At 38.5% G+C, this 72,089-nt stretch overlaps 1 long non-coding RNA gene across 2 annotated transcripts; it reads left to right on the top strand.

Annotated features, from left to right (window-relative positions):
• The first annotated feature begins 36,425 nt into the window (after window positions 1-36,425).
• LOC149845436 (uncharacterized) lies at window positions 36,426-63,409 on the top strand. 2 transcript variants are annotated; one of them, XR_016430445.1, is made up of 4 exons: window positions 36,426-36,643; window positions 39,047-39,116; window positions 63,035-63,090; window positions 63,184-63,409. It is a non-coding gene; the product is annotated as an uncharacterized LOC149845436 (long non-coding RNA). The 2 variants fall into 2 exon arrangements; XR_016430446.1 differs by lacking the exons at window positions 39,047-39,116; window positions 63,035-63,090; window positions 63,184-63,409 and adding an exon at window positions 62,712-63,026.
• The last annotated feature ends 8,680 nt before the right edge of the window (window positions 63,410-72,089 follow it).

Here is a 72,089-nt window from a genome sequence, read left to right as displayed (position 1 = left end):
TGTCATCTCAAGCAGGATAGCACGAGCGAGCAAGTGTCGATCGGCTAAGACTACGTCCAAAGCTGGTACGTAGGTCGCACAAACTGTGTTCTTCCCAATTAAATTATACACGTCGAGAACATTCTTTAAACGACTAACAGGTAAGTGCAAGTGTTCGACAAACTTTACGGAAATAAAGGAATCAGTGGTACCATAGTCAAAGAGTATGAAAGTTGCTCGGTTAGCAACCAGAATGGTACCTTGCACGAGCTCGCCCTTGGTCAACTGCTCAACTGTGGCGGTGTAGACACGTCCTGGCGTCTTCTTCTGACCGTTGGATTGCGGCTGTTGTGGTTGTTGCGGTTGCTGCGGTGGTCGAGGAAACAGAGGTGCTCCGTTGTTTTTCCTGAGATCATCGATCACCTTTTTGCGGCATTCAGGGATGTAGTGGCCCATCTTGCCACAATACAAGCATCCACCGGTCTCACGATGTGTGAACACCCCAAAATTTTCAAAATTTTGTAAATATTCCCCCTTAGCCCCTGGCCCCTATTTTCTGAGTAATTGAGTCAGTCTTAAATCTAAATTCCAGTTTATTTCTCAGATGTTACTAAAATTAAATTCATTTTTATATATCTAACTCGATTTCGGATCCGGATCCAATATCAGAATCCAAATCTGAGCTTCGTTATCCAATTTTTAAACCAAATTCTCAAAATTTTCAAAATAACTTTTGAAAGGCTCAGACAATCTATCTGGTACCCATTTGGATCCATTTCCCTATATTCCTCGATTTGAAATCCAAAACTCAAATACTTTCTCAAAACTTTGGATCCAAACTCATTCTCTGAGAAAAATCGAGCCCGAATGCTCAGAAAATCTCTTTTTAGATATTTCTTAAAAATACCAAAAAATAGTTTTAACCCCCTTACTTTCCCTTAGATTTTAGAGTTTTTATTTCAAAAACACAAAAGAATATATATATATATATATATAGAAAATTACAAAGAAAAAAAAAAGAACAAAAAAGGGGAAAATGCAAAAAAGTGGTTAAGTAAGCCCCTTTTTATAAAAGTTATTTTAGTAAAAACATTTTTTTAAAATTTCTTATAAAGCAGCCATTTTTCTGATTTTCTAAGAAATTCTCGGATCGTTCTCGAAAAATCCCCCTTCTCGATGTTTCTTCCCCCTTTTATAAAAAGATACAGGGGGAAGAGGGTCGAACATCGTCTTCACCCCCGCACCCCTCGTTTCTTCTCTTTCCCCAACATTTCCCTTCTTCTTCATGTATCATCCCTTTTTCCTATTATGAGCATTTTCTTTGGTTCTCTGGAGAAAAATCTGCAGCTGAGTTTTCTTCCTTCTTCTGAAGAGATTACTTCAGAATCCCCTACGGAACCAAGCAAGCCCCCTCTCCTCCCTCCTTCAAAGCCCCTGCAAAACAAGGTAATTCTTCATCTGCGTTTATATTCCTAGTAGTTATCTCTGTGGATTTTGGGTTTTCCATCCCTCCTTACGTATTGACGACCGACGATGCCTCGCAATGGCATCGCCGGTTCATTTGCTTTTCCTGAACTTCGATTTTGTTTCTGTATTTGTCTTATTTCATTCCTTTTTCTTTTTGCTTTTATGATTTTTCTTTTAGCTTTTTTGGTTTTGTTTTTTTCTTTCTTCTTTTTTAGCTTTTAACCTCCATTAACACACTCTGGAGCTGTGTTGGGTTGCTTCTAGCAATATCAAAACCCTCCCTCTGGTGCTACAGTGAAAGGAATGACCTTGATTCCAACATCCCTTATTTTTTATTATTGACTCTATATTTCGCTTTCTGATTAATCGTGATTTTCCATGTACGTTTGGATTCTGGCTTTGATGGTGTCGACTTCATGGTTTTCAAAATTTTCCTGCGTTCTTGTGGGGAATATCATCCCTGTTTCATTTTCTGCATTTGGTTTATATTGTGCATATCTCTTAAAATTGGTTCCCATCATTAGGGGAATAACCATTATCTGGGTACCATGTTTGCGTGAATCCTTATGATCCTGATCTCCTATTTATATCATGAATAACCTGTCCTCATTTTGATTTTTTATTGTCTTTCAATTCCATTTCTTCTTTTGATAATCTATTTCATCTTGATTCTCTATTTTCCCTTGTTGATCGTCTATCGATTCCATTTTTGTCTGTTTTGTCATTGACTCAAGTCTGGACGTTGTTAAAAGGAGAAACAAGAGGAATAGGGTTTTCGCAGTTCTGATAATTCATCAATGAACCTACACTGAAACCCACTGGTCTGCTGCTGTCAAGATCAATTGACCGATGGTGAGGAACCCATTTTGCAGAAGATACTCTGCAAATGATGAAAGTATCTCTGCTCCATCAGTCGTGAATCCCTCAACCCCAATTCATTGATATGTCACCTGTATGTCCCATGAGCGTGCTCTAAGACATCGCGAGATTGATGCATTCTCAGAAGATATCAATAAAGCCCATTAATGGCATTGAGCTGCTGATGACCAGTCTCTGTATCTATGTTATAGAGCCCACTAGAACTCATGCCTTCATCTGTTGTTCATTTGTTCATAATGCATGACTCATCATTCCCTTTTATGCTTCCTCTGCGTTTTATCATATATGGGAGAGCAACAGAGGAACACTGGATGTTTCCGCGATCACTTCCTCGTTTCTTGGTGAAGATTGAATTTCATTCTCCGATTTGCATATGGGTTCTGTATTTACATAATGTCTCTAAGATTAGTGATCTTAGTAGCCCCAGTTAGCATTTTTTTTTGTGATTTCTTTTCTGCTAGATTAGTACTACCATATTCACGCCTGTTTATGGTATCATTATCACTACAGTTTGGACACTGTGATCCATCACCATCCATAGGTTTAATTTCATAGTTGAAATTGGGCAATCTTGATGCAATAGGATGTATAGAATTTACAGGGGAAGCTTCTCTGTGTTATGAGTTAAACATCGATTGTAATCAAGATGACATCTGCTTGTGAAATCTAGAGTTAATATACAGACACATCTACTCCCACTCTAACCACCAGACTGGCCAATTGACCATTAATATGAATATCTGTTTGGTAGGGAAATGATAGAATTAGCGTGTTGTTATCCAAATTCGCTCAGGAACAATGATGCTCTCGTCCCTTCAGGTTTTGGAGTAACAAGTGTTGAGCTAAAATGGAACTCCTCAATATAGGAATCGGATTAGAAGAATAAAGAAAACTGGAGTTGAATAATGAATCGATCGGTGTAGTTACTGTTCCTACTGCCAAGGATGGTCATTTTGCTCGAAAGGTGTTGAAGCAGGAGGATTCACGCGGGGAATGTTCCATTAGCAAGTCAAGCTCCAGCCATGTTGCATCACGGCGATATACACCTCCACTGGTATCGCATGTCCTCATTCCTCTGCATCATGTCTTGCATTTGTACAGACTCCCTTTATGTTTGGTTGGTAACCCGAAGAGGTATCTACAATTTGTTACTTAATTCATTGTTCAGCGTGTCTGTAATATATATAATAAAAAAAAAGAGAGAAGAATGACGTCTAGATGTTGTTTACCTATAGCTAGTCATTTAGCGTCCTCGAGCAGAACTGGTTCAAAAGTCCCACTACTGACAGTAATTCTTCCTATTTTGTGAATGCTTTTGCACAAATACATCAGATTTACTTGTTTACCTGTATTTTATATAACATTACCTGCATATTATCAATAAATTGCATAGTAAGTTGATGAATAGGAATCAATTTGGATCTTTGTCATTGACTGATTGCCATATTGCTTTGTAGGAATCAGTTTACAGAAAAAAAAAGAGATTGGTGAGTGGTTAAGTTGCACAAATCAATCTGCATTGGTTGACTTACCTCTTTAATCGATGGTTGTATGATGTTACCTTCGGCAAATAGCATTACTATTTGCATTTGGTGGCCTTAGCTTGAGCGGTTTATTTGTACTCGATTCCATTCATTGTGTCATTTGTTTCTCTGTTGTAACATGATTAGTGTTTAATATTAGTGTACTTAACATCATTCACCCCCTATACATTGCATATAAATGCTCACTGTGCTTATATTATTTCATGAACAGCTCCTGCTGCATTCCCTCATCTCATTGCACATCCCCATTTACTTCACTAACATTTGTAGCACTTGCACAAAATATTGCCACCAACATTTTTCTCCATTTCCCCTGCGCAGCCTTTACTTACTCACTAACATGTCACTTACCAGCATCTTCCACCACCTGCTATAGTATGCATAGTCACTTCAGCCCTTCATTTGGCATATCACCCTGTTACTTTGTCTATTTTAACTACTTCATACTATGCACAGTTGTTGAACCACCTATTGCATGTTTTTTGTAGGTACCTCCATCTTTATTTGCATCCAATATACAACAGTATCCTTCACACCTATGGTACCTTACCTTGCCTTGTAATGGCAGCAACCTCCATCAGTAGGACCCATTAGCCAATAGTCCATTGAAGCTGTATATAGTGTTTATATTCAGCCATACTGCTACTACTTATGCACTAGCTATCTATATAGAATTTCAGCTAGGTCGTAGCATACTTAACATAAATGCATGTTCATGTAGTGCTTAAATTCATCATTTGCTCAATCCCGTACAAAGTATGTACTTGTAATGTGCTCCGGCATCCCATATACTTTCTCTGGTTAATTTATCACTTCATATGGATTTTCCATTAAACCTAGGATATGTCTTATGTATCTTCTATTTAGCCTAAAATTTGCATTTGATGTATTCCCTCCCCCATTGGGATAGATACTCTCATGCATGTCCCTATTCTTGATTTATCATTTTCGGTCCGTCTCCTATATATTGCATTTGCTTTGGTGCTAACTCTGTGTTACGGGAAATACAGGTAAAATATTGATCTCCTTCTTAGATTAGGATTTTTTAGTTCGAATTTCAAACTTCAAAGATTGTAATAACTTAGATATTAATGAAAATTTTACGCTTCTAGTTATAGATAGAATGAATGAGCATGTAAATATTGTTTGTTTCATATCATCTTTTTCTGTTATTTCAAAATTTCACGAATGGGAACACGAATGACATGTGCACCATTCTAATAAGAGGTAATTAATCCTAAGAAAATGACCCGCATTGATGGCCGTAGTCAAAATGCGGACAATGCTTAGGATTCTTATCTTTTACAGAATAACATTGGATCCACACTGGGTCTCTTTTAAAAAATCATCATATTTTCTAAATATTTTTCTCTTTTATCAGAGTTTAACTTAAAATTAACTCAAAATGTATATCAATGGCCATAGTCAAGATATATTGAGAGTTAATTTCATTTTAAACTCTATAAAGACACCAAATGTATTTTATTCTTCACCTGAATTTAAGTATGATTATTATATAATATATTTTATGACCATAGTCAGAAATGTATTATATCTTCAATCTTATTTCAATTCATTTAAAAAGTGAAATACGCTTTTTCAAAAACTAAATTTCAAATTCTTTTTTTTTCATTCATCATTTAGGATAGAATTGCATCATATTTCCAAAATTCTTTTTCAAAATCCAAGTAGTCTTGAATATCTTTCTTCAAATTATATTTCAAATCACCAATTCTATATCATTTCGAGATTCAAAATTCAATTTCAAAGGCCAATTTGACTTTGAAATTTCGAAATTCATTTTTTATATATATTCAGAGTTCCATTTCAAATTCAAGTCAAATTTCAAACTTCAATTCAACTTTGGAATTCTAAATTCGTTTTTCAGGATTCAATTTTGAATTCAAATTAACATCTCAAATCAAATTTCAAAGCTCAATTTAAACTTTGAAATTTCTGATTCATATTCTAAATTCAAAATCAAACTTATTCTTCATCTTCAAAGTTATACCTAAAGATTGAGTCTTGATTCTTAATTCAAAATCAAAGTTTTGAGATTGATTCTGAGTCTCAAAATTTTGATTTTTTTTAAGTTTTAAATTCAATTTGGGTTTTCAAAACCCAGATCCATCTTCAAAAGTCCCATTTGGACTTTCAAAATCCAATTCTAGATTTAGAATCCAATCCCAGACTTTGGATCCAAATTTCATTTAGGATTCCAGATTTCATATCCAACTTTATCCTGAATCTCAGACTTCAGATCCAATTTCATTTTAGGATCCTAGAATTCAACTTCATTTTGGATCCCAGACTTCGGATCCAATTCCATTTAGGATCCTAAAAATCAATTTCACTTTGGATCTCTGACTTCGAATCCAACTCCATTTAGGATCCTAGATTTCAGATTCAACTCCATTTTGGATTCCAGACTTTGGATCCAAATCCATTTAGGATGCCAGATTTCAAATTCGAGTCTATCTTGATTTTCAGATTCCAAAAACCAATTCCATTTTCATATCCCATCTAGATCTCTTAAAATACATTTCTATCTTTCTTTAAATTCCATTTGGATTTCTCAAATCCAAATTCCGTCCTGATTTCAAAACTTCGAATTTGGAATTTCAATTCCATTTCAAATTTCATCTCCTCTCTTAAATCCAAGTTCAAAATTTAAATTCAAAATCCATTTCTGATTCTGAAACATCATTTTTTTTCTCTTAGCTTATTCTTTCAAATTCAAGATTTATTCTCCCAACTCTGATTATTTCAAAGACTTAGAAGTTCAAATATCTTTCCTGATCTATCTCAAATTCTAAGTTAGATTCAACTTTCAAAAACCATTTCTTCACTCCATTATCAAGTTCATCTCAGAAATACTTGGAAATTTCCAAATCATTTTCTCAAAAGCGTATACATTTTTGCATTCACACAAGCATGATTCTCTGTGCATTTTAGACTTAGAATAAATTCTTAGATAATATTTTAGTAAAGCAAAAAGGCATAAATTCGATCCTTGGTTCGATTATGTCTGGTAAAGGCGCCAGGAACAGTCGAACCTTGTACCGACGAACGAATCCCGTCTCCCAATTTTTCCCACAAATATTTCAAAAACTGAGGCGAGTAATCTTTTAAATCTTTTCAAAAATTAAGGTCAAGTGAGACCTTTGCAAAAGAGTTCCTCTCTCTCTTACTTTTCTTTTCTCATTCTCTCTTCTTTTCTGACTTTTATTTTTCTCCTTTCAAAAAGGAGGAAAAAGAAGCTGAAAATGAAAAGAGAAGAAAGAGAGAGAAATACAAGAGGAAAAATTTTGCGATGATCACAGATTTGTCGACCGAGATGGGACCTGTCTCTATCCGGTCAAATTTGTGCCTTTGCTTTGTTCTGATATTATCTAAGTCTTTATTCTAATAAATGTCAGCTTCATTTCCATGCAAACCTTAGGAGCCTAGACTTTGTCCTAAGCTGACATCATTGCATATAGGATCTAAGTATGGTTTGGTAGGACCATATTGAGGAAATTATTCCATGTTCACTTAGACTTAGGTCTGAAATACAACTCTCCTCAATTATAGGGATTAAATGCAAACAATGTATGCAAGTGTATGCTTCTCTTTATTTAAATTCTATCCTTTTAGGACCTGCATTAGAGATTTCTGGTTTTATCTGCATGTTGAACATATTTTCGAAAACATCCCCACCTATATTGTCCTGATTTTCACGTTGCTGGGCTGTCTCACTGAAACATAGTTCGGGAGAGAGCCTCACAACTGGGCCATTTATTTGGGTTCGCGCCCCCCTACCACGTACCTAAGGGTCATAGTCTGAGGTATATCGGTAGGTGCTCAAGGATGTTGGGAAGCCATTACCTTAGAACCGGAGAAATATTTTTATGCCACGTACTTCGAGCTTCGGCTTGAGTATATCGGCGTACCTTGATTGGAATCAGATGATCTAAATCTTAGAGTTAGGATTAAGGTCCTATCAGCCATTTCAAAACATTGCATTTATAGTCAGCTTTAGGGACTGCTATTTATGCATCCTTGTTTGTACATCTGTGATTGTGTGATATTTTATATTTTCCTTATATTTTCCCAAACCCTAGGTATATATATTATTCAAAATTTCCTCTTTGTTTTTAAAACCCAGGTGTATTTTCTTTTCTTCTGATTTCTTCAAATTCTTTTGATCCTGCCTCCAATTCTTCAAATTTTAAATCGTTACCATCTATTTTCAAATTCATTTTCCTCCTATCTTTTCAATGTATCTTCTAATTCTATTCTAAAAATTCTTTTTCACAATAAAGTCGTTTTTTGTCGAGAGATGTCCTTTTCAAAATAGTATTTGTTCATATTGTTTATTCTTTCTCATAGAGAAACAATGTGATTGTCATAAATTTCCTGTGACAACTCAATCCCTAGCAATGGGATATCTTCTATCAATTTGATTTCTTCTTTTATCAAAATTTCTTCCAAAGTTTTTCTAAATATCCCATTTTATCCTACAGAGTGAACATTGACATTTCATCATGGTTCAGACAAGTACTGGAAAGGAGACCGTTCCACAGCAAAGCGACAGTGAAGGAGAGGAAATGAACTCCATCAGATCATCCAAGCAGAAGGGCCAAGAAGCAGAAAACAATGTTGATTCAGCTACATACAAGTTGTTTCAGAGGGTGATGGCCAAAATGATATCTGAACAGGCTGAGGAAAACCCTAAGAAAATATCTTCTAAAAGCAAAATCAAGGGAAAAGTCAGCAAAAAGCAAGTTCAGTATGACAACACTTCAGAGTCAGCAGAGGAGGACTCAGAGGAAGAGCATCAAGCATATTTTCACAACCCCTTGTATCGGCCCAAGAAGATCAATGAGGGGCATGAATCAGCGAGCAAAGCCAAGTTTCAGATCCCAGTAGAAGATCTGATGCATGAACAACTGAGAGAAGTAGCCCATGCAATCAAAGACTTACAAGCCCAGGACAAAGGCAAAAAGACCTACACCGGCATGGACTTTTATGACGGCTTAGAAGGGGATGACAACTGGGAGGATCTTCCTCGTAAATTCATAAAATTTGATGGGACCGGTAACCCCAAGGATCATTTGGCCACATTTTTTGCAGAATGTAACTGGTTCAGAAGAAACAGTAGGCTTTATTCCTATGCTTTTCACGCAGTCTGGAGGGAATTGCAGCAAGATGGTATGCTGACCATATCAACCCGAATGAACTGCGGGACTTTGACAAAGTCATCAACCTGTTCATCGAAAGGTAACTTTTCAATACTGAGGCTCCGCCTACCCTCAACCACCTATTCAATCTGAAGCAAAATGACAATGAGAAGGCAAAAGATTTCATTCATAGGTGGAGATCTACCTGCAACAGGATGAAGGATTCGATATCAGAGGGGCATGCACTCTCAATAATTTTGAACAATTTCTCTCAACCTCTAAAGGGTCTGATCTTTATTTCTCCATCCAAATCCTTCATCAAGTTAATAGAGCGAGTTGAATGGCTCGAGATGGGGTTAGAGAACGGAACCTATGACAGCATCGCCTTGGCAAGAGGCAGTCAAGATATGAAAAAGAGAACCAACTTCGCCTTTTCTACCAGTTCCTCTAACAACAACGGCGGCAAAAACAAAAGGGGTGGCAGAAAAAACCACACCGGCGGATCAGGCAAAGATGATTGTTTCAGTCAAAAGAATGGGATCAGCATAAAGAATGACATCCCTCCCTCGAGCATCCAATTAGAATCAAAGCCCCAAGGGAAACCAAAGCATGACGGTTGGGGATACGATCGTGAATTTACCTCCTTAGAGCAATCACTTGAGCAAGTTCTTGAGTATATGATAACAAAGGAGATGGTTAAACTTTCCAAGGTAGCAGATCCTCCCGTGACTATGGGAAGGTTCAAGGATCAGTTCTGCAAATTCCATCAGGCGATGGATCATGACACCGAGCACTGCTTTGTTTTCAAAAACATCGTCCAAGACTGCATCGATAAAAAGTTGTTGGTGGAAGATCAAGAAGAAGAGTAACTACCTGTCCTGGCCTAGCTTCCCAGACCATGCCAAAGTTTTCTGCTTTCTTTCTTTTTCAGTGACCTTATAGGGGCAAGTCAGTCCCAGTCTTTTGTGACCTTTGGTCAACAAACTTGTAAATATTTTAGTCATTGTTGTCAATATTGCCTATCAATGAAATGTCAATTTTCTTCATATCTTTGATATCAAATGTTTCTCTCCTTTGCCACGATGGGGCATTTATTTTTGAAAATTTGTATTTTCATTTTCAAAAAATCCTCTTCGTCATTAGCTTCTATCAAGCTGCATAAAATTCCTATTCTTTTCAAAATGAGGGACAATCCCAACATCATTCATGAGAGAAATGATATTATTACCTATGAGGGTTTTTCAAAATCATAAAATCTTGAAAATTTCTGCAAAATCTTCGTCATGATCACCAAAAGTTCAAAATTTTGCTCCAATCTTTTTCAAAATCAACCATCATGTTGATTTTCCTTTTCCAAAATGGGTTTTTAAACGATTGTCTTCAAAATCAACCCTCATGATGATCTCTCATGTTGATTCTCCTTTTCAAGGATCAGCTCTCGCACTAATCATTCTTCTCGTGGCTGATTTTTCTTCCCAAAAAATGATTTTCTCATCTATTTTTTGAATGAGCATTCTCCTCTTAAACTTAAAAGATCCCACATGCAGGCAGGATCAGACAAACTCATTTTTCTTAAATCTTATAAATTTTCAGTTAATCTTGTTATCTTTATTAGTTTCATTCATTTTATTCATATTTTTATCAAGTTTACATCAATTTTATCAAATTTTATCAAGTTTATCAATTTTCCCTCAATTTTATTAAAATTTTATCAACTTTTACCCTTTCGGGTTAAGGGATAAAGTTGATGCCTCTTTCCCATGAGGTATTTCTTTTTCCTCTCAGGTTAAGGGAAAAACCTGAACCTCGTCCTACAGGGTCCTTCTTCCTTCAGGATAAGAGATAATCCTAAAGTCTTTCATCGTCTTTCAAATATCCTCAAATTTTCCACCAAATTCTACCAATTTCTACCAGATCTTTGTCAATCTTTGTCAATTCTTTATTAGTTCTTATTCTTTATAATTTTTTATTGATGCTTTATCATTCTTTGCCAACCTTTTATCAATTTTGTCAAATTTGTCAATTCTATTTCTTTCCCTTTTAGGTTAAGGGATAAACCTGAATCATGTTTCATAATTTCGTCAATTCTATTCGATTTTTCCTTTTATCTTTTATTTTGAAGATCCGAGTTTCGATTCGAGTTTTTTCTCCTTTTATCTTTCGTTTGAAGTTTCGAGTTCCGACTCAGACTTCCTTTTGGATCCAATGCTCATGTTGGAACCAATCGTTGCTTCAAAAATTCGAGTTTTCAAAACTCGGATTTCTCTTTTACCTTTTATTTTAAAGATCCGAGTTCCGACTCGAGTTTTCCCCTTTTATCTTTCGTTTGAATTTCCGAGTCCCGACTCGGACTTCCTTTTGGATCCAATGCTCGTGTTGGAACCAATCGTTGCTTCGAAAATTCGAGTTTTCAAACTCAATTTTCTCTTTTATCTTTTATTTTGAAGATCCGGGTTCCAACTCGGGTTTTCCTCTTTATATATTCCATCTTCCTTTTTAAATATCCGAGTTTCGACTCAGACTCTTTTCTTTTTCAAAAACCCAACTCTCGGGTTGGTCCATCTTTTTTAAGATATCTGAGTTCCGACTCGGACTCCTTTTTTAAAAAAAAATCCAATTGCCAGGTTGGACCTTCTTCTAAAAATCCAGCCTTCTGGCTGATCCCTTCCAAATTTCAAGCTTCAGGTTTATTCTCTTCAAAATTCCTTCTTTTTCCCCTTCAGGATAAGGGATAATCCTGAAAACACCGACAATCATTTATATTCGATTCCCAAGTATCTTAGAATGTCGGTCTCCTTTCCAAACTCTCAGTCGGAAAGTCCAGTGCTCGTGCTGGCCCTATTTCAAAACCCAGTGCTCATGCTGGTACATTTTCAAAATCCAGTGCTCGTACTAGTGCAATTTCAAAAACCCAATACTCATACTGGGGCATTTCTTGAAAAATACAGTGCTCGTACTGGCATGCCTAGCGCTAGTGCTAGTGTCTGGCTGATTGATCAAGTTAGCCCCCCAGGTTCGGTCTTTGCACTAACCATTCATCAAAATTCAAAGTTTCAATTCCAATTTTGACCTTTGGGTCACCCAATGCTCATTTTCAGGCCTTTGGGTTACAATTTCAACAAATGTCTATCATTGTCAAACCTTCGGGTTACAATTTCATCAATATCTCTCATCTTTCAAGCCTTCGGGTTAAAACTTCAACAAAATCTATCATTTCCAAGCCTTCGGGTTACAATTTCATCAATGTCTATCATTCTCAAGCCTTCGGGTCACAACTCTATCAATGCCAATCATTTTTACCATTTCAAAATTTTTCTTTCGAGTTGGTCGAACAAAAAATCCTGCTTTTAAGCTGGCCGGTCAATCAAAATCCTGCTTTCGAGCTGGTCGAACAAAAAAATCCTGCTTTCGAGCTGGTCGAACAAAAAAATCTTGCTTTCAAGCTGGTCGAACAAAAAAAATCCAGCTTTCGAGCTGGTCGAACAAAAAAATCCTGCTTTTGAGCTGGTCGAACAAAAAAATCTTGCTTTCGAGCTGGTCGAACAAAAAAATCCTGCTTTCGAGCTGGTCGAACAATCAAAAGCCTACTTTTGAGCTGGTCGAACAATCAAAATCCTGCTTTCGAGCTGGTACCTTCATCCAAAATCCTGCTTTCGAGCTGGTCGAACAAAAAAATCCTGCTTTCGAGCTGGTCGAACAAAAAATCTTGCTTTCATGCTGGTCGAACAATCAAAATCCTGCTTTCAAGCTGGTCGAACAATCAAAATCCTGCTTTCGAGCTGGTCGAACAAAAAATCCTGCTTTCAAGCTGGTCGATTAATCAAAATCATGCTTTCGAGCTAGTCGGTCAAACAAATCATGCTTTCGAACTGGTCGAACAAAGAAAATCCTACTTTCGAGCTGATACCTTTATCCAAAAATCCTGCTTTTGAGCTGGTCGAACAATCAAAATCCTGCTTTCGAGCTGGTACTTCCATCAAAATCCTGCTTTCGAGTTGGTCGAACAAAAAATCATTTTTTCGAGCTAGTCGAACAATCAAAATCCAGCTTATGAGCTGGTCGAACAAATCAAATCATGCTTTCGAGCTGGTACTTTTATCAAAATCCTACTTTCGAGTTGATTGAACAAAAAAAATCATGCTTTCGAGCTGGTCGAATAAAAAAATCCTGCTTTCGAGCTGGTCGAGCAAAAAATTCTGCTTTCGAGCTGGTCGAACAATCAAAATCCTGCTTTCGAGCTGGTCGAATAATCAAATCCTGCTTTCGAGCTGGTACTTCCATCAAAATCCTGCTTTCGAGCTGGTCGAGCAATCAAAATCCTGCTTTCGAGCTAGTATTGCCAAAAACCTCATGTTCATTTCATTTTCTCAAAATATTCAGCTAAAGGTCCTATCAAAATCTATGTTGAGGGATTATTTCATAGCGGATTCTCGAAAACTTTGCCAATTTGCTAATATATATATATATATATTTGTTGATTCCAATATTCTCACTACACGAAAGAATCGCCTCAGAATACCTCTAGTATTCTTTCCAAAAAGGTGAAACTTCTTACGAAAATGGATAAAATTCAAAAAATTTTCCCTGTTGATCAACCAAAAGGATGTAAGAAATGTCCTCGATATGATTAGCGATAGAAATATTCAATGATGTTGAAAAGCCAGAAGCGACTCGATATTGATCATGGCTATGGTGCATGTTTAAAGACGACTATCTGGCAATCAGGCAGTGGAAATATCCTGAGCGATAAAAAGAATTCACTCAACCCATATCTTCTCAACCATTTAAGCTGTAATCAAATATCTGTAAAAGGGATCTCTCAATTGTCGTCAAGATGAAGACGAATATGCGAGCTAGACCCTCGGGGCCAAAGAAGATTTGGATCAGCTTCGAGATGAAGGAGTTTGTGACAGATTCTTCTAGAGAAAGTTCAAACCACCATCGAGATGAAGGCGAATGTGATAAACCTCCTGACAAACCCTAAAAGATATTTAATTTCTGCTATCATCTAGAGATTTTTTATCTTTTGAGCCAATATCATCAATATAATCTCTGAGACAAAAGAAGGATCGAAACATCACCAAGATGAAGGAGTTTGTGACGTACCCTTCCCCGAAAAAGAGGGAAAAGTCAGGACATCTCCAAAATGAAGGATGATGTAAAAGCTCGAGAAAGCCCAATGACTCAAAGAGAGTGCAAAAAGATCATCATGGGAAAACACCCAGATATCAAACTGCCGAAATTGCCAGAAGTCATCTTTTCTTATGCGAAATTCTTTTATCAATATCTTTTCACTACTTGCTTTTATGAAATCAAGAATATTTATTCTCTTCTCATATCAGGGAAATAGATAGCTTCCTTGAAGAAAGTCATCAGCGCTAAAATTTTGAATTTGACTCTTGAGACCAAGGAGTTAATCTCGTTGGAAGAAATACTCCAGGTAAAAGAGGGAATGTCTTTTGCACATACGTGCACATTTTCAAGCATTTGAGTCAACTGCAATTTTTCCTTATTGGCAAAATTTTCTAGCTATTTAAAAATGAAATAAACATTCAATATCATATTTTGATGCAACCTAGAGTTGTTTACATCTTTCAAAAAGAGTTGCCTCATTCAGGAGAAGTATCTCTTCATGTCCTATCACAGTTTCTTCATCCGAGGATTCCGTATGGTCGTACCCGCTCAGGATAAGAGTTAAACCTGAATTTTCTGCGAGAGGTCATCAATTTCAAAAGCTGATTTAGTCTCAGCAATGAGGTGTCCAAGATCATCCATTTTTCAAGCTTTAGGGAATCCCATTTTTCTCTTTTCGCAGACCCCTTTCGGTTTTGTTCATCCAATTCTGAAGGTCCCATCATGGTTTCTTCATGTTGAGGATTCCGTATAGTCAATCTCTTTTAGGTTAAGGGTCAAGCCTGAACCTCGCTCCACGAGGTACCTTCCATTCAGGTTTGGGTTAAACCTGAGCCTCGTTTCCATGAGGCAATCCTACCAGTCCCATCGTGGTTCTTCCCATCGAGGAATTCATGCTTTGTATATCCATCCAGGATAGGATTCTACTTGAGCTTCATCTCAAGAGGCATCTTTTCAAAAATGTCCCATCAAGATCCTCATGTATTCTTTTCCCCATTCAATTCATTCTGAGATATCTTCGTCCCATCCAGGTTAAGGGCTAAACCTGAGTCATTCCAAGAGCTGATCTTGTCTCACCTTTGAGACTCGATCAAACTTTTATTTCTCACCATTCTCGGGATCTTCACCCAAAATCCCATCAGGATTTCCTCACTCCTGTTATCTAGTCATATCATTTTTTAGGATTTTGTCTACCCCAAAGCCATTCAGGATAAGGTATTAAGCCTGAAAAACCATGTCTTTTAAATAAATTCTTCCACACCCAGTTCAGATCTGCTGACTGGGGCATTTTCAAAATTTGGCATGTTTTCTTTGCCACTAAGCTCGGCTTTCAACCGGCTTAGTAGCAAAGAGGGGCATCTGTGAACACCCCAAATTTTTCAAAATTTTGAAAATATTTCCCTTTTGCCCCTGGCCCTTATTTTCTGAGTAATTGAGTCAGTCTTAAATCTAAATTCCAGTTTATTTCTCAGATTTTACTGAAATTAAATTCATTTTTATATATCTGACTCAATTTCGGATCTGGATCCAATATCAGAATCCAAATCTGAGCTTCGTTATCCAACTTTTAAACCAAATTCTCAAAATTTCCAAAATAACTTTTGAAAGGCTCAAACAATCTATTTGGTACTCGTTTGGATCCATTGCCCTATATTCCTCGATTCGAGATCCAAACCCATTCTTTGAGAAAAATTGAGCCTGAATGCTCAGAAAACCTCTTTTTAGATATTTCTTAAAAATACCAAAAAAATAGTTTTAACCCCCTTACTTTCCCTTAGATTTTAGAGTTTTTATTTCAAAAACACAATATATATATATATATAGAAAATTACAAAGAAACAAAAAAGAACAAAAAAAGGGGAAATGCGAAAAAGTGGTTAAGTAAGCCCCTTTTATAAAAGTTGTTTTAGTAAAAACCTTTTTTCAAAATTTCTTATAAAGCAGTCATTTTTCTGATTTTCTAAGAAATTCTCGGATCATTCTCGAAAAATCCCCCTTCTCGATGTTTCTTCCCCCTTTTATAAAAAGATACAGGGGGAAGAGGGTCGAACATCGTCTTCACCCCCGCACCCCTCGTTTCTTCTCTTTCCCCAACATTTCCCTTCTTCTTCATGTATCATCCTTTTTTCCTATTATGAGCATTTTCTTTGGTTCTCTGGAGAAAATTCTGCAGCTGAGTTTTCTTCCTTCTTCTGAAGAGATTACTTCAGAATCCCCTACGGAACCAAGCAAGCCCCCTCTCCTCCCTCCTTCAAAGCCCCTGCAAAACAAGGTAATTCTTCATCTGCGTTTAGATTCCTAGTAGTTATCTCTGTGGATTTTGGGTTTTCCATCCCTCCTTACGTATTGACGACCGACGATGCCTCGCAATGGCATCGCCGGTTCATTTGCTTTTCCTGAACTTCGATTTTGTTTCTGTATTTGTCTTATTTCATTCCTTTTTCTTTTTGCTTTTATGATTTTTCTTTTAGCTTTTTTGGTTTTGTTTTTTTCTTTCTTCTTTTTTAGCTTTTAACCTCCATTAACACACTCTGGAGCTGTGTTGGGTTGCTTCTAGCAATATCAAAACCCTCCCTCTGGTGCTACAGTGAAAGGAATGACCTTGATTCCAACATCCCTTATTTTTTATTATTGACTCTATATTTCGCTTTCTGATTAATCGTGATTTCCCATGTACGTTTGGATTCTGGCTTTGATGGTGTCGACTTCATGGTTTTCAAAATTTTCCTGCGTTCTTGTGGGGAATATCATCCCTGTTTCATTTTCTGCATTTGGTTTATATTGTGCAAATCTCTTAAAATTGGTTCCCATCATTAGGGGAATAACCATTATCTGGGTACCATGTTTGCGTGAATCTTTATGATCCTGATCTCCTATTTATATCATGAATAACCTGTCCTCATTTTGATTTTTTATTGTCTTTCAATTCCATTTCTTCTTTTGATAATCTATTTCATCTTGATTCTCTATTTTCCCTTGTTGATCGTCTATCGATTCCATTTTTGTCTGTTTTGTCATTGACTCAAGTCTGGACGTTGTTAAAAGGAGAAACAAGAGGAACCTGCACTGAAACCCACTGGTCTGCTGCTGTCAAGATCAATTGACCGATGGTGAGGAACCCATTTTGCAGAAGATACTCTGCAAATGATGAAAGTATCTCTGCTCCATCAGTCGTGAATCCCTCAACCCCAATTCATTGATATGTCACCTGTATGTCCCATGAGCGTGCTCTAAGACATCGCGAGATTGATGCATTCTCAGAAGATATCAATAAAGCCCATTAATGGCATTGAGCTGCTGATGACCAGTCTCTGTATCTATGTTATAGAGCCCACTAGCACTCATGCCTTCATCAATTGTTCATTTGTTCATAATGCATGACTCATCATTCCCTTTTATGCTTCCTCTGCGTTTTATCATATATGGGAGAGCAACAGAGGAACACTGGATGTTCCCGCGATCACTTCCTCGTTTCTTGGTGAAGATTGAATTTCATTCTCCGATTTGCATATGTGTTCTGTATTTACATAATGTCTCTAAGATTAATGATCTTAGTAGCCCCAGTTAGCATTTTTTTTTGGGATTTCCTTTCTGCTAAATTAGTACTACCATATTAACGCCTGTTTATGGTATCATTATCACTATAGTTTGGACACTGTGATCCATCACCATCCATAGGTTTAATTTCATAGTTGAAATTGGGCAATCTTGATGCAATAGGTTGTATAGAATTTACAGGGGAAGCTTCTCTGTGTTATGAGTTAAACATCGATTGTAATCAAGATGACATCTGCTTGTGAAATCTAGAGTTAATATACAGACACATCTACTCTCACTCTAACCACCAGACTGGCCAATTGACCATTAATATGAATATCTGTTTGGTAGGGAAATGATAGAATTAGCGTGTTGTTATCCAAATTCGCTCAGGAACAATGATGCTCTCGTCCCTTCAGGTTTTGGAGTAACAAGTGTTGAGCTAAAATGGAACTCCTCAATATAGGAATCAGATTAGAAGAATAAAGAAAACTGGAGTTGAATAATGAATCGATCGGTGTAGTTACTGTTCCTACTGCCAAGGATGGTCATTTTGCTCGAAAGGTGTTGAAGCAGGAGGATTCACGCGAGGAATGTTTCATTAGCATGTCAAGCTCCAGCCATGTTGCATCACGGCGATATACACCTCCACTGGTATCGCATGTCCTCATTCCTTTGCATCATGTCTTGCATTTGTACAGACTCCCTTTATGTTTGGTTGGTAACCCGAAGAGGTATCTACAATTTGTTACTTAATTCATTGTTCAGCCTGTCTGTAATATATATAATAAAAAAAGAAGAAGAGAAGAATGACGTCTAGATGTTGTTTACCTGTAGCTAGTCATTTAGCGTCCTCGAGCAGAACTAGTTCAAAAGTCCCACTACTGACAGTAATTCTTCCTATTTTGTTAATGCTTTTGCACAAATTTGTTAATGCTTTTGCACAAATACATCAGATTTACTCGTTTACATGTATTTTATATAACATTACCTGCATATTATCAATAAATTGCATAGTAAGTTGATGAATAGGAATCAATTTGGATCTTTGTCATTGACTGATTGCCACATTGCTTTGTAGGAATCAGTTTACAGAAAAAAAAGAGATTTGTGAGTGGTTAAGTCTTACAAATCAATCTGCATTGGTTGACTTACCTCTTTAATCGATGGTTGTATGATGTTACCTTCAACAAATAGCATTACTATTCGCATTTGGTGGCCTTAGCTTGAGCGGTTTATTTGTACTTGATTCCATTCATTGTGTCATTTGTTTCTCTGTTGTAACATGCTTAGTATTTAATATTAGTGTACTTAACATCATTCACCCCCTGTACATTGCATATAAATGCTCATTGTGCTTATATTATTTCATGAACAGCTCCTGCTGCATTCCCTCATCTCATTGCACATCCCCATTTACTTCACTAACATTTGTAGCACTTGCACAAAATATTGCCACCTGCATTTTTCTCCATTTCCCCTGCACAGCCTTCACTTACTCACTAACATTTCACTTACCAGCATCTTCCACTACCTGCTATAGTATGCATAGTCACTTCAGCCCTTCATTCGACGTATCACCCTGTTACTTCGTCTATTTAAACTACTTCATACTATGCATAGCTGCTGAACCACCTATTGCATGTTTTCTGTAGGTACCTCCATCTTTATCTGCATCCAATATACAATAGTATCCTTCACACCTATGGTACCTTACCTTACCTTGTAATGGCAGCAACCTCCATCAGTAGGACCCATTAGCCAATAGTCCATTGAAGCTGTATATAGTGTTTATATTCAGCCATACTGCTACTACTTATGCACTAGCTATCTATATAGAATTTCAGCTGGGTCGTAGCATACTTAACATAAATGCATGTTCATGTAGTGCTTAAATTCATCATTTGCTCAATCCCGTACAAAGTATGTACTTGTAATGTGCTCCGGCATCCCATATACTTTCTCTGGTTAATTTATCACATCATATGGATTTTCCATTAAACCTAGGATATGTCTTTTGTATCTTCTATTTAGCCTAAAATTTGCATTTGATGTATTCCCTCCCTCATTGGGATAGATACTCTCATGCATGTCCCTATTCTTGATTTATCATTTTCGGTCTGTCTCCTATATATTGCATTTGCTTTGGTGCTAACTCTGTATTACAGGAAATTGTAAACACCCCAAATTTTTCAAAATCTTTTAAATATTTCCTTTTTGCCTCTGATATCATTTCCTGAGCAATTGAGTCACTTTTAAATCTAAATTCCAGTTTATTTCTCAAATTTTACTAAAAATTTAATTCATTTTTTTATATCTCTGACTTGATTTTGGATCCATATCCATTGTCCAGATCCAAATCTGAGTCTCATGGTTCAGCTTTTTTTTAAAAATTACAGAAAATGCCAAAAATAGTTTTTAAATAGCTCGGACAGTCCGTCCGACATCCGTATGGATCCATCACGTTGTATTCCTCGATTTGAGGTTTAAAACTCGAATATTTTTTCAAAACTTGGGTCCAAAACCCATTTTCTGAAGAAATTTTCCCAAAATAGCCTTCGATTCTCAGAAAAACACTCTTTTATAAATATTTCTCAAAAATTTTATAATTTGGTTTTAAATCCCTTGTTTTTTTAGTTTCATTTCAAAAATTGGAAAATACAAAGAAATAGAATATATATATATATATATATATATATATATATATATATATATATATATATATAACAAAATTCAGTTTTTGAAAACCTCTTTCTGAAAAATACCCCTTTTTCTAAAAACCCCTTTTGAAAATCATTTTTTAAACCACCTTTTAGAAAAATTTTGAAAGGAGCCCCCCCTTAGGAATTTTAGGAAAATGGCAACAGCTCCTTCCCACACACCCGCCTTCTCCTACCTGTTCTGTCGATCTCTAACGGAATGATCCTCCTGAACCTTCTGCCTCCTCCTTCAAAAGAGACTCAGGAGAACCCTAAACCCATCCATTCTCTACCCCTCCACGCTTCTGCTCTTATTCTTCCCCATTTTTTCTTTCTTTCTTTCCTTTGTTCTTCTTTACCGTCAACTGAAGGAAGTCGATTCAACCCCAAGATTACCAAGAAATCCAATTGGTCGAACATCAGTGGAATTGCGGGAATTACAGGTAAGTAAATATCTCTTATTCCATTCGATTCTCTGCGAAATCCTGCTTCTATTTATTACATTGTCTCTCTATTGTTTGGATGTTTTCTTTTGATCATTTCCCCTTTCTTTTTTTTTCTTTCTTTCTTTTTTTTTCTGATCGTTCTTTTGGTTTTCTTATTTTTGATCTCATTGATGCACCCTCTGCAATCTCGATTTGCATATAGCAAATCGAGATTACAGGCAAGCAATATTGAAAGGAACCAACGTGTTCTGACATTTTTTTTTATTGTAATCGTATCTGATTTTTGTTCTACTTCTTAGTTCTTAGTTTTGTCCCTTTTGACCATCGTCATTATCTTTAAGACATGATCGCAGTAAAAAAAATTTATTTGTTTTAACATCAACTCATTTCTCCCTATCTACGTGAATTCTATTGTCGCATCATATTCAATTTTAATGATCTTCTGATTTATCATACGTTTTGACCCTCATTAAAGCATCTGCGGTAGTCTTGGTCGGCCTATGGCATAACCAATCTGCCCATTACAACATCAATGGAGTTTTCACTCCAACATCTTCTTCTTCTCAGTCTTTTTTTTTTCTTTTTTTCTTTTTTTTGTTTTGTTTTGTTTTGTTTTGTTTTGTTTTGTTATGTTTTATTATTATTTAATATCTGTTGTATTAGCTACTTTCTGCTTCAATTGATTGTTTCGCAACATGTGTTCATGATGGTGTGCATCAATATACCTCATTCAAGATATATCTTGCATCTCCAAGCATGTTAATCTATCACCTAAGTTTCCCCTTTCTGTTTTGTTTTATTTTCATCCTCTCTTAATTCATGACACCTCTACATCCATTTTTTTTTATTTTCTATCAGACATAATTCAGTTCAGAGGTTGCAATCGGATGTTCAGATTTAATTCAATTCAGCACCATATATCTAGTTTTATCCATCATGCATTTAATTTCGTTCAGCATCAAGTATTCAGTTTCACTCAGCATTTTCATCTTACTTTCATCATCTGCAAAACCTCTTTCAGTTCTAACCTCATCCACCTTCACAAGGCATTCTCAGTATCCTATCAATTAACAACTACATGTGAGTTTTCTGTGTTAGTCACACTTCACAGCATGCATTAGCCTTCATTCATATGTATTTGAATGGATCATGTAGGTCGATCAATCAGCGTCAGTTATTTAATCAACCCAAAATATCTTTCTATCTCATCTCATGTTTTGTATCAAATCTGTATCGTGTCCCATACATCAGCTACCATCCCATCTGATTATGAGCATCTTTTGCATCCTCTGCATGACCCTCCATCTTACCTGCTCTGCACCCTTAGCCTGCGCCCAAATAGGCTTACAGGATTATCCCCTTTAATCTGGTCTCTTTACCTTATCTCTCCCTCTTTTAGACCCAGAATAGCCCATTTTCTTTTCTTTTCTGCACTTGCATTGTCACACAAGACTAGTCTTCATTTCAATGTGCACGTGCATAGATTGATACAATGTTGCACCAATTATTCCTGCACTATGTTTTCATCCCCTGTCCTCTGCGTTTTTAATGTGTTCTCTTGTCATTCTTCTATTCATACTGTTACAACATCAATTTCTCTTCTTAATGGAAAAGAAATGAGTTCTCCAAGTTGTCATGGTCATTACACTGGTGGGTGAACCTCAAAATTTTGTAGGAAAGAACGATTGTTAGTGACTGTGTAGAGTAAATTATTTAATAACACATATGAGCTCTTGTTTCGAACTCAGATTTCAGGTTCCCTGTATGGCCTGCCAAGTTTGCTTGGCTGCAAAAGATCTGTCTCTCAATACAACCCACAAGCATCATATGTTATCTGAGTATTATACAAAGGAAGCAAGCTTCGGACTTTCCTGGTATACAAAATTCAGTATGGATGGTTGAATTTCATGGACATGTTCTAATATGTTTCACTGATAAATAAGGATATCGCGATTGAAGATTTTTTTTTTTTGGATGGGTTGTTTGAAGCCCCAAAGCTCCATGAGTATTTCGATGGGTTGATGTGTTCCTGTTGAATGCTCACACATGCATGTGGTGTAAATATTCAAAACCTAATGTAGATCTCTCTATACACAATTCACCTTTTCTCACTTAATCACCACCATTTTACATTCATTTACTGCAATTCTGCTATTTCACCCAACATATGTCATTTAGCCCACACTATATGTTGCTGTTAAACAATTTTTTTTTCCTGCAATCGGCACTATTCACCATCCCATTCCAATCACTTTCACTCATATCACTTGCTCACAGCACATGCATTGCATTTCACCTATCCACCATATCTGACTTTCCATTACTGTTGTACCCAACCACCACTTCATATACTCGTTGTATGCTTAATACTCACAATATCACAATTGTTCCTTACTCCCTGCAGCTTCGTATATACAGTAGCCCATGGGCTGCTGTAGATTTTTGTTCAAATACACAGTAGCCCATGGGCTGTTGTAGCTTTATTTGTCCACCTACATAGTGGCCCATGGGCTGCTATGATTCTTTTGTTTCGTTTACATACGCAGTAGCCCATGGGCTGCTGTAATTTTTGTTCAAATACACAATAGCCCATGGGCAGCTGTAGCTTTCTTTGTCCACCTACATAGTGGCCCATGGGCTGCTATAATTCTTTTGTTTTGTTTACATATGCAGTAGCCCATGGGCTGCTGTAATTTTTGTTCAAATACACAGTAGCCCATGGGCTGTTGTAGCTTTCTTTGTCCACCTACATAGTGGCCCATGGGCTGCTATGATTCTTTTGTTTTGTTTACATATGCAGTAGCCCATGGGCAGCTGTAATTTTTGTTCAAATACACAGTAGCCCATGGGCTGCTGTAGCTTTTTTTGTCCACCTACATAGTGGCCCATGGGCTGCTGTAGTTCTTTTGCTCTGTTTACATACGCAGTAGCCCATGGGCTGCTGTAATTTTTGTTCTAATACATAGCTGCCCATGAGCCAATGTGGCATTCTTTGTTTGTTTATGCAGTAGCCCAGGGGCTACTCTAATTCTTGTTCATATACACTGTAGCCCGTGGGTTGCTACAGCTTCATTGTAACATTCATGGCATTTTTCTTTACACTTCACACTCCCTTCCACCTCACTCCCCATCTACTGCCTTCCACCTATATATATATGTATAGATTTATATATATATATATATATATATATGTACATAGGTATATATCATTTTTATCTTTCTACACTTTAGATCTTCAATATATTGGCACATGAGCATTTTATCATTAACATGCATATGATATGTGCAATTTTCCTCTATTTTCATACTAACCAAGTATTTTGCAGGGAATATGTGGAAAATATTATTACTTGGAGTTGTAAATTCAATTTTATATGTTGTAATAAGTTAGGTCTTAATGAGAATTTACATTTCCAGCTTTTAGATAGAATGAATGAGCATTGTAAATATCATAAATTACTTATTTTCATGCTTTTTGCCTTTATTTCTCAAATTCTCACAATGGTGAAACACGAATGGCACGTGCACCATTTCGTAAGAGGTAATTAATCCTAAGTTGATGATTTACATCAATGGCCATAGTCAGGATGTAGACAAAACTTAGGATTCTTATCTTTTATAAAACAACATTGGATCCACACTGGATCATTTTCAAAATTTATCATGTTTTCTTTAAATATTTTTCTCTTTTACCAGAGTTTAGTTTAAAATTAGTTCAATACGTATACCAATGGCCATAGTCAGGGTATACTGAGAGTTAATTTCTTTCTAAACTCTATAAAAGCACCCAAATATGTTTGATTCTTCATTTGAATTTAGATATAATTATTATATAATACATTCAATGACCATAGTCAGGAGTGTATTATATCATTAATCTTATTTACATTCATTTAAAAAATGAGATATGCTTTTTAAAATTCAATTTCAAAATTACTTAAATTCATTCATCATTTAGGATAGAAATGCATCATATTTTCAAAATTCTTTTTCAGAAATCTAAGTGATTTCCTTCAGATATCTTCTTCCACTTCTCAAATCAATTTTTAACTCTTGTAAATTCAAATATCATTTTCAGATTCTAACTTTAAATTCGAAGTCCAATTTGACTTTGAAATTCATTTGTATATCCAAAATTCAAATTCTAATTCAAATCAAAATTCAAAGTTCAAATTTAACTTTGAAATTTCTGATTCATTTTCTAAATTCCAAATTCGAGCTCCCAATTCAAAGTCCAATTTGACTTTGAAATTCATTTATATATTCAAAGTTTAAATTCTCAAATAAATTTTGAAATTCCAAATCCAAAGTTAGATCCAAATTCCAACTTGGATTTCCAGATCTTGGATCCAATTCCATTTAAAACCCAAAATTCAACTTCATTAGTGGATCTCAGACTTCAGATCCAAAATCCAATTTAGGTTCTAGATTCTGGATCCAATTCTACTTTGGATCTCAGACTTCAAGATCCAAATCCATTTTAGGATCCAGAACCCAGTTCCACTTTGGGTCTCCGACTTCGGATCCAAAATCCATCTTAGGGTCCAAAGTCCAACTTTATCTTCTCAAATTTCAGATCCTAAATCCATTTTAAGATCCAAAAACCATTTTAGGATTCAAAATCCAATTTCATCTTGGATTCCAGATCTTGGATCCAATTCTATTTAGGATCCAGAACCCAATTTCATTCCCAATTCTAGATTTCAAATCCAATTCCATTTTCAGATCCCATCTAGACTTCTTAAATCCATTTCTATTTTTAAACACCATTTGGATTTCTCAAATCCAAATTCCATCCTGATTTTGAACTTTAAATCTAGAATTCAATATCGCTCCAAATTTCATCTCCTTCTCTTAAATCCAAGTTTCAAATTCAAATTCAAAGTCCATTTCTGACTTTGAAACTTCATTTCCTTTTCACTCATCTTCCAATCATTCTTTTCAAATTCAAAGATTTATTTTCCCAACCTTGATCATTCCAAAAGACTTAGAACTTCAAAAAATCTATCTCAAGTTTTAAGTTAGATTCTACCCTTTTTTCATTTTATTATCAAATTCATCTCAGAAAACTTGGAAAATTTTAAAACATCTTTCAAAAGGGCATACATCCTTGCATTGCACAAGCATGATTCTTTGTGCATTTAGATTTAGGATAAATTCTTAGATGATATTTAGGCAAAGCAAAAGGCATAAATTTGATCCTTGGTTCGATTACGGTCGAACCTCGTACCGACGAGCGAATCCCGTCTCTCCATTTTCCCGCAAATATTTCAAAACGGAGGCGAGTAATTTTCTAAATATTTTCAAATCAAGGTCAAGTGAGACCCCGCAAAAGAGTTCCTCTTCTCTCTTCTTTTCTTTTTCCTTCTCTCTTCTTTTCTTTCTTTTATTTTCTCCCTTCCAAAAAGGAGGAAATAGAGGTTAGAAAGGAAAAAGAGAAGGAAGAGAGAGAAACCACAAGAGAGGAAAACTTTTGCGATGATCACAAAAATACAGGTAAAATATTGTTCTCTTTCTTAGATTAGGAATTTTTAGTTCAAATTTCAAACTTCAAAGATTGTAATAACTTAGATAATAATGAAAATTTTACGCTTCTAGTTATAGATAGAATGAATGAGCATGTAAATATTGTTTGTTTCATATCATCTTTTTCTGTTATTTCAAAATTTTACGAATGGGAACACGAATGACACATGCATCGTTCTAATAAGCGGTAATTAATCTTAAGCAAATGACCTACATTGATGGCCATAGTCAAAATGCGGACAATGCTTAGGATTCTTATTTTTTACAGAATAACATTGGATTCACACTGGGTCTCCTCTAAAAAATCATCATATTTTCTAAATACTTTTCTCTTTTATCAGAGTTTAACTTAAAATTAACTCAAAATGTATATCAATGGCCATAGTCAAGATATATTAAGAGTTAATTTCATTTTAAACTCTATAAAGACACCAAATGTATTTTATTCTTCACATGAATTTAAATATGATTATTATATAATACATTTTATGATCATAGTGAGAAATGTATTATATCTTCAATCTTATTTCAATTCATTTAAAGAATGAAATATGCTTTTTCAAAAACTCAATTTCAAATTCTTTTTTTTTTCATTTATCATTTAGGATAGAATTGCATCATATTTCCAAAATTCTTTTTCAAAATCCAAGTAGTCTTGAATATCTTTCTTCAAATTATATTTCAAATCACCAATTCTATCTCATTTCGAGATTCAAAATTCAATTTCAAAGGCCAATTTGACTTTGAAATTTTAAAATTCATTTTTTTTATATATTCAGAGTTTCATTTCAAATTCAAGTCAAATTTCAAAGTTCAATTCAACTTTGGAATTCTAAATTTGTTTTTCAGGATTCAATTTCAAATTCAAATTAACATCTCAGATCAAATTTCAAAGCTTAATTTAAACTTTGAAATTCCTGATTCATATTCTAAATTCAAAATCAAACTTATTCTTCATATTCAAAGTTATACCTAAAGATTGAGTCTTGATTCTCAATTCAAAATCAAAGTTTTGAGATTGATTCTGAGTCTCAAAATTTTGATTTTTCCTAAGTTTTAAATTCAATTTGGGTTTTCAAAACCCAGATCCATCTTTAAAAGTCCCATTTGGACTTTCAAAATCCAATTCTAGATTTAGAATCCAATCCCAGACTTTGGATCCAAATTTCATTTAGGATTTCAAATTTCATATCCAACTCCATCATGGATCTCAGACTTTGGATCCAATTCCATTTTAGGATCCTAAAATTCAACTTCATTTTGGATCCCAGACTTCGGATCCAATTCCATTTAGGATCCTAAAAATCAATTTCACTTTGGATCTCTGACTTCGGATCCAACTCCATTTAGGATCCTAGATTTCGGATTCAACTCCATTTTGGATTCCAGACTTCGGATCCAAATCCATTTAGGATGCCAGATTTCAAATCCAAGTCTATCTTGATTTTTCATATCCCATCTAGATCTCTTAAAATACATTTCTATCTTTCTTTAAATTCCATTTGGATTTCTCAAATCCAAATTCCGTCCTGATTTTAAAACTTCGAATTTGGAATTTCAATTCCATCTCAAATTTCATCTCCTCTCTTAAATCCAAGTTCAAAATTTAAATTCAAAATCCATTTCTGATTCTGAAACATCAATTTTTTTTCTCTCAGCTTATTCTTTCAAATTCAAGATTTATTTTCCCAACTCTGATTATTTCAAAGACTTAGAACTTCAAATATCTTTCCTGATCTATCTCAAATTCTAAGTTAGATTCAACTTTCAAAAACCATTTCTTCACTCCATTATCAAGTTCATCTCAGAAACACTTGGAAATTTCCAAATCATTTTCTCAAAAGAGCATACATCTTTGCATTCACACAAGCATGATTCTCTATGCATTTTAGACTTAGAATAAATTCTTAGATAATATTTTAGCAAAGCAAAAAGGCATAAATTCGATCCTTGGTTCGATTATGCCTGGTAAAGGCGCCAGGAACGGTCGAACCTCGTACCGACGAACGAATCCCGCCTCCCAATTTTTCCCGCAAATATTTCAAAAACTGAGGCGAGTAATCTTTTAAATCTTTTCAAAAATTAAGGTCAAGTGAGACCTTTGCAAAAGAGTTCCTCTCTCTCTTACTTTTCTTTTCTCATTCTCTCTTCTTTTTTGACTTTTATTTTTCTCCCTTCAAAAATGAGGAAAAAGAAGCTGAAAAGAAAAAGAGAAGGAAGAGAGAGAAACACAAGAGGAAAAATTTTGCGATGATCACATGAGGGCATGCCTGTCCAGGATGGGGTCGCGAGCACTGGGGGCAAGTATCACTAGCTTGCTGCCTAACTGGAGGGTTGCCCTGAGGGCACTGATGCTTGTGAGGAGGAGCCTGCCTCCTTCCTCCTCCCCTTTTTACAGAAAAGGGCAGCCCCTTGGCTTGGCCGTCAGAAAGGGTCTTTTTCTGTTCTCCACCTGCAACAGGTGGCTTCTTGGCCTGGGTGCTCTTAGAGCACTCCTAGTCTTCGTTCAGGAGGGTGGCAGTCGCAACTGCCGCAGAGAAGGTTGGGGGCATGCTGGTAAGGACCCTAGGTCGGAGTCCTTCCCTTAATCCTCGAACGAACTTGCCAGCCCGTTCGCATTCACTGTCGAACAGGCCAGGGCAGTAACGCTTCAGCCTTTGAAAATTGGCGATATAGTCCGCCAATTTGAAGGTTCCCTGGCAGAGTTCCAAAAATTCGACCTTCTTCTTCTCTCGTGCATGAGGAGGAAAATAATTTTCCAAAAACGCCTTTTTGAAGGCTTCCCAAGGAATCACGGATAAATCTGGGAACTGAACATCTTGGGTCGTGTCCCACCCATTGCGGGCATCATCCTTCAATCAGAAGGTTCCAAACAAGGTCTTCTTGTCGTCTGGGACGTCCATCACTCGAAAAACAAGTTCCACCTCTTTAATCCAGTTTTCTGCCAAGTCTGGATCGATTTTGCCAACGAAAATGGGTGGATCAAGTTTCAGAAATTTCTCATATGAGACCATCGTATGATGGCTTGGCTCGGAGGAGGGTGCATGAGCGCGCATTTGGCCTCGAATTGCATCTGCCAAAGCACCGAGGGAATCCATGACAAATCCTCGTTGATCTGACCAATCATCAGACGAACCTTCGTTCGTACCTTGCACATTTCTTAATATAAAAAGATACGTAAGTCAGGATTCAAAGAAACATAGTGAAGAGCCCAAAATATCATAGTATTTCTAAGTGTCAAAGTTACAAAAACCCAACAGTGCTAGTACAAAAAGGTACTTTACAAAAAGCAACAGAGTACACAAACTCTGGTACAAAAAGTTACTTGATAAACAAAAGGACAAACCGATTATCGAGAAAAGATGAGTCATATATCTTTTAGGGTCGACGAGAGTACTTCTTCAAGTACTCTCTTGCGATACCCGTATGCCTGATCCCTCACGGAGGGGAAAAATGATGCAAATCTTCATTCAGGACTCCTTGACCATAAGGAGGGGTCGTGGGGGTGTAATGCGGCGAAGCATTTTTCGCATAAGGTGGTGAGGCCGGAGTGTATTTCAAAGAATCTACTGAGTATTGGGATGAGTAGAAGGCAGGTGTGTATATTGGCGAGTTGGGCGAGGGTCTATAAGCGGGCGAACGATTGCCCTGAGCACCCTGGATTGAGGAAGCTGTGTCTTCCAAATCTTGAGTTGCAGACACCCTCTTGTCGCATGCTTCTCTAAGTTGGCAATTAGTCATTGTGTGCCCGTCTTCACCACAGAAAACGCATTCCATCAGGGCCCACCAGGGAGATTCCACTTTTGATGGTTAAGCAAAACATGTCTTGACACATGACCTTTAAGGAAACTCGCATTTCGAGAGGCACTGGCTCATCAAGATGGTTAGCATAAACGTGCCATAGGATGTGACCCCTATCCTGATAGTGCACTGATGCCCAAGTAGCGGCAAGTGGTGTTTGGTAAGCATTTGGTAGCGTAAAGCCCCAAGAATCTATAAAAGTAGGAGGATTTGGCCTTCTTGCCCAAAACTTAGCTCGGGACCCTTCACGGTCGTGACGAGAAGTCGTAGGGTTCCTTCCCCTTCTTAAACGACAATGCATCAGTCGTGCGCCTCTACCTGGTACGTACTCCGCACCGTCTGAAAGATTCATATTCTTTAAACAAGAGACCCCAAGTAATCATGTAAGGTATGCTTAAGTTTAATAGTAAAAACATGAATAGTAAAAGAGATTACTTACAGCGCGATGCGGATGCCAGTTGTCCAAGAATCACTGTAAACCTTCGGCTCTGATACCAAAATTATAATGCCCCAAAATTTTGAACTAGTAAACCCTTTGAAAGCAGTTTAAAGGCTAGAAAATCCTTTTTCTTTTCAGAGTTTATTTATAAAATCAGTGAAAGCATTTCATTAAAAGAAAAGAGGGCAAGTCAACAATCTTGGGCACGTTAGCTAAAAGAGCATAAAAGACAAAGGCATAACTTGCAAATATCCAAATGAAATCATTTATATCATAAACAATTTCAAGTTTGTACAAAATTTGGATTTCTCTAAGAAACCCGTAACAAAACCCAAAATGACCAAGACAAAAGCTGCGAGTGGAAACAGTGGATCCCGAGGACATCTCGCAATCGCGGCATCGTCTGTTGAGTACTTAATCATCACCTGTACCCATAAAATGGGTTAGTTTCGTGAAAAACTAGTAAGTACACAAGTAGACAGAAATGTCTGAAAGAAGCATAAATAATTAACTATGTATGATGAGTAACTAAACAGTTATTGAGCTAACATGAGCAGTTTATTAGCATAAGTGAAAGTCTAACTAGCACATGTTACACGATATATCAAAACATTTAATAATGAATTAAAATTACTGAGCATAAAACACAATTCTACGATTCATCAAGTGGAATGCACAAGTTACTTTATGTTTCATCATTAACTGGCCTGCGGGTACGCACAGACGCGACTCGTAGAAACAACTGAGACTAGTTTGAGCGTCTGTTATTCTGTGTATTTTGAATAACCCGAATAGCTAGTTGAGTCTGTTCCTAAGGGGACGACCGTAAGTCGAGAGAGGATTCTCCAAAGGCATTTGTGGCTATGGATGCATCCTACTTCTGCAAAAGTCCAAAAAATCTACCACCTAGGATAATATCTGGTAATCTCATCTCCTAACTCCGATGACTGGGGACACAGAGTCTTTGCTCGTAGAATGGTTGTTAACAACCTGTCCATCGAAGTGTGTGTACCAATCCGTCCTCTCCCTTGACAGACAACAAGAAAACGAATGAGTGTGTCAGGGGTTACTTAACCAACGACCCATTCTACATGCTCTGGTTTTTTGACCCAATCAAGCATCTTACCTGTGAAGGCAAAAAATCAATCAATCTGTAATGTGGTTTACCAATGTGCTCGTAGCACTGGTCGAGGTCGAATGACTGTCTCAAACATCCGTCGTATTACTCGCATGCCATGTATGTCTATGAGCATGTTACGAGGAAGGGTTCTAGGTCCTCAATGGGAACCTCAACAACATAATTTACAAAGATATAATGTCATCATTCTAAGCTTTTGAAATGACCAATGTCATGTGCCAACTTATGGCATATGATTTTCTCGAATCTCACATTCGTTATCGTAGTGTCAACATGCAACACAAATTTTGACACTGATAACGATAAACGGTGAATGCAGATTTTGCATGAGAAAATTACGCTCACAAGCTTGTTCGAGTCCCGGATTTTAGGAAATCTTGAGCTGCGCCAAAAATACTAAACAGAGTAGAAAAACTACTCCTTCCGAATGCTTGATTCAGGATTACCCGCTGCGATGCTTCAAAACCAACATTATTTGTAGAACCGTATGTTTGATACAAAAGGACTCCTTTCATCCATCAAGATTGCAAATTTTAAAGACAAAAAGCAGAAAATGCGAAAGCAAAATCCTGGGTGCAAAGCGCGACGGCAAACATAGAACAAGTAATGCGAAAGCAAATGACAAGGATCGCGAAACAACGTCCTTGAGCTAAAGACAAAAAGCAGGAAATGCGAAAGCAAAAGCCTCGATGCAAAGCGCGACGACAAATTAAAGACAAAGCAGAAAATGCGAAAGCAAAAGCCTAGGTGCAAAGCGTGGCGGCAAGTTAAAGACAGAAAGCAGGAAAATGCGTAAGTAAAGGACAAGGATCACGAAATCGCGTCCTTGAGCTAAAAGCATACTTATATACTTATACGTATATAATTATATATTTTTGTTCTTTCAGACTTTAATTATTTAAGCTAGCTTCAATTATTTAAGTCCTTGTGCAATTTTCCCTACCTCGGGGTATTGCAAGAAAGAGGTTGCTTATGAGCGTAAGTAATCGTCGGTTTGGTTCGCAGGGCACGAATGGGCTCTGTTGCGTAACACTGTAAGAGTACGATAATATCATGAATCTTAATTAAAAACGGAACAAAGGTCGGGCAGAGGCTTATTTCCACTGCCCGTCAGACATATTCGGGCAGCAGGGGCCAAAGGCCCCAGCTAGCCTCCCAAAAGTCGAGACAGGGGCCTTTGGCCCCTGTCGGCTTTCTAAAAGAACAAGGCAGAGGCCAAGGGCCCCTACCGAGTCCTGAAGAATTATGAGGCAAAGGCCAAAGGCCCTTGCCAGCAATTCTAACTCGAATGGAAGGGGGCTTCCCACCCTCCTTTTGTTGGCCTGTCGGAAGGAAAAACGAGAGAGAGAGAGAGGGGGTCGCAAGGGCCAAATGCCCACCTGCGGCCCTCGGAAGAGGAGGCAGGGGCCAAATGGCCCCTGTCGAGCTTTGCTCGACTGAAAACAGGACAAGGGCGGGCAGGGGCCATCGGCCCCTACCTGAAAGAGAAGGGCCAAAATAGTAAAAAGGACAGGGGGCTCCGTCCCCTGCTTGCTAAAAAAGACCAAGGCAAAGGGGCAGAGCCCCTTGCCTGACGGAAAAGAGGAAGGCACGACAAGGGCCGCCGACCTTCCAACGAACCCAGAGGAAGAAAGGGGGGAATGAGAGGAGAAGGGGGTTACCTGGGCTGCTGGAGGGAGAGAGGTCGCCGGGGAGGTGGGAAGTCACTGGGCTGCCTTGACGAAGAGGGACTCGTCGGTGACTGTTCAACAACGAGAGAGAGAGATGGAGTCGGGGAGGGAGAGCAGAGACAGAAGGGGAGAGATGAGAGACGAGAAAGAGTCGGGGGAGTGGTTCGAACACCTCTCCTCCCCCTCTCTCGCTCTTTTTGTAGAGGCCACAGGGGGTGGGCGCCCCTGTATGCCGCCTCTTGTCAACCCCTGAAAGCCCGTTCGACGGGCTGGGGCTGGCTCGGGTATGGATCCGGGTCGGGTCCAGACCCGACCCGGGTCCGATTTTTTTTTTAAACATTGGATTTTACAAATTCGGTAGCCAAAGTTAGATCCAGACTCAGTATTGAGTTTTGCATTTGAATCCTATCCTGAATTTGATTAAGATCTGCATTTGACTAATTTCTGCATCCAAATATATGTAATTGCTGGATTTTAAGTTAGTCAGATTTGAATTTGGGTTTAGCTAATCTCATCAGATTATGAGTCCCATTAAGTCAGATCCAATTAGATCGTAAATAATTCCTACGGAACACCTCCCAACACCCCTAAAATCTCATCAGGTTTGAATTCTTTCCACCTACGAGAAAAATAAAGAAAAGAAATACCTGAAACTGGAGCGCTTAGTCTTGGGGGCATGACTGCAATGGACTGGACTTAGCCAATTGTCCCATAGTTAGGATCCAGTTTCAAAGTGCACATACCAGCCTCAGTTAAACTGCCCTTAGTCAAGACCAGGACTTGACTGGGTCTATATAATTTTGATAGGATCTGGTGTATGAGTGCTGGTAGATTATACCTCTAAATACTTACAGTTTAACCACACATTTATTTTGAAAGGCAAGCTGGGTTAGGCAGACTCTCACCAGTTATACAACCCTACTATTAGAGAAAAAAATGTTTAATTTATCATGAGATTTCTCTTGCAAAGAAATCTCAGGGGGGCGGGGGGGGGGGGGACTGTTAAATATATATATATTTTAAAAGCCCAGTCCTAGGCCCACTGCAGCAAATAGTTTGATTTGTCCATATGAAATAGATTTTTATTAATAATTGTAGCCATTTTTTATTTTATCTCAAAAAAAATTTTCCGGGGCCGCTGCCCCCGAACCCCCGACTATCACACCAATTTTTTTTGCTACACCCCCCCCCCCCCACCCCCTCACATGAATCCTAGCTACCCCACTGGTTACAATGCTTCGGACCAATAGTCCAAAAGCATGAGTTGTATTGGTTTTTGGTTCCTAAACTCACTGTCTCCCTCAATATAGTTATTCTTTCGACTCCAGGGACTTAGCTTATCAAACCTGCCATGGAGGGTTCAGAGTCTTCAGACTTCAGAGCACCAAACCAAGTCCAGTTATCACTCGACTCCACCACGAGCAAATCTTGTAAAGCGTGTGTAGCCTAGAATTTCAAGGCTGCCGCCTTTGCCCGCCTCGACTTTGTGACAAGAGGAAGTATCAGGCACAATGTAATTGGACACTTTTTAGTGTGCTTATGCACCTGATCACCCTCCATCATTGCGTTGCATTGTACACATTTAGTGTGCTGCTACACATGATCACCCTCCATCATTGCATCATTGAGCAAGGATGAAGGGTGAACAAGTGCCTCTTTCTTGAGAATTGAACCTCTGTTTGTTGAAAATCTAGCTGGGGTTAGGCCGACTCCTACCAGAATAACAGCAGTCCCATGTAGGGTCAAGATTCGATCCTGATCCTTCAGCTTGACACTACTAGACCCCTCTTACCATATGGATGAAGAATTGAAGCTTTGGCGTCATTCAACTTGAACATCCAGCCACTTAGCCAGAATCAGATACAGGGCTTGCTTAAGTGCCTACCTATCTACCACTGTGGTGGTTATCCACGTTGTCGGCCTAGTCTTGTGTTAAACTGAAGGCCCAGGATCGAATCTCGCTGGTGCTTGGGGAGAGGGGGGGGGGGGGGGACTGTCATACACATAAGGCTGAGTGATCTTGCAGGGAGGCAGACACATTAAGTGACACAATTCTCGACAAAGATTTTATTTTGTCATAAAAAACAAGTGTAGTTATGTGACGCAAGCCAATCCATGAGGTATATATTTAGTCAGGCTCTTAAACGGGTTGCAGAGGTATATATTTAATACAATCAATTGTACTTACAATCTAGTTAGTTGAAGTCTATGTTTTGGCTCAATTTTATCATGTTTGATCTAGTGGGGGATCGACCCTTGGATCATGTTTTCTAATGGAAAACATGTTCTTTGAGTCGGAACAAACCCGTGCTTTTAATGGGTGTTGAATTTTGCGTAAACAGAAAAACCTATATACAGATCGGACTCGGCCGTTTCAAAAGTGGATTCCCACTAAAATGAGATGCAGATCACATTGATGATCAGTTTCAAAAAAACAACAAAGAAATAAAAAAAAATGAAGTTTACTAAAACGAATGTACAAACAAGCGATTGTAGCAAACTTTGTTCAGATATGCCCGGCGGGCTTTTATTTAAAATGTTAATATTTATATCATTTGGGAGCCGACGAGCAGCTTGAGACTCAGCTCGGTTCAGCTCCAACGATCTGTTCATATAGTTGGCAAGTCAAGCCCGAACACAAGGTGTTCATCTCGCGAGTTCTCGAATAGATAAATAATATGTTTTTTATGAATAATATATTTTGTGTAATATATAAAAGAAAGAACACATAAAATATATAAAAAGGAAAGATCAATGAAATATATATATATATATATAATATGAACTGTTAAGTGTAATTTATAAAAAATTATATGTATTTTTAAGTATAATATCTAAAAATATATATACTATGAATAAATAACGTGAAATGTGTTTACATGAACTCTTGTTCGGCTCGTCTCATTCGGAGATGAACCGAGCTCAAGCTTGGCTCGGCTAAACACGAACACGAGCTCAATCTACTAGTAAACGAGCGGAGCCCGAACATGCCCTGTTCGGTTCGTTCGGCTCGTTCACCAGCCCTACCCACGCTTGAATCCCAGCGATGTGGAGGGGATGGAGCTGTGGGGAGGGCAGGGATTCCGGCGATGGCAGCGAAGCAAATGGAGATGATCCAGAGGAAGTTGGAATCGTTGAACTATCCGAGGGCGTCTGCTACAGCCCAATCCCTCCTCTTCGCGGGCATGGAGAGATACGGCCTCCTCCAATGGTTCTTCTTTAGGTACCCTCCTCTCCCACTTCTTCGCGTCCGATCTCCAACACCATCCTCTAATTTCCTCCCTCCTTACCTCCTCCACCTTTGGTCACAAAGCCATTGATGGCCTTCTCTCTCTCTCTCTCTCTCTCTCGATTTCTTAAAAATGCCCCACCTTTTTTTTTATCTGTTTTCTTTATTTTTGTTCTCATTTTGGTTGTATTTATATGGATCCAAATTTATATTCCAAGTGTTGAATTTGTAATGGTGCACTATCCCAATGCTCTTTTTACTTATTATTATTGTTATTAATTTTGTTTTGGTTCGTCATAGAATACATGAATTTTAATATGCTCCAAGATTAGGAGGCACTGCATTTCGTGTTCTTCATCAATCGTGGATTTAGATAATGGTTGATTTTTCCGTACTGCTGGGCTATGAGCAGTCACTTGTGTGGTAAGGTGGTATTAGGGTTATTATTTTTTACTGTTTTACCTTTTGTAACGTCTTGTAAGTTTACATTATATCAGGACGTTTTCCATGTATATCAGGAAAGTCGATCCTCTCAATTGGAGATATCGACTTTCCATTTGTAACCAATCTGCTTGATTTAAGGAAATTGAAATCAAGCAGATTTATATATACTTTCACCCTGCCTTATTGAAAAGTAATACCGAAAATACAGGGAGATTTTTTTTCTCTCGTCATATTCTCTGCACTTCTATCAGGCTATCATCTTTAACATGGTATCAGAGCCTCTACTCTGATCTGCCCTTCTTGATCGTCCTTTTTATGAATCAGCCCTTCGTCCTGCTAGCTACAATCTGCATCCATAGTTTTCTGATTTCTACAGAACCTATTGTCATCAGACTAGTGCAAAAGGACGAGTTCTCTGGCCAGAGTTCAGATCTGAAACCTTGGCGTTGCAGCAAGATCCTTTTCAGGTCATTGCATTTGTGTTCTGCATAACCAGGTTTTCTGATCTGCAGCCCGTAGCCCAGCCTCTGTCCCTAAGTTGTCGCACAGCCTGCTATTTCCTGTTTTCTGATCAGCAGCATCTCATCGAACATACTAGGTCGTGCGACTCCTCGTCACCAATGGCTTCCACAGATAACAACAACAGTTTTGATATGTCTGGGAATGGGTTGACATTCAATGCTGAGTCGACGTCAAACCCATTCTTTATTTACCACTCCGACAACCCAGGAAATTCGTTGGTCTCCCAACAACTTACCGGTGATAACTATTTCATGTGGAGTAGAGCAATGGTTACGCCGTTGAGCGCCAATAACATGTTGGGCTTCATCGATGGGACCATCACTAAGCTTTATTTATCTTCAAAACAATGTTGCTATGTGGGAACGTTGCAACAACATGGTGCTGCCGTGGGTACTTAACTTGATGCACAAAGATCTTACATCGATGTCATCTATGCAGAGTTTGCTGCTGACGTCTGGGCGGAACTCTGAGAATGCTTTTCTCAATTACATGCTCCTAGGATCTACCAGATCCAACAAGATATTATCAACTTAAGACAAGCTCAATCCTTGATGGCAGCATATTTCACTAAGATGAAAGGCATGTGGTATGGGATGTCTACATACATTACCATCCCACTATGCACTTATGGAGGAGCCATGAAGATCATCCAGAAGCTCCAACAACGCGAGAGATTCATGCAATTCTTGATGGGACTCAATGATAGCTATAATGCCATCCGAAGCCAGTTACTCCTCATGAGTCCATTGCCAACTATCTCTAAGGCATACGCCCTCATAGTACAAGAAGAGACAACGAGATCTTCAAGTTACATCCACCCACGACTCAGTTGTTAGAGGTGGACAATTTGTAAACACTAACTTCTCAAAGGTGCCCTAGGGACGCACTCGACCCAAGTGCGATCATTGTGGGAGATTGGGTCATCTCAAAGCTTGTTGCTATCACCACGGTTTTCCTAATCGACCAAGGAACCCTCCCAAGGCTTGTTCCAACGGTCAAGCTAGCATGAATGCATGTGTTGGAAAAACCGAACCCAAGTTCTAATGTTCCTCAATTCACTCAAGAGCCATATGACAAAATCATAGCTATTGTCAATTTAGGTAACCAAACTCCATCACCCATGGCCAACCTCGCAGGTAACATTCTTAATTTTTCAGTTTGTTTATCTATATCTCAACATTGGATTATCAATTCGGGTGCAACTAACCACATTACCAATTCGATGTCTAACATTATGCCTCCCGTAGCTGTCTCCCAACCAGTTATTCCATCCTTGTAACACACATTGGAAGTGTTATGTTGTTCCCAAAAATGACCTTGAACAACGTTTTATGTGTTTTTCAATTCTGAATTAATCATCTTTCAGTTAGCAAATTAATTCATGATTTATAATGTGAGGTTATATTCAAAGATGATTATTTTTTATTTCAGGGCCCGCACTCCAAGAAGAATATTGGAGCGGGTAGTCTGCAGGGCAACCTCTACATTCTTGAGATCAATGGTACTCATGTTTTGAATGTTTCATCAACTTCTTCTCTTTGACATCATAGACTTGGACATTTGTCAAACTCTCGATTACAAGTTCTTATTAATTCTAATAAAGTGTATGAGCATATATCAAATAATGACCTGTGTTCTATTTTCATAAATCCAAACAAACTAGATTACCTTTTTCACATAGTTCCATCTCCACATTTAAATCATTGAAATTAATCCATTGTGACATATGGGGGGCATACCCAACTTTATCCATGTCAGGTGCCCAATATTTCTTGACCATAGTGGATGATTATAGTCGTTGCACATGGGTATACCTCATGAGCCACAAATTCGAAACTTTTAATGTTATTAAAAATTTTGTTGTGATGGTTGAAACCCAATTTCGTATTAATATTTTAAGTATCTGTTCTGATAATGGTACTTAATTTTTCTCTAACGATGTGATTACATATCTTAAAGGAAAGGGCATCAACCATCAACATAGTTGTGTGGCGAATCCGCAACAAAACGCGGTTGTTGAACCAAAATATAGAGATTTGTTAAATGTACAGCTTGTGCCCTTCGTTTTCAAGCTGATTTATTAATCAATTTTTTTGGGGAATGCATTTTCAGTGCAATATACCTCATAAATCATCTCCCATGAAAACCATTGATGGGTAAAACGCCATATGAGGTATTGCACAACAAAACACCTCCTTAAGATCATTTAAAGGTTTTTGGATGCCTCTGTTACGCCTATAACATCCATCATATCCACAAGTTTGATAATCGTGCTAGAGAGTGTGTGTTCGTGGGATATTCGTATGGTCAATTTGGGTATAAAGTGTATGATCTCGAGTTGCATAAAACTTTTGTTAGTAGAGATGTCAAATTTTATGTAAACATTTTCCCATTTCGAGATCACGGACTTCCTTACATAGGAGCACGTCACCAATGAAGATGATCATAACACCATTTTATTAATTTACAGGGGATGCTACACAACTCTATGTGAGCTCAGTCATGAGCAAGGGCACATAGCCCAAAAATGACTCTTGAGAGTCCACATTGATGATTTGGAAACGTGTAGCTACCCTAGCATGGTGTTCTTTGAGCCACAAGTGATCATGTGCATGTGGTGTTCTAGCAAAACAATTCCACGATCATTAATGATACACATGAGAGGCATATTTATGCAAATGACGTATTGCATGCATATGTGGCATACTTTGACATGTGTGCAGCATGTGTAAGAGTATAACTATGACAATCTACAAGCATACACTACTCTCATCACGCTTACACCTCTCGTCAAGCATACTAGGCGATACATGCACTCTTCAGGAAGCCATTCAAATGAATGCCATGATGTGCTAAGTGCATATGACGAGTGGAAATTTGTTTAACGTGGCATAGGAAAACTAATTTTGCATGTCATTTGGCAATGAATTTGGCATAATTTGAACGTGGGCATTGATATTGCGTGCCTCACTTAACGATAATATTTCGCATGCATTCATACACATACTATCATATTCGATAGAAAAAACGATGAGTGTGGTTGCTAACTAGCTCATTCGCCTTACAGATGCCAACCAAAATGTGCAACCAAAGTGGGTGGTCGCTAACAGGGATCAACGTTTAAGGCAAACATGCTGCCAAGGGAGTACTGCCACACATTTTTGTTGCGGCAAAAACATGCAACAATGCGACGGGAAAGATGCATGCATATGTGGCATACTTTAACATGTGTGCAGCATGTGTAAGAGTATAACTATGACAATCTACAAGCATACACTACCCTCATCGCGCTTACACCTCCCATCAAGCATACTAGGCGATACATGCACTCTTCAGGAAGCCATTCAAATGAGTGTCATGATGTGCTAACTGCATATGACGAGTGGGAATTTGTTTAACGTGGCATGAGAAAACTAATTTTGCATGTCATTTGGCAACAAATTTGGCGTAATTTGAATGTGTGCATTGATATTGCGTGCCTCACTTAACGATAATCTTTCACATGCATTCATACACATACTATCATATTCGATAGGGAAAATGATGAGTGCGGTTGCTAACTAGCTCATCCGCCTTACGGATGCCAACCAAAACGTGCAACCATACTTGGTGGTCGCTAATAGGGACCAACGTTTGCGGCAAACATGCTGCCAAGGAAGTACGACAACACATTTTTACTGCAGCAAAAACATGCGACGGTGCGACAGGAAAGGTGCTTAAAGTTTTCTCGCTGCCTTGGGCATGCAAACTAACCCGACCGATGTGTCGAGTCAGATCTGGAGTCCCGGGGAGTCACAGTCATCAACCGACCAGTTACGGAAAACCAGATTCCCATAAGTGGGAAACCGCAAGGCCCGCAAATCTGGTCCTGTTCGGACCAGCTTGCTGGCAAGAGAATTCAGTGCCCTAGGCACTGACTTGGCCTGCAGCAAGGTGCAGGCCCTACCATGGGGCAAACCTTAGCAGGTTCTGTTGCAGGGGATACTGCAGCAGGCTTTGTTGGGACAGACTGAGCTAGCTCAGTCCGTCAGCACCCAGCTGACAGGTCAGGGCCTGACACGGTCCAGACCCTGACACTATTGACCCTGTAACTGAGTGCAGGGTGCACTCGGTTGTAGGGGTAGGGCTCAGTCCTGGCTGGGGCGAACAAGACTGCACCCGATTGCAGGGGTGCGTGCAGTCTTGCCCAGCACAACGAGTTGGAAGTGGGGGTGTGCGGCTGGACTGTGCCAGCCTGCTTCACCTGAACCCAGACCAGCATTATGCGGTCTGGACCAACCCAGGGTGCTGCGACACCCTATCAGCAGAGGCATCCGGAAGAAGAGGGGGAGGGAAAGGAAAACGCTGGCGACTTGGACGACATAAAAATAAAGGACTAGTCTGGATCGAGTGCGGTCTAGACCGGGTCTTGTTTGCCGAAACCACTAGGGACCGACTGTAGCCTACTTGAACCCATTTGGATGTGGGTGAGGCTACAACGGTTTCCCTATACGAGTATGCCATGGGGTACGAGGAAGTGCAACGACAGAGGACACGAACCCCTAAGCCGTCCCAAACAACCACCTTGAACGTAGCTCGACCTGGATGGGTACAAGCCGATAGCCATTGACCAAGGCCGTACCCAACAAAGGGTGTTGCTGCCGGACCCTAACCCAGTTCGGGGCACTCATCAATACCCTAACCGAGTGTTGGGCAGCCTTGAGGTGCTGCCATGGTGGGGCAGACCTTGGGCTGCCGGCAACGAAAAAGAGGGGTGGGGTGAAGAGGCGCCAGAAGGGGCTCCCATGTGGGAAGTGTCGAGCACCCGAACCGACCCCCAACGAGAGAGAGAGAGGAGGTAGGACCAAACCATGGGAGAGGTTGGTCCTACGCTCGCCCACAACCATCCCTCTCCTTCTCATGGTTAGAAGAACCAAAACAAAAAATCAGTAGCATGGCACAAAATCGATGTTTGCAAGGTAGCTCAAAACGAAGAAAACGAAAAACAACAAATGAAAACATGAAGGGAAACATGCAATAAAAAAAAACTTGTAATGAAAACGGAAAATGAACCACAAGTAAAACACAAATGCAGTAGTCTCTCACTTTCGAAAATGGAAGAAGGTGAAATGGAAACTCACAAACATGAAGAATGTGTAATAGTTTCTCACCTTCGAAGTGTGAAATCGGAAGGAGAGGGTTCCTTGTTCGTGCAAAGGGTAGAGGGGAGTCTGGTTGGTACCCACCCCTACTCTAAGACGTTGAGGAGAGGGAGGGTGTGTCCACATTTTTTTGGGAGAGAGAGAGAAGAGAGAGAGAGAGTGCCTCCAAAAAAAATGAAACACTATTCACCTCTTCTCTCAAAAGTGACCCCCTTTAAAGGCTAGGGTTTCAAAACGTGTGGTGGGGATTCATTCTCCAAAATGAATGGTGGAGATGGTGCTCACACCCTTCTAGGGTGTGGCACTTCTGAAATTTTCTCAAGTGGCCTCTTGAAGAGCCAATCAAGTTATAACATTTGAATTAGTTTTGAAAAACTTTCAAAACTGCCACCGCCCAGCTTGGTGAACCTTTTTCCTTCATTTTGGGATTTATTACATGGCTGCTCCTGGCCTCCTTTCTGCGAGCCAAGGTGCGCCCACTTGTGGTCACCTTGTCGATGTGGGTTGCACCTTGAGTGCTCCCGATGTGCGGCACTAAGACCGATTCTACCGATGCTTCCCGCGAAGGCTTCTCTTAAGGTGATTTTTGAGATTTCTTCTTAATTAAGCGTCGAACTTGCGCCAAGGTTCTGATGAGCGTGGAAGGTTAGGAATTGCCTTCTGAGTCATATGTTTATAAGTCTCGACTAACTTGAACGATAATCGTCACTTTGTCACAAGTTTTCATCAAAATTTCTTTAAAATTTTTACGGGTCTTACATCCTACCCTCCTTAAAAGGGATTTGATCCGCGAAATCACATATATCAGGTTTTGAATAGGTCAGGATACTTTTCCTTCATACTTGCTTCAAGCTCTTATGTACATTCTTTAATGTCATGGTGTTGCCAACACACTTTGACCAACAAAATCGTCTTGGTGCGCAGGACTTGATCACGTTGATCAATGATCTCGACTGGTCGCTCAAGCACAGTCAAATCTTCTTGGACTTCTACGTCCTCATATCGGATAATGTGTGATGGATCTGGATTGTACTTAACATCAACACATGAAAAACATTATGAATCTGGGCGTATTGTTGAGGTAGCTCAACTCGATAAGCTGCTTCTCCGATTCTCTTGAGACTCTTGAACGGTCTGACGTATCTAAGACTCATAGTTCCCTTTTTTTCGAAATGAAAAATGGTTTTTGTCAGTGACACTTTCAAAAAAACCATATCATTAACATTGAAATGAAGCTCTCACTGTCTCTTATCGACGTAACTTTTCTGTCTATCTTGGGTTGACTTCAAACGCTCTTGAATCTTCTGCACTTGCTGAGTGTAGTGCTGAAGAACCATCGGTGATTCGCTGGATCTATCGCTGATATCATCCCAATATGACGGTGATCGGCAAGGTCGCCTGTACAATGCTTCGTACGGAGCCATCCCGATGCTGGCGTGATAACTGCTATTATAGGCAAACTCGACTAAACATAAGTGTGAATCCCACTCGCCTTGCCAGTCGAGCATACAAGTTCGTAACATGTCTTCCAAGGTCAGAATTGTCTATTTTGACTGACCGTCTGTCTGAGGGTGAAAAGTTATGCTGAACTTCAGCCTCGTTCCCAAAGCAGACTGCAATTGACCCCATAGCCGCGATGTGAACCTGGGATCATGATTCAAAATAATCGACATCGGTACACCATGTAATCGTACGATCTCTCAGATATATAAATCGGTTAAGCTTTCAAGCGACTGACTGATCTGGATAGGCAAGAAATGAGTAGACTTGGTGAGTCTGTCTACAATCACCCATATTGCATCGTGCTTTCGTCTGGTTCGTGGTAACCCTACCATGAAATCCATAGTGATGTCCTCCCACTTCCACTGAGGAATCTCGATTCGTTGCATGACACCACCAGGACATTGGTGCTCAATCTTGATCTGATGACAAGTCAAACACCGCGATACATAAGTGTTGACTTCCCACTTCATGCTGTTCCACCAATATCTACGCTGGAGGTCCTTGAACATCTTTGTACCGTCAGGATGAACCGTGTACTTGGAGTCATGAGCCTCATCAAGAATTTTCTTTTTCAACTAAGGGTCATTAGGCACCCAAAGTCGATCCTTTATATGAATGACACCGTCGTCCGTAACTTGGAAAGATGTACTATCTTCCCACGCTCTAGCCAAGAATATTGTGTACCGAGCATCTTGCTTTTATGCTGTGATAATTTTGGGCACAACTTCTGATCGAATGGTCAGACCAGACAACTGGATGGTCCCACCATCGATAGAAAATGACTTCCAAGCCACCAAATCTTCAAGCAATTTTTGACTTTGCACAAAGTTGGCTACAATACCACTGGATTTGTGACTAAGTGCATCCGCCACAACGTTTGCCTTACTAGGGTGGTAAGACAACGTGAAGTCATAGTCCTTGATAAACTCGATCCAACGCCTTTGTCTCATATTCAATTCCTTCAGCGAGAATAAATATTTGAGACTCTTATGGTCTGAAAACACTTCAAAAGTGTCTCCATACAAATAATGTTTCCAAGATTTCAATGCAAACACTACCGCTGCTAGCTCCAAGTCATGAGTTGGGTAGTTAGGCCTGACTTAGTTATAATCATATCTAATGGTTCACAAATCCCAGCCTCTTCACCCTCTACGGGTTCCCCTACACAAGACACCACTGATATACCCAAGACCATTTCTTAAAATCATGCACATGAACCGATTCCTATCCAAAAATCTGACAGAGTTCGTCACCCACCATCATATCTCAAAGATTTTAGATGTTACTCAGCAGCTCCCGTCCTTCAATTAGACAATTCGAGCAACGCAACTCCAAGCACTAGTCATCCTCTCATCTATTCCTCTCTTACAACATGTTTTCTCACAATCACTGAGTTTTCTTAATAGTCATCACTCAAAGTTTAGAATCTAAAACCTTTTTTCAAGCCATGTAACACAAACATTGGCGCGATGCTATGGCCACTGAAATCAAAGCGCTTGAAGAGAATAACACTTGGTCGGTGATTGATTTATCTGAAGGGAAACAACCAGTGGAATGCAATTGGGTCTATAAAATCAAATATAGATCTGATGGCTCTGTCAAACGGTATAAGCCGCAACTGGTCGCAAAGGGATACATACCATGTCACATGGGTGCGGGTGCGGGTGCGGGGATTCGGCACTTAAAAAAAAACAGGTGCGGGGGTGTGGCAGGGGCAAAAATGTAAATATATATATATATATATATATATCATGTATATTGTATATGTATGAATGTACGGTAGCTGTTAAGGTTCATGACATTTATGCCCAACTTACTTTTTACCATTTTTTTATCTTATATGGTTGTCCCCAAAGATGAAAGTGATGAGTTGTGGAGCCTGATTCATTGTTTTTTCCCTTGCAGGAAGGGGGGTCCGGGGGCTCCCCCCGGCGCGGGTCTCGTTGCGCGGTCAGGGGGCGGGGGTCCAGGGGGGGCCGCCCCTGGAGGGGGGTTACAACGCCCCCCCAAAGATTTTTTTTTTAAATTCTGCAGCCCATTTCATAGGGCAAAAAAAATTTAAAAAAAAAATCCAAAAAAAGGATAAAAATGACCCTGGGTGCGGTCAACGCACCCAGGGTCGGGTTGACCGCACCCGGTGCCGCACCCGCACCCGCACCCGCGTCGAGTCACATCGACCCGGGTGCGGCACCCTGCTAGCCGAATCCCTGTGACATAGGATACACACATATCGAGGGACTTGATTACAATGAGACATATGCCCCAGTAGCTAAACTTGTTACAGTCAGATGCTTCCTCGCTATTGCTGCCATTCACAATTGGCATTTATATCAAGTTGATGCCAACAATGTGTTTCTCTACGGTGATTTAAATGAAGAGGTATACATGAAATTGCCTCCCAGGTTTTCTAGTAAGGAGGCACATCGAGTTTGTTGCTTCAAGAAATCCTTTTATGGTCTTAAACAATCTTCGAGAAATTGGTTTGCCAAACTATCTTCATACTTGAAACAAATCGGGCTTGTCCAATCCAAAGCGGACTACTCGTTGTTTTCTCAAACCAGAAAGCAAAACCAGTTATTCTTGTTAGTATGCATTGATGACATCATCATAGCCGACAATGGTCACACCGAAGTTGAAGAACTCAAACGGATCTTCAACAATCGGTTTTGTCTCAAAGATCTTGGTCCCCTTAAGTACTTTCTTGGCATTGAAGTGGCCCAATCCAAGAAAGATATGTTTTTATCTCAACGAAAATATGCTTTAGACATATTAGAGGATATGGGATATTTGGGAGCTAGACCATGCAATTCTCCCATGGAGCAACACCTCAAACTTGACAATGAGGGTGGTGATGCCCTCGACGATCCAAGCAAGTATCGCCACTTAATCGGACGTCTTGTCTGTCTCACCATTACGCGGCCAGATATCTTATTTGCAATTCACATTTTGAGTCGCGCACTCCCCACTTGGACGCAGCTTATCGGATCTTACGGTATGTTAAAGCTACTCCTGGACATGGTCTACTCATGAATGCAACCAGCTCCGTAGACGTTATTGAGTATTGTGATTCAGATTGGGCCTCATGTCCAATGATTCGCAGATCCACACCTGGCTATTGTACCATGATTAGGTCTAATCCAATTTCTTGGAAATCAAAGAAACAATCCAGTCTCTCGTTCTTCTGCAGAGGCCGTGGCTTTGGCAAGCTGTGAACTTACATGGGTGAAATACTTATTGATAGATCTTGGAATCCGCAATCCTCAACATATGATTCTATATTGTGACAATAGGGCGGCTCTTCACATCGCTACCAACCCTGTCTATCATGAACGTATGAAACACATCGAGTTAGACTGCCATCTTATCTAGAAAGTACGAAACACATCGAGTTAGACTGCCATCTTATCTAGAAAAAGATCCAAAGTGGCCTGATCCGGACCCACTTCGTTTCCACCGGTTCTCAAGTTGCAGAAATATTTACCAAGGCACTGGGTAGTGATCAACTTTCCATCTTAAAATCCAAGTTGGGCATGCTTGACCCGCACACTCCAACTTAAGAGGGTGTATTAGCGTTATTATTTTTTTACTGTTTTACCTTTTGTAACGTCATGTAAGTTCACATGTATATCAGGACGTTTTCCATGTATATCAGGAAAGTTGATCCTCTCAATTGGAGATATCGACTTTCCATTTGTAACCAATCTGCTTGATTTAAGGAAATTCAAATCAAGCAGATTTATATATACCTGTACCTGTACCCTGCCTTATTGAAAAGTAATACTGAAAATACAGAGATTTTTTCTCTCATCATCGTCTCTGCACTTCTGTGAGGCCATCATCTTTAACAGGTGGCATTGAGAGATTTCTATGATCTTTAGAACCTGATATACACTCTGATACATGGGGAGCCTTTTGCACCACAAGCTGTTCAAATTCTATGATGTCTTTGACAAAGTGCTGTAAACTGATATTATCAATGCGTCCATGCAGGTTATAGATTTAAATGTAGACTAGGAGGCAGACAATTATAGTACCATTTTTATGGTTGTCCTGTTCAAAGTTTTTGTTGTGGGTGGGAATCAATTAGGCACCCTGGATTGGCTTGGACAAGATGTTGCAGCATTAAGAATCTTCATAACACTAGCATTTGATAGGGAAGATTTTTTATATGTATTTGTTTCTCACTTGTAATATTTCATCATAATGATGCAGATATCTCTTAAACTGTATTTCTCCTCCTCTGCATGAGTCCCATGTCCTGGTTCGATGGAGATGCTCATTGAGATAATGTCGCTATTCAATAGTTTGTCATAGTGCAAGTGGGTGGTTTTAAAACATGATATGCTTTTATGGGAGAGGCTTACATTCAATCCCTTACCATTAGTAGAGGCGAGCTTATCTCCCACTAACCATGAGGGTCCCACTATGAGCACATGTCCACTCTGACCCTATATTTCATGACCAACATCTTTCACTTGGTCATTCTGGCTGAATCATTGTGCAATGCCTTCATCCCACTATATTGGGGTTTTCAATTGCATCTCTCTTTAATTATGAGGTTTTAGATATATTCAGGTTTGTCCATCACAAATAGACTATCATTATAGTATTATATTGATTTGAACATATCTTAAACCCATGTATGAGACATGTTTAGAAAACAATTATTTAAATATATTTTTATTAAGTGATTCACGATTTTATCAATAGTAGGCAAATGACTAGCAATAACTTTGTTCATTTCAATCATTTCATGGACATAATGCTTTTGGAGTTGTTATCTACTCATTTCTTCATCAGGATAGTAGTAGCATGATTATCAGAATATGTTTGCACTTACATGTTGGCTACATCCAGTTACTATTATTAAATTATATGTAATAAACTAGAAATCTTTGTTAGTTTATTTTTAGTTTAGTTAGCATAGGTTAGTTTAGTTAGAATAGGATCTTTTTTTGTCTTTATTTTTTACTTTATAATCCTTTAGACTAGTCAATGTTTGACTTAGTCAAAAAGGTAAAGAGACGTTGGGCTTCCAACGGCTCTATTTAGAGCCGTTGGAAGCCCAACAACTCCCTCCTTCTAGTCATCCTCATTGTGTATAAATATGGGGCTTTGCCCCCTCATAATGTAAGCTTTTCTTTGGTGTGATTTTTAATCAATAAAATATATTTTTTCTTCTTATTGTTGCATACCCTTCTTTGGGTATTTTGTATGAACCTTTGTGGTTCTTGTGAGTGATCTTTCTCATCCCTTTGGTTGGTGCTATTTAAAGTTTCAAACTTTCGATTGGTGGTGATTCAAGAACTCATATTCTTACAACTATCCAAATGACAAAAAGCAGTTGCAATGCTATAAGCAATATGTTTTGCTTTGTGTGCATGCTCAACTACATAACATTGTTTCTTGCATGATCACCTCTTCCAAAGAAGACATTATATTTAAATGTGGATTTTCTATCATCTTTGCTTTCGTAAAGTCAACATTAGATTATCTTTTTATTTCTAGTTTATTTGACTGAATGCTTGGATATTCTTTTAGTTCCTTTCAAATTGAATATTCTTTTAGTACTTACCCATGCAAACCAATTAAGATACTTTTTGTCGACTAACAAGAGCTACAACAAAGCTAATATCTAGTCTTGTACATAACATGGCATATATCAAGCTCTCAATAGCTTGAACATAAGAGACATTCACTATTTCTTGTCATTCACTTGAACAATCATTCTTACTTAATTTGACCCTTTATTCACAAGAGTTTTCACTAATTTGTGATTGCTTATTATAAAATTTCTATGGTCAATGTATCTTTCTTGATTTACACATAAAAGTCTAGATTTTGTATCTTGCGTAATCTTTATTCCAAGAATATAAGTTGTTTCCCATATTTCTTTCATTTCAAACTGTGAATTTTATCATCACTTGGTTTTAATAGTCGTGTAATTGTCATTTCTAGTCAAAAGGATAGTATTTATGTATAAAAAATAAATAACATACTTGCTTTTGTTTTTCCATACATAACTAAAGGACGCGGATTTGCGATCCTTGTCATTTACTTTCTGTCAGTCTTTACTTTGCCGTCGCGCATTGCGCAAAGGTTTTGCGTTGCACTCCTTTTTACAGCCTTTACTTTGCTGTCCCGCATCGTGCAAAGGTTTTGCGTTGTACTCCTGCTTACAGTCCTTTACTTTGCCGTCGCGCTTTGCGCCTAGGCTTTTGCTTTTGCATATGTGTTACTTTCTTGCTATTGCAGATGACGCTCAGGTTTTCGCTCATTGCATACGCATTTGAGTCATCATCGTGGAGGATGCAAGAGACATCTACCACACTCCCTCTTGCGACAAGAGTTCAGTCGGGAGCGAGCGATACATCCTTGTCTAAGGAGAGGGATACCTCGCAAGGATCCTGACTCTTCGTGTACACAGTCCTGCAGAGTCGACTTGAGATTTTAGGGAGCTGCGCAAAAGCATCAAAGACTGCCCAAATCAAAGCATTTGGAAGGATGTGATTTGCTGGTTCTGTTGAGAAACCCGTATCCCGTTTATCGAGGCCGGTATCGAGTCATGCAAGGCATGTAGATGCCTCGATAGCGGATGAGATTCGAGATAATCACATGCCAAATATTGGCACAAGCTGGTGGCTGTTTCAAAAGATAAAGAATGTCAAAGTATAGTTTGAGAAACATGACATCTTTGTGGAACACTTCTGAGGAGGCTCTTATTGAAGAGCTATACCCCTTTCATCCTAGAGTACTTGTATTCGTGCACTACACGCTAGTACTGCGATGATCGGATGAGATGGTCGTGCGACGTCGAACAGTGCTAAATGCACAATGTTGTAATCACATAAAATGGCCTCACATTCGCCTTCACAGGCAAGATGCTTGAGTGGTTTAAAGACCACAACATAGAATGAGTCGTTAGTTAAGCAACCCCTAACGCACCCATTCGCTTCTTGTTGTCTGTCAAGAGAGAGGACAAAGCGGTACAAAACTCCAATGGACAGGTTGTTAACAACCACCCCACGGGCAATGATCCGGCCTCCCCATTCATTGGAGTTAGGGGAAATGGGCTACAATTGTTAGCACAACACTTCTGCAGAAGTTGGATGCATCCGTGGCACTACTTATCAGCCTTTGAGGAATCCTCTCTCGGCTAAAGCCGTCCCTTTAGGAGCGAACTCAACTAGCTATTCGGGTTATTGAAAATACATAGAATAACAGACGTCCGAACTAGTCTCAGTTGTTTCTACGCTTTGCCTGGGCGTACCCGCATGCCAGTAATATCGAAACATAAAGTCTGTTCACACTGGTCGATTACTTGCTTGCTCGGTAGTTCAGTATGCTACTCGTTGAGCTGTACCTGCCTTTCGAAGCGTTATTCTAGTTTGTTAAACTGCTTACGCAGTTCTTTGCTAAGTAACATCTAGCTTCTTATACTAGTTAAATGCTTATAATAATAACAGTATGCCAGTTGCTACATATTAGCATGTGACTTGCTTTACCACTTGGTCAAAATGTTTGGTGCTTATTATAATGTAGCACGTTGGCTTGCATCTCTTATGATTGATGTGATTACATACAACTTGTAATCTACGAACTGGTGACAACTAGGATTGATGTGGCCGCTTGTCTTATAAGTTGCTTATATATTGTGATATAATTGTTGTCGTATGATTGCTTATCATATATAGCTTATGAATGGCTTGATTTGCAATGGTTTATGCCTTACGATTAATTTAATTACTTGCTGATGGACTGGGCCATTTGATGGTAATTGTATGTTTTACGAGCATTGTTATGAGTGCTTATCTTATTCAGTTGTTTTGTTTGGCTGTCAGATAGAGTTAGTTACTTTTCGCGTATAGAATCAACTGGATTGCCATATCTGCGTGTTCTCATGTATCGTTTACGCATGCTTTGAGGTCCTATTTGAGGATCATAATGTTTCTTGTGGGAATAATACGATGCGTAGGATTATATGCTTCTGTGTGATGTGATTGTTATGCCATGTGATAAGAAATGTTGGAAGTATGCGATAATAGGTTCATGGTTCATGGTTCATGGAACCTTATTAGAGGAATGGGTGATCGTGTGTTTTGTTTTACTATGTGAAGTGATACGATGGCTGATATACATGCTTGTGCCCATATTGGTGGCTACTGACCCCATGAGCGGTCAATTGTTCAGAGCAGTCGATTGTATTGATGTATGTATCACTGAGTAAGGTGTCTGTTCAAGACCTGATCTTCAAAGGATTATCTGCGAGGGCGTGTATGATCAAGACCAGGTAACCGGTTAGAGTAGTAGATTCTCTGTGAGGATGTACACTGTCCACGAATGGGTAGCCGCAAAGACGGTGAACTCCTGTGAGAAAGTGTATGGTCCAAGACCAGGTATACCATGTAGGGCGGAATTCCTTGTGATGTTATACATTTTCTAGACCAGGTGATCCGGCGTTGATATTGTTGATTGTAATTGTAGCTATCGACCCTAAGAGCGGCCATTTGTGTTGATGCGTGTATTACAATGATTTTCATTGTATATGACATTTGTTGGAGACCGACTTCCCAAAGGTTTCGCTGTGAGGGTATGTATGATCAAGACCAGGTGACCCGGCTAGAGTGGTAGATTCTCTGTGAGGATGTACATTGTCCATGAACGGGTAGCCGCAAAGACGGTGAACTCCTGTGAGGAAGTATATGGTGTAAGACCAGGTATACCATTTAGGGCGTAATTCCTCATGAGGTTGTACATTTTCCAGATCGGGTAATCCGGCTATAGCGGTAGAATCTCTGTGAGGATGTACACTGTCCACGAACGGGTAGCCGCAAAGACGGTGAACTCCTGTGAGGAAGTGTATGGTCCAAGACCAGGTATACCCTCTAGGGCGGTAATTCCTTGTCAGGTCGTATATCTTCTGGACCGAGCGATCCGACGTGGATCTTGTGTTTTGCTTACCATAAAAAGTTATGGTGAACTGTGATGATCTTCTGAGATTGATTGGGATAACAACTTATGAATCTATAGTTTTGACTTTCTGCTTTAGCATGATTACATGTTGATCCCTGATGTGAGAATCATATCTTTAACGATTTTAGATCATGATCATGTTTTGGACCTTTTACGGAAGGGTGGGCTTTTCTAAAAAAGTATGACACCTTAATGAGTCATAACCGGTGATAGTTGGCCTCGTAAGGCCTTGAGAGATGAGAATAGTTTAAGGTTGTTCAGGACAAAGCGTTTGGTAGAAGTAGTGAGAGCGATAAACGATGACCTGGATTAGACGCAGAGACCCCGTTCAATGAACGAGAACATGCTTGTTGTGTGGTAGTTTATAGCTTACGATCAAATGAATCGTCTTGCTACGTTTTGCCATTTCACTGCTTACTTACTCGCTTGCACTACTTATGCGCTTGCACTACTTACGCGCTTGCTTTACTTACGCGCTTGCTCTACTTACCCGTTCGCACTGCTTACTCGCTTGCTCTACTTACCCGTTTTGCACTGCTTACTTGCTTAAATTGCTTACGTTATGCACTGCTTACCTGTTTAACTGCATATCTGTTTTAAACTGCGTAACCTACTGAATTAAAGGTACTTAATTCATTTTTCTGTAGTCTCTCTTGTGCACCTACTAGTTTTTTGCGAAACTAACCCATTCTATGGGTACAAGTGATGATTAGGTACACCACGGGCGATGGCACGATTGCAAGATGACTTCAAGACTTCTTCTTCCTACTCTTAGCTCGCGTCCTGGACATTTTTGGGTTTGTCATGGATTTTTCTTTGGATATCCGAATTTTGTACTTTTTGGTTCTTTTAGCTAACGTGCCCAAAGTTGTCAGCTTCCCTTTCTGAATTTAATAAAAGAATAGTCTTCCGCTGATTTCATAAACAAACTCTAAAGGAAAGAGATTTTTTTCTTGTCTTTTGCCTATTTTCTAAAAGGTTCGCAAGTTTGAAACTTTGGGGCGTTACACGGTCAACCCAAGTCGAGTTTCCCAACCAGGAGAGCGAGCCCCCTTGAGAAAGAAGACTCAAAGTCCACCCCTAGAGTCGACCCTAACAAGCCAGATCAGTCCGGACCCGCGTACCACACCAGATCCAAAGGTAAGCCCAGTGAGTCTACCATTTGTTGTTTTAGGTGTCAAGAGTTAGGTCATATTGCGTCCAAGTGTCCCATCATGAGTAAGAACACCCATCTAGCAAAGGGCATTGTTGAGTCTGCGTCCGATAGTGAGAGCGAGGGTGAGTCGCCTGTTGAGGAAGATGACGAGATGAAAGTCGTAGAGTTTGATGGCAGCATCGACAATTTGTTAACCATTTGTCATGTTTTGACTACATTCCGAGAGTCGGCACCGACAAAATGGTTGCAGAATAATATTTTTAGAACCCGGTGCAACTATGAGGGGGCGCGCGTGTGATGTTATCATTGATATCGGGGCATGCGAGAATATGGTGTCCGAGAGTGCCGTATCCACCTTGAACCTAAAAATGGAAAAATTGTCTCAACCTTATAAAATGACATGATCCAAGAAAGGGAACGAGATACCCATTGTAATGAAATAAGCGGAAGAAACCAAGAATGCTAAAGCATTCACTATGTCCCACACGGACAAGTGCAACAAGCACAAGAGAGAAAATCCACTAAGGGATATACAAAGGGCCTTATAAAAAGGCTACACACATGAAAAATAATATCACTATTATTGAAGAGGAGCTCTCAAGAGCAATACACCATACATGGGGGGTTCCCCCTATTTATAAGAAAAGGAGACCAAAGGGGCTCCCAATAGAGTCGTTGGGAGCCCCCAACGGTCACATATGTGACCGTTGGGGGCCCCAACGACTCCATTGTGGGGCCCCTTTTCGGTATCCAAAAAATACAAAAATAAAAATAAAAATAAAAATAAAAAATGGTGAAATAAAAGAAACAAAATAAGTACCCCTATGGGGTACTTTGTGAAATGACCATAATACCCCTATCAGGTATTATGGTATTATTACATATGTTTTAACACCCCCCTCAAACTTTATGGGGGAATGACCGAAAGTTTGCCAAGGAGGAACAAGAAGCGAGGAGCAGGCAGGGCTTTGGTGAAGAAATCGGCAAGTTGATATTCTGAAGTGACATATGGCAGTGTTACTGTCCCACGAAGATATTCATCACGTACATAATGACAGTCCATTTCAATATGTTTCGTCCTCTCATGGAAAGTGTGGTTGCTGGCAATGTAGATGGCACTTTTGTTATCGCAACAAAGCTTCGAAGCCCCGGTAATTTCGACTCCCATATCTTGAAGAAGACTTCGAAGCCACACCAGCTCCATTGTAGTAGTTGCCATAGCCCTGTATTCTGCTTCAATAGAAGACAATGAGACTTTCTGCTGTTTCTTGCACCTCCAAGCAATTAGCGAATCTTCTAGGAACACACAAAAGCCAGTAGTTGAGATTCGATCATTTGGGTTTCATCCCCAGTCAGCATCAGTATAAGCTAGTAAATCTAAGGAAGAGAGTGAGGATAGGAATAGCCCTTTAGTCAAAGTATTTTTAATATATCGAATGATCCGGAGCACAGCACTCATATGCACAGATGTAGGAGCATGCTGAAATTGGCTTGCAGAGTGCATAGCATGAGCAATATCGGGCCTGGTGATAGTCAGATAGGTGAGGGAGCCTATGAGTTGCCTGTAGGGTGTAGGATCATCCAGTAGAACTCCATCCTCCAGTCGTAGTTTAGCATTGATAACCTTGGGAGTTTCCACCTTTTTATCATCTGAAATCCCAGATTTGGAACATATGTCTGCAGCAAGCTTCATCTGTGACAATATATACCCTCGAGGAGAGTATGCAACTTCTATACCAAAAAAGTACCTGAGAAAACCCAGATCAGACATATCAAAATTATGTTTTAACATATTTTTAACTTTAAGAATACTGCTTTCATCATTGCCAGTGATGATCATATCATCAACATAAAGCAGAAGGATGATGATACTATTACCTGCATGTTTAACAAAAAGAGCAGTGTCAGTATAACAGGAGCGAAATCCCAATTGTAACATGATAGTACTAAATCTATCATACCAAGCCTTAGGGGCTTGTTTAAGACCATATAAGGCTTTTAATAACCGAAGGGTTTGACCTTGGTTAACACAGATTCCCGGCGGAGGGTCCATATATACTTCTTCATTCAACTGACCATTAAGAAAGGCATTTTTAACATCTAATTGGAATATAGGCCATTTCTTAGATGATGCTACCGCAATTAAAGTTCTAACGCTTGTCATGCGAGCCACGGGAGCAAAAGTTTCCTCATAATCGATGCCATATTCTTGTGAGTATCCCTTAGCAACTAATCTAGCTTTATAACGCTCTAGGGAACCATCACTTTTTGTTTTGACTTTGTAGACCCATCGACATCCTATAGCTTTCTTATTTGGAGGAAGGTGAACTATTTCCCAAGTTTTAGCTTTATTTAAAGCATCTAGTTCAACTTTCATTGCTTCAACCCAATGAGGTATACTTTTTGCTTGATTATAATGGGAGGGTTCATAGTAAGAATGCAAGGCTATTAGACAAGCTCTATATTTAGGTGAAAGAGTTTCATATGAGACAAACCTATTAGGTGGAATTGATTCTCTAGAAGAACGCCTAAGGGAGGTTTCTTCTAGGGGTTCATTAAGCCGCAAGAATTTTTCTAAAGCACTAATAGGTTGGGCTTCCTCACGCCGAGTGTATACTTGGAGATTGTCACCATTAGTTGGTGATACATCATTATCATGAGAATCATGAGTATTTTCTAAAATTTTCGGATGACTCAAAGAGTCATCATTTGAATCTTCTAAAAGATCATTGATAAACATATAATCAATTTCATTTGATTTTTCCAATATGTCAAATCCATTTTCATCTTCTAAAAAGGTTACATCTTTGGAGACAAATAACTTATTGTTTTTATGATCAAAGCATCTATAGCCTTTTTTATTTTCACCATATCCTAAAAATACACATTCTATTGCTTTAGGTGACAATTTATCTCTTTTATGTAAAAGAACAAAGCATTTACACCCAAAAATCCGAAGACGATTGTAGTCGGGTGTCATATTAAAAAGTTTTTCATAAGGAGAGATATTCAATTTTGAAGATGGCATCCTATTGATTAAATAGGTGGAGGTTAACACGGCTTCGGCCCAAAAAATTTTAGGAATATTTTTAGAAATGAGTAAGGATCTAGTGGTTTCCAAAATATGCCTATGTTTTCTTTCCGCTAGACCGTTTTGTTGAGGAGTTCTTGGGCAAGATTTTTGATGACAAATGCCATGTTGTTTTAGATATGATTGAAAATCATTTGATAAGTACTCTCCACCCGAATCGGATCTAAGAATGGATATTTGACTTTGAAATTGATTTTGAATTTTTGCATGGAATTCTTTAAAGAAGTTAAAAACTTCCGATTTAAAGTTAACAAAATAAATCCATACATATCTAGTATAATCATCAATAAAAGTAACATAATATGAATAACCACCTTTAGATAGAACCGGAGATGGCCCCCAAACATCGGAATGCACCAATTCAAAAGGTCTTGTTGTCACAAAGGATCTAATAGGAAAAGGAGTAGACTTCATTTTGCCAAAAATGCAATCTTTGCAATTGATATCTTTTTCTTTACAAAACTTGTGTCCAAAAGGAAAAAAATACATTTTAGAGTAACTTGGATGTCCAAGCCTTTTATGCCAAGTTTCAATATTTTTGTCTTGGACATAAGTACAAAATGAGGTATTTGGAAGCATTAAATTATCCATAAAATAAAGGTCTCCCTTCCTATGGCCTTGCCCAATCCGCTTCCCGGACCGGAGATCCTACACAAAGCACCCTTGGGATGAGAAAGATATTTCACATCCATGGTCGGCTATTTGAGAAACGGAAAAGAGGTTAAGATTTAATTTTGGAACTATTCTAACTTTTGGAACAAGGAAATTTTGAACATTTTTAGAATCAAGAGTTCCAACACCATTTATTTTGAGAAAAGTTTCATCGGCCGTAGAGACAAGACATTTTTGAATTGGTGTGCACATTGGTTAATGCATTTTCATGAGGGGTCATGTGAAAAGAAGCTCCGGAATCTAAAATCCAAGAGTACGTACCGGGAGGTGATGATGAGGCAATGGCGGCACCGGAGGTGGAAGAAGTGACCTTTAAAATTTGTTGAAGAGCCAAGGAGATTTGTCCAAGAGTATCTTTGAGATCCCCGTTCTTACCGTCATCTTCTTTGGTGGTGGATTCTTCAACGGAAGCCACCTTTGGCTTGAATGCTCCATTTAGCTTTGGGCAAACGGGTTTAATATGTCCCGGCTCATAACAATGGTGACATATAATCATTTTTCTTCCACCACTCCCTTGCTTACCAAAATGAGGTGGTTTGTATGTTTTAACATGATTGCCGGGTTTAGATACGGCAAGAACTTCCTCTATGCTTTTACCCATGCTATGCCCAGTCTCTTCTTGAGTAATCTCGGCAATAGCTTCTTCTAAGGGAGGAAACGTGGATCTATGGAGAAGTGAGGATCTCACTTGTTCAAATTCGGGACGAAGCCCAAATAAAAATTGAAACAATCTATCTTGTTCCATTTGTTTTTGTCTTAGAACCACATCCTCCATAGATACCCATTTAGGCTCTAAAAGAGCCAATTCATCCCACAAAGGATTTAAAGCACTATAGTAATCTTGTATGCTCATGTCTCCTTGTTTTGTGGTTCTTACTTTTTCTTGCAAGAAATAAGCTCTTGCAAGATCCTTTTGGGTAAACATACCCTTCATAAAAAACCAAGCTTCATTTGCCTGGCGGAATTTTGCAATATTTGCACATACTTTAAGTTCGACATTATTCATAAACCATGCTAGGATTTTTGCATGGTTGCTCTCCCAATCTTCCATTTGATGATTATAATCTTCAATGGCCTTGAGACGAGCATCGCCTTCAAGTGCTTTCTCTTGATCTCCTTCCATCTTTGTGAGCTTAAGTTGGGGTTCCGGAACGGTTCCCATTACATAACCCCAAAGCTTCTTGCCTTTGAGATTATTCTCCATTGCGGATGCCCACATCATGTAATTTTTTCCATTGAGTTTGAATGATAGATCGATCTTGACTTCCATAGCTACACAATGAAGATGTGAGAAAGAAAAGAAGTAGAGAGAGACAAGATTTTACCTTTAGTAGATCTTATGGCTGTGATACGATGTAATGAAATAAGCGGAAGAAACCAAGAATGCTAAAGCATTCACTATGTCCCACACATACAAGTGCAACAAGCACAAGAGAGAAAATCCACTAAGGGATATACAAAGGGCCTTATAAAAAGGCTACACACATGAAAAATAATATCACTATTATTGAAGAGGAGCTCTCAAGAGCAATACACCATACATGGGGGGTTCCCCCTATTTATAAGAAAAGGAGACCAAAGGGGCTCCCAATAGAGTCGTTGGGAGCCCCCAACGGTCACATATGTGACCGTTGGGGGCCCCAACGACTCCATTGTGGGGCCTCTTTTCGGTATCCAAAAAATACAAAAATAAAAATAAAAATAAAAATAAAAAATGGTGAAATAAAAGAAACAAAATAAGTACCCCTATGGGGTACTTTGTGAAATGACCATAATACCCCTATCGGGTATTATGGTATTATTATATATGTTTTAACACCCATTACCCTGCGTTGTCTAGTTCAGTTCTCCATAGGAGAGCATTACCACGATAAAGTGTGGTGTGATGTGGCTCTTATGAGCACGTGTCACATCCTTTTGGGACGTCCCTGGCAGTTTGACCGTAAGACCATCCATGATGGCCGTAGGAACACGTACACATTTGTCTTTAAGGCTCATAAGATAGTTCTCCTTCCCACCAAGGAGACCGGGTTTCCCCGGCTAGTGGGCCTTGACCGATCTTACCTCCTTGGGCTGCCCGAAAATTGGCATCTTTCTCCTACATTTAATGTGTCTGATCTAAATGCTTACTGTGGAGACAACAAGTCATCATAGCCGACTTCTTTCCAACCAGGGAAGAATGATGCAGGGCAGGATGGACCCAGACCCATACAGCAGGACCCAGGCTTTGGACCGGATTTGCAGCAGGGGAATGATGATCGGATCCAGGTGGTGGATCCGATCCAGATCACGGTACCGAGGCGTAAGTGACACCCCTGCGCACACACCTACTCCAGACGAGCACGAGGAACGCAGGCCCGGACAACCCAGATCCAACAGCAAACGGAGATTGACTCGGGTCCGGGATCGGACCCGAGACCCGGATCCAGATGAGGCCTCTAAAAGCCCCTCTAGGGTTGCGTGCGGAAGATAGAGTAAATTGAAGACTGCAGCAGTTTTTTTCCTTTTCCTGTTTTCCTTTATTCCCTTCCTGTCAGTCGTTTCATTAGTTTTCCCTTGTTAGGTTATTTGTTAATCGATTGTTTCATTTTTTTTTATTAAATCGATTCCATTGTTAGATTGATTCTTATTGAAATAAAACAAGAAGAGAGAAGTTACGCCACCGAGTTCGGTGGCCTTTCTCTGGTTCCATTCCCTGCCCACTGCACAGCATTGGATCGTGCCCCGCTACTTGATATCCCAAACAATCGTGAAAACCGACCCCTTCTGCATCACCGAAGTTAGTGCTGTTTCAAAAAAAAAAAAGGAGGCTTCTGCTGTGTTTTTAAAAGAGTTATTATAAGAAAAATAATCTTTAAATGTTCGGGGCGTCACACAAAAAGCTCGCTTTCTACCACTCTTCTGCTATGACTGCATATGATTTTGTAACATATCTGGGAATTTTTTTTGTTGCGCATCACTTTTGCCTGTCAGCTGTGTATTTACACTGATCTTGCTACAATACTCATAGGAGATTGGCTTTGAAAATCAGAATTTCCTTACTAAAAAAAGCAAACTTTTTCACTAAAGAAGGGAACAAAGGGAAATCCAAACAATTGATTGGTTTATAAGTTGATTGTCATGATTGCATTTTCTTGGTTTTTTTTTAAGCTAAAATAGTTGTTGCCGCTTTGGGTTTATTTTTTGCTAAATGACAATTTCTCGGGATCTTGAGGAATCTTCGTGATCCTCATGCTGTCATGGCCATTGGGTCAGAGTCCACTGCTAATGATCCATCCTCTTCTTCTGTCACAAGGATAATTGCAGATTGTGAGTCTGCTTTAACATGCCTCAAATCACGATTTAAGAATTCTTTCTGCATCTCTGGCCTGAGAACAAGGGGGGCCTATGAACATAGAAAGTAGAGTTTGATCTTTTGTGGAACTTTGGAAAGTGTTCTTTAGCTTTTTCTTTTTCTTTTTTTAAGGAACAAAAGCTGTTCTATGTAAATAAGATTTGAATGAAATGATGAGATTTGATATCTTAGCGTGCATAGAATTCATTTAACATGGTGATGATACTTGGTTTTTCCTGTGTGAACATCTTTTTGCCATAGAGGTAGGGCTTAGTTTTGCCTTTATGAATATCTTCATTCTTATCTGTCTTGACATAGAGGTAGAGCTTAGGTTTTCCTGTATGAACATCTCCATTCTTATGTGTTGCCATAGAGGTAGGGGCAAGTTTGAAAAGGAAACATGAGAACCACCAATGCCCAGCTTTTGTTGCCCAGGTCTGCATTAGTCATAATTCTGATCTAGCTTGCATGTCCGGATTGATTGTCTATGACACTGGTCACTGTGGTAAAAACATTCTTCCCTTCCTATCGTTGTTGCTGAATTCTCAAGTAACTGGAATTGGATGAAGCTCTTGCATTTCATTCATTCAGTTAATTACAAGCAAAAAGCCAAACTAGGTGTAGTTAATGGGGCTTGATTGATAACTGCAGTGGACGTGGTATGGACTAGGAAAATAAGTGTTGAGCATTAAGGTCTTCAATTAAGCTGCATCTTTCATTCAAGGAAGAAAAACAGTTAAAATGGACGCTTGAATGTTTTGGTAACGGTTAGGTGCAATATGATTATTTCAGGTTTAATTTACAGTCCTGGGCCTCTCTGCATGCATGTCCAGCCAAGTTGCTGAAGCCTGCAATCTCTGCACCTAACAGCTCTTACCTGCAATTTTCCCAACTTCAACATTCTAAGAGCCAATAGATTGCCGATACTTGAAATCTAATGCGTCTGTGGCTGAGATGATCATGCCAAAAGCTTTGCTTTTTCTTCACTTTTATACATGGTTAGGTATATTATATTGATCACATAACAATAACATATGAATGCCATTATGCATAAGACTAGATTGTCATACATTGGTTTTTTATTGAAATATACATTGAATAACTTGTCAGTGTTATTGGGCTGCTTGAGATCTGTCTAATCCCATCTGTCCTACCAAGGAAGAAAAACAGTTAAAATGGACGTATGAATGTTTTGGTAACGGTTAGGTGCAATATGATTATTTCAGGTTTAATTCATAGTCCTGGGGCCTCTCTGCATGCATGTCCAGCCAAGTTGCTGAAGCCTGCAATCTCTGCACCTAACAGCTCTTCAATACCTGCAATTTCCCCAACTTCAACATTCTAAGAGCCAATAAATTGCCGATACTTGAAATCTAATGCGTCTGTGGCTGAGATGATCATGCCAAAAGCTTTGCTTTTTCTTCACTTTTATACATGGTTAGGTATATTATATTGATCACATAACAATTACATATGAATGTCATTATGCATAAGACTAGATTGTCATACATTGGTTTTTTATTGAACTATACATTGAATAACTTGTCAGTGTTATTGGGCTGCTGGAGATCTGTCTAATCCCATCTGTCCTACCAAAAAGAAGGCGTAAGAAAATAACAAGTTTCCCTTATTGACTTTATTGACCCTCAAACTTATTTTCTGTAAAAGAGATATCTTTATTTCATCTTTTTTGTATAGATCAAGGAAGTTGGACTATGCATGCTTCTACTCAAGATGACTAGACAATCCCTACTCGCTAAAGAAAAGACGGCAACCTTTATCTCCTTGATATATTAGTGAGAAATACGCCTTTGATTTTTACACATTCTGCCTGTATATTGTATAGTTCAGATAATTTTAAGTAGAAAAAGATCCGAAACTATTATTATTTGATTTTGAAAAGAAGTAGCCCCATGATGTGGTAGACTTTCACTTGCAATTCCAACAAATCTCTTTTTCAGCATGGTCAATTCTGGTCACACATGCTTAGGTGTTTTGCAGGTGGTGACTTTAGATCCCCTACATGGTAGACTGAACCCGTAGCTGCAATGAACAGAAGCATGGAGAAATTAATGTTTCAGGCCACACTGACCAAAATCTCTTATATCTAAGCAGCTATAGGATCACTTCCCCTGGGAAATCATATACTTCCAAATTGTAAGGTCATTACCAACATCATTACAAGGCTCATTCTCCAATGACTCAAAAGTCATTGATTTTCAAGATTACTGTTTGGATCTTGACCAGCTATGAGCATCCCCTGTATGGCCTAGAATCATTCTAGCTTTTCTCACCCTTTCCAAAATCCAAAGAATCAGTCATCACCATCATCAATATCACCTTGCTGAAAATTTTGTTGATGATAGCGTGAATGTGAAGTTGATTTTGTGGGGCCAAGGGCTCATAAACGTGGTCTTCCTGTGATCCTCTCAGATTAAGTAATATTTAAGGGTATGTCTCCTCATGTACCAACAATGGAGTATGAGAGGTGTCTGCTTTTCTCCTTGGGAGAGAATCCAAGAGTGCCCCACTCTGTCTCACTTCAGTTGAAATTGGTACAAAGCAACAAAGCCCCTCATCAGCCTGTCCCCATCACAGTAATAAAAATTGCAAAAATATGACAAGACGTTAAATAATGGAGGGCCCAAACTCTGCATGATCCCTCCCATTGAACAAGCGTACTTTCTGGCTCTGCATCTTGATGACACTTGCCACAAATGCATGTGTACCAGAATCTCAATGCCTCCATGAGTTGTGGACCACCTAGTGCATTTTCCATTGTGCAGTGGGCCCACAGCTGCATCTGCTAGTGGTGGGGCCCGACTCTGGGCTGCCATTCACTTGTATCTTTGCATTCATTTTGTAAATAGTTAGTGGGGAGTACTGTGCGTCCTTGAGGAATCATTCAATTCTGTGGGCACTGGATTTCAAAAGTAAGGGATGATTTCCAACTTTGTACTTTTCTCGAGGATTAAAAAGTTTAGATCTTTAGCTGTGCACATCTTTTCCCACCCCCACCATGCACACTCGATTCCTTGATGAAAAATTTGATACATAGATTTTTCCACCTAAGGGGTATTTCTGTATGGAAAAGCAATGAGCTTTATTCTCATTCAGAAGCAATGGCAACACAAAGTAGACAACTCATTAGGGCATATGAGAGAATGTGCTAAAGTGATGTAGGGGTATTAGATCCCTTGAAATTCTTCTAAGAAAAGTGCAAACAATTAACTGTTTATGATAATGCTAGAGAATTTTGAATATCACTTGTCATCACCAAGTTGATGATCTAGTGTGACCCGTTATTCATTGAACACTTTAACATGTCATGCGTCCCGCAGTACTGTCAAAATGGAAGCTACATAAATGAGAGAAAATTGCTGCAATTAAAAGGTCTAAATGAGGTGGCTTTCTAAGCTATTTGTAGTGGAAGGACATACACAATATTTGCTCGGGCCATATGCAAAAAGGTTTGCTTTTTCAATAAGCATATAGTCTTTTGAATGCCCACCAATAGGTATTAATCAATGCCATAAATATGACCGATATATTAAAAATGTTGTGAATCTGTCATGATATTGTTAAAAGTAGATACAATGCCGAAAATGTGATATTTTCATAATATCAAGCTTTTTCATGATATTAACATGATAAAACCAGTGTTGTGAGAGGCATACCCCTCCGTACTTGAAGCGTACGCCTCACAGGCGAGGCGCACGCTCAAGGTACTGAGGCGCACACTCAGTACCTGAAGCGTCGGTGCCTCCTCCGATCTGTGGCTAAAACCGAAAACAATTACACAATGAGCAGAGGAGGATATTCCAGTGATATTTACGGTGGAATTTCTTCTCTTCGTGGCCTGAAATTGGATTTACTCGCCGGGGAAAAAGCAAAAGCTTCCAGCAAGTTTAACGGACTGAGTTCTTCCGACCGTTGTCGTAACCTGCACAGAGTCACAGACCCGTCGGGAAGCAGAGCTGATACCCTCTGACGAGGTTTCCGGTGAGGGGCGGGGGGACTTCTTCTCTCCGCGACCGGAATTGAGACCTACTCTCTTGATCATGAAGCTTACGCTTTAACGCCTCGAGGCTTACGCCTCGCTTCATAACATGTTCAACACCTCGCTTCGCCTCATCGCATTTAACAACCTTGGATAAAACAATTTTCTAATATTTTTATTTCCATATATAATTACATTTCTATACTTTGTATATTTCTATTTAGACTATTTTTCCAAGAAAAATCTATTTTTTTCATAATATGGCAAGATCTTTGCTCGCTGAGATTTGTGACATGGTACTAATTTCCATCAAAACACATTCCGTAGAGAGAGAGAGAGAGAGAGAGAGAGAGAGAGAGAGAGAGAGAGATCCTCTTATAAAATCGATTCAATATTATACTTTTCAGATCCAAATGAGAAAATATACAAATAGATGATACCATTTATGCTAAATGAAACATGCTAAATGGGCTTTTCGGCTCTTTCGTTATTTTTTTGCGGTTCCGACCTCATAAATGTGTTGGGCATGGTCGATTGACTACGAATCTACACTTGGATAATGTGTTTTGGATGAAAAAAATGATATATGGAGCCTCAAAATTTTCCAAAGATTTTAGATTGTTGAGTTTTAAAACCTTATAAAAACCCACCTGTGTGTCAAAATCAAACGCTTCAAGAGCTGATCCCTATAAAATAAAGTACATAGACCACATATGTATGGTCAGAATTTAGAAATAAAATAAAAAATCCTGAAAAACACATTTAACATGTTTCATTTTGCACGTATATATAGTTTTTGGTGTGGATGTGTTAGAGTAACAATAAGTTGAAACTCATAGGAGTTGTTTTGACTTAATCTGACCTTATGGATCTGTTCAACATAATCAATTTGTGAGAGTTCGGCCCTTGGACCATGATTTTTTGACAAAAAAAAAACTTTTTTCTAAGTCATAAAAAAATGCATTTATAGCAGTTGATTTTTGAATTACCAAAAGAACCTGACACACACTGGATTCTAGTGATTCAAAAATTGATCTCCACCAAAGAGTAGATCATATATGGTTAGATTCACTAAAAAGAACAAGAGCAATCAGATATTGCTCATTTCATCTCATTAATACCTTATGTACATCCGCACCAAAAGCTTATATATATATATATATATATATATATATATATATATATATATATATATATATATATATATATATATATATATATATGTGTGTGTGTGTGTGTGTGTGTGTGTGTGTGTGTGTGTGTGTGTGGTTAAACTAACCATATACTAGTTGTGTTTAACTTGAGATGAATCCAACTATATTAAAATAATTAAAATACCCTTAAATGTGGTATTTTTTGAAAAAAGTATGGTTATTTTTTTTATGTCGAAAACATAAATTTAATAGATTCATAAAGTTACTTTTTTAGAAAATGTGTTTGACTTTTCAATTTTCTTGAAGTTCAAAAGACCTATAGTGCCCAAAAAGTAGCCATGTATTTTTAAAAATATCATTCTTTTAAGGGTATTTAGTCATTTTTATAAGCTTAAATCTATCTTGTATTAAACCCAACTAGTTTAATGTTATATATATATATATATATATATATATATATATATATATATATATATATATATATATATATATATATATATATATATATATATATAGTCACTAGAATATGTTAATGGAAAATATGTGAACTAAAGTGTGAGCTAGCCATTTTCGATATTTTTTTTGCAAATTCAACTATGTAGATGCATTTGATGTTGCACATTTGCTAGGAATCGAATGTTGGATCATGTATTTTTTATAAAAATGTGATTTTTGGATGCTTGAATATTTACAAAAATTCTAAGACATTGATTTTCATGTAGAAAAAAGATCCTTCTTAAGCATTGTAATCGGATGATTCAAGAGTTTGTTTCTATAAAACCAAGCATGTAGATCACATCCCACTATAAGAAAACCAACTTTTGCTGCCGCACCCTAGCAATAGCGTAAAGTTGTTTTTGCTAGCATAGAATTTGACTGCGCCAATGAAGAAGTTTTTCTCGCACACAAATTATATAGCCAGTGAAAAATGTTGGTTGGCTCACACTAACATTGCGCCGGCGAAAACTTAGTTTTTTTGGCGCAACTCCAGCCTGTGCCAATAAATCCAAAAAAAAAATCATTTTTGTTGGCGCACACTAACGTTGCACCAACAAAAACTTGGTTTCTTCCCAAAAAAGTTTTCATGGGAGGGGAAAACATTTTTCAATTTTTCCCCTCTCATGTCAGTGTCTCTCCTCGTGAGCAGCAGTGGGCTCCCTCATAGTCACCCACCATTAATGACAAGAGGAGAGGTTCCCTCTCTTTCTCTCTCTCTCGTGCCCGCCATTAACCACAAGAGGGGAGGTTCCCTCTCTCTCTCTCTCTCGTGCCCGCCATTAACCACATCAGGGGAGGTCCCCCCCCTCTCCATTAGGGTTTGGGCTTGAGTTTTTTCTTTTATTTTATTGCATTTTTGAAGATCTGCAACTCAACTTTTTTGAGAAAAAGAGAAATTAATAGAGATTTTATTGACATTTATCTATTTTTCTTTAGGTTTCCTTGTTGGATTTGTTAATTCATCAAAAACTAAAGAAGACCGTCAAACATGTTATCGCTAAATCGTTGAAATAAAAAATTGAAACAAAACTTGATGCGAAAGCATACCTGAATCCATAAGTGCTCTAGTAGATCGTTGAAGAGTATGATCTTACAAAACCTTTGTACGTGGCCATATTCCTTTCTCTAAACCTTATGAGAGGGACTGAATCTTTTGATGGTTATGGGCAACCTCAAAGAAAGGGCCATTATATAAGGTTTGATGACCATAACCTAATCCATTTTCAATTAGGAGCTTGTCTCCAATTCAGCCCATTACAGAATTATAGACAGAACAAGTCTCTTCACATAGTGTATCATACCATATGAGATATCATATGGCCCAACCAGATTAGATCACATAAATCGAGCCTGAACCTAAGATAGTCTATAATGTGTGATTTAACGTATGCAGGGCCACATAATTATTTTCTAACAATCTCCCACTTGGGCCACATATGTAACCTTATAATCACACATTATATCCTTATAAGCTCAAAAACACTGTCTTATAAATTGATACCTCTACCAATCCAGTCAATTGATCATGTCAACATATAACCAAAGCGGTCTTCATTACAAATAACGTAATTGGACCCATCAATGATCATGTAGATTGACATAATCAAATGACATGGATCAAGTATGAATGTGAAGCATGGAAATTACATGTAATGTGATCAAACATGCCTATTTCCAACTAGTCCTTTCTGAAAACTTTAGTAAGATCACAACATGATAAGTATATAATGAAATTGAAACTTTAACTTTATACCGAAGTGGTAAAAGAAACTTTATTATATCATAGAACATCCAAATACAAATTCCCACTAAACCAACATATCATAAAATGATAAAACACCCATTCGAGCAATATACTCGTGAAAGACCTTGGGTGGCAAACCTTTGGTAAGCAGATCCACAATCGTAGAGTTTATGCCAATATGTTCTATCGATATCAGACCATTCTGCACTCTTTCTTTAATAACAAGGAACTTAATGTCAATATACTTTGACTTTGATGAGCTCTTGTTGTTATTAGAATATAGTACTACTGAATTATTGTCACAAAATAACTTAAGTGGTCTTTCAACATTATCTAAAATCTACAGCCTTGTGACAAAATTACATAGCCATATTTTATAGTTGGATGCCTCATATCAAACTACAAATTCTGCTGCCATAGTGGAAGAAGCAATGAGTATCTGCTTGACTTTCCTCCAGAAAATAACTCCCCCGACCAACAGAAAAACATAACCTGGCATGGATCTGTGACTGTCTTGACATCCCATAAAGTCAGAGTCAGAATACCTAATGATCTCCAATTGATCTGACTTCCTGTATGTAAGCATGTAACCTTTTCTTCTCTGCAAATACCGTATAACCCGTTTGACTGCTTTCCAATGATCCATACCTGAGTTACTAAGATATCTGCCAAATATCTCAATAATGTATGCTAAATCTGGATGCGTACATACTTGAGCATACATATGACTCTCCACTGCAGATGCATAAGGAATCTTTTCTATAACCTTAATTTCAGATTGGTGTTTGGGGCATTGAGCAAGACTAAACTTGTCTCTCTTAGCAACACGAGTATCCCTTGGTTTGCAATCCTTCATGCCATATCTTTTCAGAATTCTTTCGATATAGCATTTTTTTGATAATCTAAGAATACCCCAAAACGGTCTCAATGTATTTGGATCCCTAATACAAAAGTGACATCTCCAAGATCTTTCATTTTGATTTTTTTTTCAGAAATCTCTTGGTTTCGTGTAGTATGCCTATATCATTACTGCCAAGCAATATGTCATCCACATACTAAACCAAAAAAATAAATTTACTCCCACTAAACTTATGGTATATGAATTCATCAACCACATTCATCTCAAAACCAAATGAGATGACAACTTGATGAAACTTATGATACCACTGACAGGAAACCTACTTAAGTCCATAGATGGATTTCTTTAGTTTACAAACCATTTTCTTGGCATCGTTTGAGACAAAATATTCTGGTTGAATCATATATATTGTCTCATCAATGTCACCATTAAGGAATACAGTCTTAACATCCATCTGGTGCAACTCTAAATCATAATAAGCCACAAGTGCCATCATAAATCTAAAAGAGTCTTTTGTAGAAACCGGAGAGAAAGTCTCTATGTAGTCAATGCCTTTCCTTTGAGTAAATCCTTTTGCAATAAGACGGGCCTTATATATTTTCACATTACCCTTTCAATCTTTTTTGGTTTTAAATATCTTTTTGCAACCAATAGGTTTCATACATTCAGGTAATAGGACAAGATCCCACACATCATTGTCCTTCATGAATTTAATCTCCTCATGCATTGCTTCAATCCACTTTTGAGAGTTAAAACTTTGTGTGGCTTGATAAAAGTTGATTGGATCATCTTTCCTTAAGCCAGTATCACCCTCATGTTCTTGTAAAAAGATAATATAATCATTTGAAATTGCCCTTCTTCTCTCTCTAGTGGATTTTCTTAACAACACTGGTTATTGAGTTTGAACTCTAGGAGTAAAAGTTTGATCTTGGATAGGGAGATCTAAAGCATTGTCTTGATCTGAATTTATGAGAACAATATCAGAAATGAAAATCTGATCATTGTCAACCACAACTATAGGAAGAGAAAGAGACTCTTCTTCAAAAGCAATGTCCTTTACTTTATCACTCTCCCCAAACTCAGCACCCTCAAAGAAACAAGCATTTTCCATTTTGAAAAAAAGATTTATTCACAAAGCCATAAAACTTATAGCCTCTGGATCTTTCAGAATACCCAACAAAGTAACAACTAACCGTTTTGGAGTTCAATTTCTTTTCATATGGCCTAGCCTTAGCTGAACATCCCCAAATATGAAAATATTCCATACTAGGCACTCTGTCGGTCTACAATTCATATGAGGTCTTGGTTACTGCTTTAGAGGGTACCCTGTTCAAAACATAAACTATAGTATTTAATGCTTCTCCCCAGAGGAACTCTGGTAAGGTAGAATGAGAAATCATGTTCCTTACCATATCCTTAAGGGTCATGTTTCGTCTTCAGCGATACCATTCATAATAGGGGTGCCTGACATGGTATACTGAGGAATGATCCCACATTCCTCTAGGAATTTAGCAAAGGGACCTGAATGTTGTTCACCTGATCCATAATATCTACCATAGTACCCACCACCACAGTCAGATCTGACGACCTTAATTCTTTTGCCAAGTTGGTTTTCAACTTTGGCCTTAAACGATTTGAACACATCTAGGGACTGAGACTTTTTATGAATTAAATATAGGTACCCATAATGAGAATAGTTATCTATGAATATAATAAAATATTCTCGATTATTCTAAAAAGCTATAGGGGAAGACCCATAAATATTTGTATGAATTAGTTCTAAGACGTCTATTCTCCTTTCTGCACCTAATTTTCTTATTTTGTTCGTTTTTTCTTTATACACTCAATACAAACCAGAAAGACAGTGAAATCAAGAGAATCAAGAATCTCACTTGACACAAGCCTTTCAATTTTTTATTTAGAAATATGACCTAAGCACTTATGTCATAATAAAGCGTAATTCTAATTTGTTAATTTTTGTTTTATACCATGAAAACTTAAATGCAAGGTTCCATTAAACGAGGCAACAATATCAAGCAAATAAAGGTTATCAACCATAGATAAAGAACCGGTTTCAATAAGATTTGAATCAAGAAATAATTTAAATTCACTGTTTCTAAATAAACAAGAATAACCATATTTGTCTAAAATAGAAATAAAAATAAAATTCTGCCTAAAAGATGACACAATAAATGTTTCTTTCAAATCTAAATAATTTTCAGTCTTTAAAAATAACCTAAAGGTCCCCATTGCCTCAACTTCAACTATTTTTTCATCGCCCATATAGATGAATCTTTCAACATCAATTGACGGTCGACAACTTAGGTAACCCTGCATAGACACACTTAT

Source organism: Nuphar pumila, chromosome 2, assembly GCF_984573655.1.
Source record: "Nuphar pumila chromosome 2, dmNupPumi1.hap1.1, whole genome shotgun sequence".
Classification (NCBI taxonomy): domain Eukaryota; kingdom Viridiplantae; phylum Streptophyta; class Magnoliopsida; order Nymphaeales; family Nymphaeaceae; genus Nuphar; species Nuphar pumila.
The sequence above is the reverse complement of the archived record's forward strand: the minus strand, read 5'-3'. Positions and strand labels throughout refer to the sequence as shown.